Raw genomic sequence first — 72,089 nt, forward strand, 5'->3', positions numbered from 1 at the left:
TTACAATAATGAACCGCTTGGTCCCTGAGACCTCCAGTCAAAAAGATGGACATACGCAACAGAAGATAGTGGTGAAGGACGCTGGAATCAGGGGCGAAATCGATGTCATAATTCTTCTCAGAGGTGTTCCATAGAGTACAGATGAGGACTCTGAACTGGCCAGGTGATGTCATGAATGTTATTGCCCACATACCATTTCCTCGTAAATGATGCTTAATGGCAAGGTGCATGGCCACTCTTGTACCAAGAATCGTTGTCCGCCAACTGTTCCTTTACTGTATGCAATAGAGAGTGCTGTAAAATGTTTGCAAGTCCTTCCACATTTAGCACTTCCTCAGGTGCAACAAGGGGTCACACCTTAGCCATCCCGATACCGCCTCCCTCCTTCACTGTTGGCTTTAAAAACGATAGCAGCTAAAGCGCCCCAGATATTCGCGACACCCAAACCCTTCCATCAGCTAGCCACAAGGAGTAGCCCGAAATGACTCGTCTACAGACATCCACAGTCTCGTATCGTCGCTCTTTACCCAGTCTCTCACGATGCTTGGCACTGACTTCAGCAATGTGTGGCTTTGAGTTTCTTCTCGACCATTGTACTCCATTCTTTTTATCTTCCTACGCACAGTCATTGCGCAAGCTGGACCGCTGCAGAGGTCTTCTACATTGCGCGGTGGTCCCTGTCCGTCAGCATTTCACGTCTGCCTGGTATTGGCTTAGTTATGGCTGTTCATTAGCGCTTCTACTTCATAGTAGCACCACAAACAGTCGACCTGGGCAGCCTTAGGACGGTTCAGATGGATTTCTGATGGATTTGTTACTCAGGTGACATCTGGTGACTAACACATGTTCGAAGTCACTCAGCCCCCCTGACCTACCTGTTCTGCTGTTACTGCTACTCTACTGTACTGACAACACAGCAGTCTCCCAACCTCGCTTTGTACTGGAGTGTCCACCTCTCGCGATATCTAGCAGTCAATTCCGCATTACACAGAGGTGTCCGTTTAGTTTTCAACCATAAATCCCTGTTGTCATTTCAGAATATCGTAACTGGGAATCTATGAGGGCTATTCGGAAAGTAAGGAACTATAGGTCGCGAAATGAAAACCACATTGGAAATCAAAACTCTTTTATTTGCAACAGTTAGCTATAACTTCCAGCTACATATCTCCATAATCGCCGATCCGACTTCCAATACCCTCGTTATAGAAGGCAGCCGCCAGTGCTTTCCTCCAATTATCTATGGTGGCCTACAGCTCGTTGTCTGTGCCAAAATGTTGTCTTCATAGCCAGCGGTTCATGTGAGCAGAGATGAAATTCAGAGGGAGACAATTGCGGGCTGTATTGTGGATAATCAAACATTCCCAATTGAAAACGATGTAGGAGCATCTTCATTGACCCTGCAGAACACGACTGAGAATTATATTTAAGAAGAAAACGAACGACAGTTATGTAATGTTGGCCGCATCGCTTCAGGCGAAATCTCTCACCAGGTCCTCTTACTCGGTGGGAGTCACTTTGTTGCACGTATCTTTAGGTGCTCCCTGCGTGCTCAGAACTAAAAACAACGACGTGATGCGATCGACAGACATACTAGAGACACTTCCCAACCTGTACAAAACGTCATCGGATTTTCACTGTGGTTTCCGTTTCGCGACCGATCCTTCGTTACTTTGCTAATAACCCTCGTGTTAGAGATAGAGCATCGCGGTTTATTGTAAAAAAGATTAGCATCTCCTATTTTTTCTCACTGTACCAGAATTTCAATGTGTGCTCCACTCGTAGAACATCACGGCGATACTCGAGTTCTCACCATGTATGGACTCAGCACTGCAACATCTACAGTTCTCATTTCTTCATTGAATCATGCATAAAGAATAGAAAGGCACTACCTGGCGTACACATGATGCATGAGGTAACCTCACAGCATAGAAGAATAAGGATGTGACTGTCAGGAGAGCTTCCTGATCATGTGATGAGGCCGTCACGATCCATCCAATGCTCAGGAAATGTGTCATTTAGCACACACCGCCGCGTGCAGAATCCAATGCTTAGCGGAGCAATCTTGGTCAAAGATAGAAGCTCATCGACCTGAGGTAGAAGGAACTGCTAGAACGTGTCCAGCCAAACGTTTCCCGTTCTGGTCTCTACGAAGAAAATTGGGCCTATCGTGCACTAGGACACATCAAAACTTAGGCTTTCAGCTGTTATGGATGTGTTCGCTTGGGTTGTGTCAGCTGTCAGAGCCCCATATACTAACTTTGTGACGATGCAGATGTCCAGAAACGTGGAATGCTGCCTCATCTGAATTTAGGTGCTTTCCTGATAGCCATTGTCAACGGTGATGAAAGCTAACATGAAACACGCGAATGCACGCCGCAGTGGGCGATCATTTGGATGCAAAAGCTGCACCATTTGCACTTTGTACCCAAACAGGAATAATAGCTTGTGTAAATGTCCATGCACAGATGATCTTGGTCCCAGCAGTTCGATAGATTCACGACGAATTGGCGTCGGGGGCTGCGTTGTAATGCTGCTTCCACTTTGTCAAACGTCCTTGAGACAGAAGGAGACATCTGCTTCGGGTAAGGTCTTTGACACTACCTGTCTCTAAAACTTTTGAACTACCTCATAATGCTTGGTTGTGCCGGTGATGACCTCCCACAATGGCGTCGCTAATTCCTGGGAACTGCTGTCACAGATTTCGATTCTGCAGACCAGATCACAGATGGAGCCTTCTCTTGGTCTGTTGATACAGTGATGCACACCAAGTCTAATACGCCACGAAGGACTAAGGAAACAAAACTCTCTGAGAGCTGCTAAACGGTTTTCAACAAACCCATTATTCTCTGTATATGATAATTTTCAAGTTAGGACTGAAATGATAGTGGGACTTTATGGACATGAATCTAAAACGACAGGGAGTTATGTAGGGGAGTGGCAAGTAGCTGGGCTTTAATAAAAATTCTAATAATTAAAAAAATTATTCAAATATTTAGAAACGCAATGTGTCGAAACATCCTTAAACCTTTCTTTCCTTAGGCAATACTTGGACGATAGGGAATAACAATTTTGAACAGAATGGATTTATTTAAAAAAAACTCCAAAGAAAAACCATTATTAAACTCAGTATTAAAAGCCATAAGCCACTTTACATAAATTCTTAAGCCAATAAAACTCGTAAAGCTCAATAATGAGATATGAAAAGGTTTTTTAAATTACCGCTACCAGTCACAAACTTTGTTAAGTATTGTATTATTTATTTATTTTTCTAAATGCTTCGAGGGAATACCTCATCTTCAGGCTAAATGGCATTACAAAAACAATTTCACGGTAAGATTATACTGATGGTAAATAGTCTTTTCATAAATGCTGTGGTAATCCTGTGGAAGGAGAGGAAACTAAGTAAGAGGGGATGTCACTTTGTAAGCTGGACGGATGTTGTCATGAAAATGTTCTCCTGGCGTGGCAGTCTCGTTGTAATGGGCTCAACTGTTTCCATTTCCGTGGCTCTCGTGGCTTTCTTGATCACTGTTCACCAATTTTCACTAACGTAACTGTAACTTGGAAACACGAACAAATCTGTGGTGTAACGGACAAGATGGTGCTACGAATACAGCTGGTTTCGATTTCACTATCCATCTGTCGATCTATGTGGTGTAAGATGTTTATATGTCTTCTGCACGTCTTGTTACCGTTTTACAGATGTAGATTGACAAAATACATTACAAATTGAGCCCCTGTTACAATATTTTTGTACAAATCACGATATAAACTAATTACTTTACATATTTCTAAGCTATTGCTGGGGCTAGAGTCAAGCGAGTGCCATGTTATGTATCTTTTATTCTAAGAGTACTGTACTGAAATAAGAAAAGAAATGCGAATTTTTGAATTTCGTCATTTCATTCAGGATCTCGTTATTTCCCGTGTGGCCATGGGTGAATATTTCCATTTCTTCCAAGATGTCCATTTTCCAGCTCTTTTCTAAATAATGTACTTTGAGATCGTTGTCTATCGTAACGCTGTGTCCTGTTTCATTTATATGTTTCGCTATAGCTGATTCATTCGGTTTGCCAAGTCTGAAATTGTCAATGCGTTTGTTAAACTGGGTTTTAAAATTTCTTCCCGTTTGGCCAATGTAACATTTGTTGCAATGACGGCATGTAATTTTGTAAACTCCTGATGTGTCAAGTTTCTCTGTGGGATGTGAGATGTCATGTATCAGTTTCTCCTGTAAGTTGTTGTTGGTGGCAAAGGTGATCATGACGTATGTTTCTTTAAACAGGTTGGTTATTCTGTCTGATATGGCACCTTAATATGGTAATGTTATACACCTCGGTTTTTGGTTGGTGTGTGGGGAAGCCGTGTCACATTTCACATTGTTTGTTATTTTTAGTTGTGTGTTGCGATAGTGTGTCTATTTCGTGTTCGTGATATCCATTATTATGTGCAATGTATTTGATAGTGTTCATTTCTGTCTCATGGTCGGTACCATTAAGTGGGAATTTCTGTTCTCTGTTTAAGAAGGATCTGAATTCAGTTAGTTTATGTGAGTTGGGATGTGTGGAAGATTTATTAATGACTGTATCTGTGTTTGTTGGTTTACTGTATACGTTGATATTTAGGGTTTGGTTTCTGTTACTTATTGTCATGTCTAGAAAATTAACTTTGCTATCTTTCTCATGTTCTATGGTGAACTGGATCTTGTGTAAATTATTGAATCTGTTTAATAGAGTATCTATTTCTTCATCAGATCCATTGTGTACAATTAATGTGTCATCAACATATCTGCACCACTGTACTGTTTTCTGGGTTATTATGTCTTTGTTGTTTTTGTAATACCATTTAGTCTGAGGATGAGGTATTCCCTCGAAACATGTAGCAAAATAAACAATTAATACAATAGATTACAATGTTTGTTACTGGTAGTAATTTAAAAAACCTTTACATATTTCTTGAGACAGACTCTCTCGAAAAATAATGAAAATGACTTCAAATTCCAATGACATATGAGCTTTAACACAATAAACCTCTAATGTTTAAAAGATATTTTATACAGAAAACAAAATACAGGATTCAAAACTACAGTTTCCAGAACCAGCGGGCATGCAAGCTCTGCTGTATAGGCAGAAGGCACCACTGACAATGGGGTCACTACGAACCACCTTTGTTTTCTACAGCGTGAACGACGGCCTCTGTGAAACCGCTTATAGTTTCAAAGCTTTTACAGTACAATAAGTAAGTTATGTATAATACACCAGATTTACAGCACAGTAAATCAGTATGAAGCAATCTATATCTGCAGTAAAATTAACATTGTCGGTTGAAATAGTTGTGCACAATGTTTATGAAATAGTATGAAATCAAGTATACCAACAAATTCAGTCAAATGGTATGGCGTTTGATGTCAGTAGTACTGTATGTAACAAAACATCAACGATTCAGGTGGTTGATAGTGGAACTCAGCATAAAGGCATTCGGCTCTTTGCATTGTTAGTATGTGAGTACGTGCTCTTACTATAGATAGGAAACAGACACCATTAGTGATAATAAATGTTTGGCACATGATCGGTTGTGACAATGCCACTCCGAAAACTGTCATCATGCAATTGAAAAGGAAGAAAACGGTACATGCAAGGAAGTGGGACTCACTAATCGTCAAACTGCCAAGAAGATGAATTTTTCAAGTACAGTGATCAATGATTTCGTTAGATTGGGAGCATGATGTATACAGAACGGAAAATGTGAGCAATCGTAGCTGTAGAAAGGGTTACATTTGCGCAAAACAAGGTCACAATCTGTTGTTCGTCTCAAATTGTTGCTGATTTACAGTTCTCAGTAACTACCAGTCACGTTCGACAAATTTTGTCACATGACAACATATTAAATCCAAGAGGACTGCAGAAATCCAGACTGCATTAACAATCAACCACAAACAGATTAGATTGGAGTTTGCAGAAAAACATATGTCTTGGACCTCAGAATGGCATAAAGTGACCTTAAGTGATGACACGAAGTTTATTTTAGCGGGGTGGGATGGATTTAAACATTATTGGCATGATGTGAGAACAGCGCAGCAAGTAAGAATGAGGAGAAGGTGGTAGAAATGTTATGATTTGGGCAGCCTTCCAGACTAAAGGTAAATCATGCATTGCTTGGATAAACACTAGAATGAACTCTATGTACACTGAGGTGCTACGAACGGAATTGATTAGAATGCAGGACCTAGGTCACGAAGGTCTGATGTTCCAGAAAGATAATGCATCTCTGTATGGTTCTGCTGGAACCAAAATGTGGTTTGAAGATAAAGATATCGATTCCTTGCCCTGCCCTACACGTAGTCCGGATTTAAACTCCGTGGAAGTGCTTTGTGGAACACTTTCAAGGTGTGTGGATCGCAGTGGCAGGCAACTTGAGGCAGCATGTGAGCTAAAAGAGCGATACGAGTAGAGTTGGAGACAGTTTCATTGCAAAAACTAAAAACCCTAACAAAATTATGTGACCAGATAGAAAGGAGATTGAACAGTGAGTGCCTTTATATTTATTACCAAATAAACGCCTAATTTTTTATTCGTGTTGTGGAAGAAAGTTTGTAATTCCATCGTGACTGTTTATGTTTTATATGAATCTATTGCTTTCATAATAAATTCGATACATTTATGCTTCAAACATTTTATTATTACTTTTTGGGACGCTACCTTTATACTGTTTTCCACTACTGTATGTAATCACAAATACAGTTAACACACACACATACAATAAAATAACCGATCTTAACTTCAACAGACGAAACTACATAGAACTTGAAGATAATCTTTAAATTAGTATACAACAGATACAGCTGAATAAGGCAACAACTTTAGAATATTTTGCTTGAAACGACTTTCCAACGGCTCAGGAACTTAACAGACCAGAAAAAAGATGTACTGATTAACCGTTAGTATAACTTAGTGGTAACATTACTCTGGTGAGAACCGCGCAGCAACATTTGGTAAATGCCAACACTTCACTACGTGCAGGGTATCGGAACGTCTTACTTCATATTATACGTTATTCTAAAGACAGCTTAGAATACAATGAGCTTTCAGTGAAGTCTTAATAAACCAGTATTCAAGAAATTGAAAACCACAGTGATAGAGACTGATAGCCTCCACAGAACAAAGTGGATAACTTTTTGAAAGAACGTAGTAGTGGCATACGTTCACCACCTTAAGACACAGGCAGTCCGCGCGAAGTAAGCTGGCTGAATAACAAATTAGGAACCACAGTGTGACCGAGTGCAAGCTTAAATATACTGCCCAACTGCCATGCTATTCTCGGAACGGCTCCTCCAAAGGCATGTAACTGTAGAGACAAATCCGTCCACTATGCTCAGCCTAGTGAACCCTTTCGAAGGATTCACGTCTCTTGACGGGAGACTGAATCATGTTGTTTACTGCCTGCTATCAACTACACTCCACGAACCACTGACCTTCCTGCACTAGGTCAAACCCGCGACCACAGGTGAGCGTTCTTGCACAGAACACCTCGTGAGAACTGCTTGTCGACCAAAAGCCCTAACGTTTGCCACCTATCTGAGAACACTGTCGCCAGAGAGATGTAATCGCACATGCGCACCTGTCTACCTGCTTCCTGGTGACAGCGGTCAAAGATTCCACTTATAGACCAACAGCAAAGATCATTCACTCGCCACAAGCGATATCGATAAATCTCAGAAACGAAACCATTTTACTGTGTTAAAAACAAGCTCATTTCCCACTTCTAGTGCAAATCGTAGGACATCGAGGAAAAAGCTCGCCACATTAAAAATAATTTGATGTATATTTTGACAGTTGGTAAACATACCAACCGAAAAACATTCACAACACCCAAAGGCGTTTTGCTACAAAACGAAAGTTGGTAGGCGTGTTCCTGCATCTGAAAAACGATATCTACCCAAATTTCGCGCAATTGCAAGTTTCCTGTAAATACCCTCTCTAACTGTCGTAAGCGGTAGCTACCTTTGAGATAGGACATCGTGAATTGATGCTAGTCAAGAATGAGTTTAAGGAGACAAAGAAGCCATTTCCACGGGACGCACAGATCATTGGATAGTTGTCTGCCGTCGCAGATGTTGCGGCCGACATCATTCCACATGTGTTTCACCCCCAACACATGAACATGAGTTCACTACTATGTTCCTCACGCCACTGTAGCATGACCCTTGTTTTGTAGCACTGAGTTATCCTACTGCAAGATGCCGTCGTCGTCACTGAGACATCAAGTATGAAGAAATGTAGGTGGCGCCCAATAATGTGTATGTAGTTCATATGTATCGTGGTGCCTTTGAACACTAACACCAAAAAGTAGTTGAATGTTCGCCATAACATAATACTGTCCCAAAAGACCTGCATCCCTGATGCGACATGATTCGAGCAGCCACTTGCCTGGATGATGGTGTATGCGAAATGATTATCCACCTGGTGTACAACAATAAATGTGATCCATCTGACCTGACGACACGTTTTCATTGGTCCACGATCAAATCCCGTTGATAGCGTGCCACTGTTGTCGTAACTAACACCACATAGGGACGATCTGCTGCCGAGCCCTACCTTCAACAACGGGTCCTAAACACTGTGCCCTGGAACTCTTGGGCCTGGACTCTGCCGTCAGACCTTCAGATCTAATGCAGACCGACACGTACCCTTCTTTGCAGAGGGAACAATCTTTCGACCTTTTCATTCTGTGACGATGCGTGGACATCTAATATCTTGCCTACTCGTGCTTTCAACATCCTTCAACCATTTTCAAAAGATCCTCAGCTGCGCACAAAAATCCGAACAGCTTCGCTGTTTCAGGGATGCTCGTTGTCAAGCGTATGGATGATCAGTTTCTCTCTGTCAAAGAAGCTTATGTTAGTGGATTTCCCCATTTATTGCCTGTTTGTTCGCTACCATGATCCCCCATTCGTCCCTTGTCCACTTACACACAAGGTGCGACAATAAAGTAATGTGAAAAAAATGTTGCTTACCGTTTTAGTGAAATAGTGTTGTCTCCATCAAAGTAGTTCTCTTCTAATGGCACACACTTTTTCCAGCGCTTCTGCCATTGATGGTAACATTTCTGGAACTCATCTTCTGTAATATCCTCCAAGGCCTTCGTCACAGCTTTTTGGACATCTTGTGTTGTTTGAAAATGGTGTTTGACTCTTGGAAATTGAAAAAGTCGCACGGAGCTATATCTGAGGAATAAGGTGGCTGTGGTAGTACTGAAATTTGTTTTGAGGTTAAAAATTTCTGTGCTGACAGAGCAGTATGGGATGGCGTATTATCGTGATGCAGAATCCAGTTATTAGCAATGTTGGCATGGACAAGAACTCTTTTATGAAGTCTTTCTAAAATTTCGTTGTAGCAATAGTGGTTAAGTGTTTGTCCAGGAGGCACCCACTCTTTGTGAACAGTTCCCTTGGAATCAAAGAAGCAAACAAGTATGCATTTCAGTTTTGAATTTGACATGCGTGCATTTTTTTGGTCTGGCTGATCTCTTTGAGCACCATTGTGAACTTTGGCGTTTTGTTTCTGGATCGTGCTGAAAAAAACCAACTTTCATCATTCGTGATAACACTGCTCAACAATTCTGCATTGATTTCCGTTTGCTCAACAGTTCGGCTGCCACATGTTTCCGTGTTTCTCGCTGTTGTAGCATGAGATTTTTGGGGACCATTTTTGCACATGTGTTCCTCATACCAAGATCTTCAGTTATTATTAGACGAATCGTTTCTCGATTGATGTTCAGTTCTTCTGCAATCATTTTCAGGGATAATCTTCGATCAGATCGTACGAATTCACCCACCCTTGCCAAGTTGACATCCATCCGTGAGGTTGATGGTCGTCCACTGTGGTCTTTATCTTCAACATTCGTTCTGCCTTCACTAAAAATTTTATGCCAACGAAAAACTTGAGCTCTTGACATAACCTCCTCTCCAAAAGCCTTCTGAAGCTTACCATGAGTTGTTGTCGCGTTTTCACCCAATTTAACGCAAAAAGAAATGGTATATCACTGCGAAATATTATGAGCTTCCATTTCCCTGACGAGGAACTCAAGCACGTGTTAACTTATTACAGCACAACTCACAAAAGAGCAGATGAATCGATGTATTGCTTGGACTAGAAGCAGCTTATACACCTAGGTCAAAGATATTGTGTTTACGCAAGCCTGCAGGGTTGTCACACCTTGCAAAATGGCTCTGAGCACTGTGGGACTTAACTTCTGATGTCATCAGTCCCCTATAACTTAGAACTACTTAAACCTAACTAACCTAAGGACATCACACACATCCATGCCCAAGGCAGGATTCGAACCTGCGACCATAGCAGTGGCGTGGTTCCGGACTGAAGGCCTAGAACCGCTTGGCACCACCCTGAAATGCTGTTCATGAATGGCTGCACAGCAGGAGAAATCACCAGATGGCTCTACAAATTTGCAATCAGAGTGCGTGACGTAAGTGCTCCTGCCATTATACGAAATCGGAGCCCAGACAATAATTCCAAGTTGTAGGTCCACTACAGTTAGCACGCAGACAAGTTGGTTGCAGGCCCTACTTTTCACCAACACACGGCCATCACTGGCACCAAGGCAGAACCAGCTTTCATCAGAAAATATGTCCTCCCTCGGACATGGGTGTGTGCGTGTTTGTCCTTAGGATAATTTACGTTAAGTAGTGTGTAGGCTTAGGGACTGATGACCTCACCAGTTAAGTACCATAAGATTTCACACAGATTTGAACATTTATTTTTGAACACCAACTATGTTCAACAATAACCACTCACAGATAGCAAATGGCAGCACTAGCAGTTGGGAGGGGGGGGGGGGGGTGATATAAAGGGCCTCGGGAGAACGCGAAAAACAGCAGAGTCATTGAAGAGTGCAAACGGAGCGATTTATTTGGCGTCCGAAGGACATGGATAATTGGATTCGGAACAAGGGTGGAAGCATTTCCGAAAGAGCATCGTTCCCATGCCACTGTGGTTAAAGTATACTGTGCATATCAAAACTGGCGCAATGCAAAACCGGGGCCGAGTCAACCGTGGCGGACAAGGGGCCATAGATGATACGGGTGAGCGACAACTGTAGAGATGTGTAAGTGCGAATAGAAATGCGGCTGTTGAGCAACTGATCGCCCTTATGAACCAGGGGGTATCTACAGTGTCTCCTCAACGACTGTTCAGTGAACGTTGGTGCGTATGGGCATCCGAAGCCGGTGCCTGATTGAAGAACACGTGCTGACTGCTGTTTATTGGTGATGAAGGCTGGCATTTGTACGCCAATACTGCAAGTGGACGTCCACCGGGCAAATGACCGTTGGCGTGTTCTGTGTGAAAGTATTCAAGTACGTAGCGTTAGGGTTTGGGAAATGTTCCCGTTGCATTCATTCGGGGTCTCGTCATTCTGGAAGGTACAATGGATAAACACAAGTATGCATCTATCCTTGGGGACCATGTCCACTTCAACATGCGGTTTGGTTTTCCTTATCACGATGGCACCTACCAGCAGGACAGTGCAATATGTCACATAGCTCGCTGTATAGGGGCGTGGTTCCATGGGTTTACTGTACTCCACAGACCATCGACCTGTCAGGCTTTAAGCCCAATCGCGAATCAGTGAGACCACTTCAATCGGGCTGTTCGGGTCATGGCCGTCCGACTGAGAAGACGAGTGCAGCTGCCACGACACGGGAGTCGGCATAGCTCCAGATCCGTGTCGTTATTTTCCAACATCTCTTTCACTCTCTTCTTGCTCATTTCGCAGCAGTCCGCGCTGCAGACGTTAGTTATTGAGGCTTCTGGTAGGTGGTCACTTAACGGGTGCGATAGTGTACTTCGTGTATTTTACGTTAACATTGAAATGATATTTTACAACCCTGCGGAAAAGACGAACAATACTCTTACGATGCCCGCGCGAGTTAGTTTCGTGAGAGATGTGATGGACACTGTCGATTCGCCTATGGGACAGCTTGGTGCACTTTGCATTACGGCATTTACACCGTGAAATGACAGTTTACCAAATTGGAACTGAGGTTGACTTACTTCTGTTCGAGAGCTTGAGCTAGAGGGTCGATGTTTGGGGACTAGATTATTTTGTAAAGTCTAGGCCAGGGCTTCCCAACCTTTTCAGCTGGCGGACCCTTTCTTCAGTCGAAAATCCATGGCGGACCCCTAGTGAGTCAAGAGCAGATCCAGACACTCACTAGTGGATTTATTCTCTTTGTTCAACACACTATAGCCTGATTAAAATTACTTGGTAATTGAAATTGCACACGATGGAGCTGTCTTCCTCCAAGAGCAATCAATGTCACGTCCAAACTGTTCGCTGTTGACAAGCTGCCGCTTATGGTCTGTTCACTTCCACTACCACTTTGCTATTGTTGTGTAAGGAGCATGCATATTTTGTAACAGTCGTGTGTGTGTGTGTGTGTGTGTCTGAGAGAGAGAGAGAGAGAGAGAGAAGGGGGGGGGGGGGGGAGAAAGATTTCGTGAAATCAGAAACAAAATGTTCAAATGTATGTAGTCTTCCTTTGGTAGTCCCCCCCTCCTCATTCATTTCAACTGGAAACTTCCCTTGTTGTGAAGGCGATGGAGAAACTGTAGCCTTCTTCAATGCTCCTGTCTTCAGCCACCGATCCATGTTAGAAGTAATAAACTGGTCAAAAATCGACTTATGAAATAGGTAGTGCACTGACAAAGCAAGTTTAACATTTAATGATACCTGGGTTCGCATACGTACCAGCGAGTGCTGTGATTGGCCGACAAAGCTCGCTCCGCGCATGCGTAAAAGGTTTCCGCGCATCTGGCGCCGTGAGCCGGCCCACAAACGACCCCCGTATTGTTGCGAAACAGTCGATCAGAGAAGCCGCATTCTCCAGCACCAAACTGTGTATGCGTTCTCACTTACGAACCGCAAAGGCTGCTTGGGGATATGACCTCAAGTAAAAGTACACATGTTTTTGACACGAAAAAAACAGTTATGAATTTGATTTCCACATTTTTATTCAATAATTTTACTCATTATTTTACACGATTTGGTGAAAGGTGGCCGCGGACCCTCTAGAAAGAGCCGGCGGATCCTTTGGGATCCGCTGGCACACTTTGGGAAACCCTGGTCTAGACCATGTTGGCAGCCACCATTACATGATTTTCAGTTCATGGTAATCTCTGAAGGTGTAGGGCAGACGTTTACTGCTACCTCCAAAATAAATTTTTGTTAATTACTCGTGTAACTATGTCGTATTTTCGGTTTGATTTATCGAATCGTAGGATCGAAGATACCTCGGCGATTCGTAGATCGTGCGGATCGGTGTACAATGGGTGGGTAGTTAGATCCGGCAAACATGATCATATTCCTTTTAGGGAACGTTCTTCTTTTCTACGGTTTTTAACTCACGGCATCACGACGACCGTCAAGCGTTTTCCGTCGGGAATGCCGTATTACCACACGTGCGGATTACAAGCGATCTACGAAGGTAAAAGTTACTTTTACGAAGCTTTCAGCAAGAGACATTTCATGGCTTCTTTACCTGCATCTACATCACACTCCGTCAGCCGCCTAACGGTGTGTGACGGAACTTACATCTGGTACTATAACCGATCTCAGCTTCCCTGTTCCACTCGCTAATGATGCGTGGGAAGTACGATTGTCGGCAAGCCTATGTATTAGACGCAGTTTCTCGAATTTTCTCACGGTAGCTGTTTCGTGAGATGTCTGTGAGAGGAAACGTCGCCGAAGGAACGACACTACCCCACTATCGTTCAACGGGAAATCAAGCAAGCATTAAACAGAATTTAAAGAAATGAGCAACCTTACTTTTGTGCACGAAAGGGAACTATAAAGTACGCAGTCATTAAAAAGAATACCTTCACCCCTCTTCTGAAAGATTTTTTCAGTTCAAAGACAATCAATATTCAAGCTTTCATAATTTGTCAGATATATATTTATTTTGTTACATATATGTTGGCGGAAGGGCGTTGGGGAAATACCTCGTAAAGAATTGATTTCAACAGGCTGCAGAGTTAGAAAACGGCATATTCTTTAGTATCTCTGCGAATGCTTTTGAGAATGTTTTTTGAAGATAAAGTGCGTTTCCTGAAATCTCCTTGTGTTCCTCGGCTATCTTTTTAACTCTACTGGAACAATATCAGCCACATATCTGAGTCACCAAATCGGGTCACAGAGCATGACGGTTATCAGAGTGTTCTTCTCATTAATAAAACTGCTGTATCAGGGCTATTCACTCATCCACTGCTAATGATGCGCGCTAAAGTACCAGGTGGTAAAAAAGTCAGTATAAATTTAAAAACTTAATAAATCACGGAATAATGTAGATAGAGAGGTAAAAATTGACACACATGCTTGGAATGACTTGGGGATTTATTAGAACAAAAATAAAAATTCAAAAAATGTTAGACAGATGGTGCTGGACAACTGCTACCGTGACGGGTGAGAGGTATGCAGATATGTTACAGAATCGCATCATCCCCAGCCTGGCTGATAACACCTGCTGGAACATACAATGTTTATGCAGGATGGCACTCTACCCCATATTGCTAGACGCGTGAAAGATGTCTTGCGGGCGTCGTTTGGTGATGATCGTGCGCTCAGTCGCCACTTTCGTTGTGCTTGGCCTACCAGGTCCCCAGACCTCAGTCCATGCGATTATTGGCTTTGGGGTTACCTCAAGTAGCAAGTGTATCGTGATCGACCGACATCTCTAGGGATGCTGAAAGACAACATCCGACGCCAATGCCTCACCGTAACTCCGGACATGCTTTACAGTGCTGTTCACATTATTCCTCGACTACAGCTATTGCTGAGGAATGATGGTGGACATTTTGAGCATTTCCTGTGAAGAACATCATCTTTGCTTTGTCTTACTTTGTTATGATAATTATTGCTATTCTGATCAGATTAAGCGCCATCTGTCGGACATTTTTTTAAACTTTTGTATTTTCTTGGTTCTAATAAAACCACATGTCATTCCAAGCATGTGCGTCAATTTGTACCTCTCTATCTATATTATTCCGTGATTTAATTCAGTTTTCAAATTTATACTGACTTTTTGGTCACCTGGTATTTTCGTTTCAGTGTACATCGCAAAGTTCTGTATGTCTCAAAATAACAACTAACACCTAGACAAGCAACCCTGAGGTAAGGGGGCCTGTTGAAAAGTAATCCACCCAATTTTTCCTTAAAGCTTTTTAAGCAAAACAAACGTTATTAACATTTTACATCTTTACTCTTCGTCTCTACATATTTTCAAACCTATGCCCCTAGAAAACTATGAATTATAGTGTACAACACGACGGTGTTTAACGTATCTATGTCTGTGCGTGAGAAACAGTGTCTTGTAATCGAATCTCGAATTCACAGAGTTCATTCACACATTGAGCACTCTTTCTTCATCCCATCCGATATTCACGTTATTCAAATTAAAGAACACCTTCGAGAATTTCACTTAGAGAGTGATGAAGTGGTGCAAGCAGAGGCGATCTTGTGACTCCATCAACAAAGTCAAACATTCTACAGTAACAGTATCAACAAATTGGCCTCTCGTTGGGAGAAATAAGTTCGTCGCCAGTGTGACCATGCTGTGAAAAAAAAAAAAAAAAAAAAAAAAAACGTAGACACGAAGAATAAAGGTGTAGAATGTTAATAACGTTTGTTTTATTTAAAAAGATTTAGTCTGTGCATAAAATATTCGGAGGTATTACTTTTCAGCCCCCATCATAGATGTTAAAACTAATGTTACTGCCTTATCTTTAACCTTATTGCGCGATGGTACATGCTAAATATATCTGAAACATTTTCTGTAAAGTATAACTCCTGTCACATAAGCTGTAGTTCAAAATTGGATACATATTGAGAAAATAAGAGAAATTGCTGTGTACTTTGACTACATTTTTCCAGCCGCTGCACTAAATCCTTCTGTTTGATACTGATGGCAAATGCCACACTCACATGCAGTTTTTATAGGAGATTAATTTATCCAATATGAAGTAGCGTCGCAAGCTGATAGTATAAAAATCTCTTTAACAAACAAGTTAGCTTACGAAATTTAAGTAATTTATTACTCACATAAGTTTTGCAAAAACAGACTTAATGTCTGATAGGAAATCCGCAATCAGTGATTTTACAATGTTACTTATAATCCGTCTTGATTGCAAAATGTTTATTCATATGACCGGTTTGGGTTCATCTACAACCATCTTTAGCTCTATAACGATACTAATTTACTATTTCACGAATGCGAAATATACCAGAACGTACCTGATATTTCGGTTACAGGAGTACCCCGTCCAAATACAGCAACTTTCAAATGCTGCGTCACATAAAACTGGTTGGCCGAATGCACGTCATTTATATTAGTTATATCACTTTTACCGAAAAGGTGGCTCTGGTACATTTGTTACATTACATATGCACATACTGTGTAAGTAAGCTGTTTAGGTTTTTTTATTGGTAACGTCGCCGCCACGTAGCGCTCTGTACGAAAATCACTGGCTGTGCCGTGTGCAGTCTGTGGCTGGTTGGCATTGTTGTAATACTCGCCATTGTAGTGTTGGGCAGCGGCAGCTGGATGCTATCAGCGTGTAGCGTTGGGCAGTTGTAGGTGAGCCGCCAGCAGTGGTGGACGTGGGTAGAGAGATGGCAGAGTTTTTAAATTTGTAAGAATTGGTGTCACGAACTGATTTATATCTTATGACTATTAAGGTTATGACTATTAAGGTAAATACATTGTCTGTTCTGTATTAAAATCTTTCATTTGCTAACTATGCCTGTCAGTAGTTAGTGCCTTCCGTAGTTTGAATCTTTTATTTAGCTGGCAGTAGTGGTGCTCGCTATATTGCAGTTGCTTGAGTAACGAAGATTTTTGTGAGGTAAGTGATTTGTGAAACGTATAGGTTAATGTTAGTCACGGCCATTCTTTCGTAAGGATTTTTGAAAGTCAGATTGCGTCGCGCTAAAAACTATTGTGTGTCAGTTTAAGCACAGTCGTGTAAAATTTTTCAAAGGGGACGTTTCATACGTCGACCCTTAGCCTAGGATACCTCACTTGAATCTTCTGATTTTTTCCTTGTAGTTTGTGTAATTAGTGTAGCTTTTGTTTATTGCTGGCACGTAATCATAGAGAGAATTTCCTTTGTAGTTGCAGTCTTTCATGGTTGTACAGCAAAATAGTTGTGGCATGCATGTAGTTTTACACAAAGTATTTCGCAGCTGCGCTTGCAATTAACTAGATATTATTTTCAGTGATATGTTAATGTGTTCTCTTATTTTTGCTTTTCAAATTGTGCTTTTTTTGTGTTGTCGTGTGAAATATTGTGACAATAATGGCGTGTGAAAAACGTAATACTAGCCTCCAAAGTAAACTGAGAAATGACAGTGAAGACGAAAGCAGTGTGTTAGCGCCACCATGTAATGAATTAACTAATGTTCAAAGTAGTAATTTGGTAATTGTGCATAGGGAAATGGAGCGGGTTGCAAATAATGGTGTAGGCAGTGAAACAATTAGTGAACAGGAAAGCGTTATCGATCGATCGGTCGGCAACAGCTCGCCTCAGGATTCCGAAATGACAGGACACAATATTGCAAATACTGTAGATTCAGGTTTTGCGTCCTCACCGTTTTCTCAAATAAGTCAAGACACATTTTCTGTTTTTCAAACTGCGAATATTGCTGGTGCAAATGCATTGCCGAATAGGACTAAGGAACATGTTTCAGACACCAGTGCATTGTTATTACAATTAATGCAACAAATGGGACAAAAGCTTCAAAAGTTAGACACAATGGAACAAAATCTTCAAAAGTTAGACACAACGCTTGAACAAAATCAGAAGCAAATGGGACAGAATCTTCAAAAGTTAGACACAATGGAACAAAATCAGAAACAAACACAGCAACAGTTGGACACAATGGAACATAATCTTCGGAAGTTAGACACCACACTTGAACAAACACGTGATGATTTAACTACTGAGTTACATAACATTGAATCGAAATGTCAAAAAATCTGTAATGACGTAAAAACACAAATTTGTGAGCATTTTCAACCTATTTTTTCGCGGCATGAAAACTCATTACAGAATCACGAAGCAGCCATAAAAGAATTGCAAACTGTTGTTCGTCAATATCACGACACCTTGCAAGCTAAAATGGACTCAGTTGCATTCACCATTTCGGTTACGCAACTTGCAAGAACTCATGAAAACTTAAAGGACACAGTAGATTCGATTTCAACACAAATGGACACTCTGAAACTTGGTTCAGAAAAACACACTGAGGAAATGTGTGCACTATCGGAGAAAGTAGCCGAACTTTGAGATCAGTTCGCTAACTTATCTACAAAGGTAGATGATGATCTGAATGATACAGAAGAGTGCGAACAAATTAGGAAATTCTAACAAAATCAGAATCAAATTAATACACAACACCAAAGAGAAATCCGGGAAGTGCAAGATCAGCTGACACAGGTAATACAAGAATTACGTATTTCAGAGGACATTCGCGCTCCAACACGGGAAGAGGGACTTGTAAATACGGAACTGCCACAAAATAACAACACAGGGCACTTTGGAGATTATGAAATAAATTGGCAAAGTACACCGAATTTTGAGATGGAACCGCCGATACGACGTAACAATGACCGATATGCGACCCGCCGACACGATGATTTTGACTATAAGCTGTTCATTACTACACGTAAATTCAAAACATTTAAGAAATCTGGGAACGACATTCATCCACAAGCGTGGCTCCATCAATTCTCTCATTGTTTTCCTCCCAACTGGTCACTGGAGCACAGATTAGAATTTATGTGTGGCTACTTAGAGAATGAACCAGCTGTAAGAATGCGATCGGTCATTCACGATTGCCACAGTGAAGGAGAATTTTACCATGCCTTCCTCTCAGCATATTGGTCCCAAGCCACACAAGACCGAGTAAAACATGGCATCATGATGATGAAACATTTCGAACAATCTGAATTTTCCAGTCTTGTGAAATATTTTGAAGACATGTTGCACAAGAATCAGTACCTGTCAAACCCATACAGCCCGTCAGAACTCATCCGCATTTGCTTAATCAAATTGCCTGAACATTGACGGCATATTATTTTGGCAGGCCGTTGCAAAGACGACATTGAAGCTTTTCAGGGACTCTTACAAGAATTAGAAATTGACACTGACAATCGCGGAACGCGAAAACAGGAACACATCAATTACAGGTCACATCCGTCGCAATTCCGCGATGAAAGAAATAATAACTGGACACGACAAGGCTATTCGCACAATACAAATCGTGACCAAAACAGACACCACCCGTATGACAACCGTTGGCAGAGTAGTAATAATTACAGGGAAAGGTCACCTCTCCGCGGTAATGACTATCACATAGACAATCAGAGAAACAGACAATATGGGAACCAAAATAATTACTATCAAGAGAGACAGAATAACTTTAGACGCAACAGTCCAGCGCGCAGTTACGATTCAAAGAGAATTTCGCCACCACGTGACCGACATGAAATAAACTATGGAATCTACCGACATGAGGACAGACGATATGATCGTAATGACAGACCGGAAATCCATCAGAATTGGCGAGCTTCAAACAGGGTAGGGTCCTCTCGGCAAGGTGAATTTGTAGAAGTTAGGTCTCCTAATCCCAATAACGACGCGCGCCAACAAAGAAACAGACAATGACTTGCACCGCAGGCAGCCGCGTGCGCCGGCTGGCTCAGAGAAAAATAACATAGGCGGTAACCTTGAGAAAAACTCCAGTATTCTTTGCCGACGTTTACCGCATGATAATTGCGTTCAAGTTGAAACTCTGAGTACTATGAAGAGTAAAGGATTGCACCATATTTCACATGTAATACCGTTTATTGAGAGATAATCTGCTTTTTAACTTCGTCTTTGCCACAAAACATTCCACTTCACATTTCTAGTATGCTTTGTCACACTGAGAAACTGTTAACATGCAACAATGTTTGAAGTTTACTATCCAGTCTAGAACCTACGGAACATATTTAGACAGTATTTACGAGTGCATTGTTATTGTGAACAGACATCACTGTGTTATTGCGTGTGTACATTCTTGCTTGTTAGTTGCACGATTACGTAACGACTATAAGGCTCACATACTTAGAACATTTACCAGTATTGCTAATGAGATTTTAATGCAACATTTTGCTTTACTTGAAAAAACATTCTGGATTTAAAGTACTTTCTGTGAGATACCAGATGATACAGTGGTTAGTTTATGTGACAGCTACACGATTTTATCACGACGCTACTAATGAGTGACAATTTACAATGTAGCTTTTGCAGTTTATCTGTTTTATATCTGCACAGTTTTTCTGAATTTTTCTGGAAAGTAAAACATGTTTTAGTAGTAACTTTTGTGGTATAGCTACAATGAGACAGCCTTTATCGTAGCACAACAATACGTTACATTATAGTACTTTCTTGATCACGGTAAGGTACGTAATAACTACGATATCTATAAGGAAAGCATTTCACCTTCGTTTATGATGAGGTAAGTACATTGACTTCAGCAGAACTTTGCTTACAGAGGACGATAACTACGACAGTTCCACAGAATTATCTTACACCAAAACGCACATTTAGCACTACAGGGCACGCATTTGAGTGATTAATTTGGTACTTAAACCATTTATTTATCAATATTGTTGAATTAAAAAGAAAGTTTTTTGTGATACATTTCATTCCATTGCTGTAATCGGTAACACCTGAGGGTATAATTACATTAATCCTCAGGGGGGTACACGCCTACTTTGTGTACCATGTGTGTGGCAAGCACAAGGAGCCCTAGCTAATATGGTATTTGCTTATACAACTTTACACATCGGTACCGTATTTCTCTAACACATTAATTACACAGCTATCTGATCATTTAACTGGGAGAGACAAACATTCATTTTACTACATCAGTGACAGATGTTTATGTAATTACACAGTTGGATAACTTCACACTTACGAAATTGTATTTTGTCTGTACTTTGTGAACTGTTCATATTTTTTCAGAAATATTGTGATACTATAGGAGCTTTGAATGACATATTTGGTATGAGATCATGATTTTTAAAGTACGTTTGAGGCAGATGATACTTGACATGAGCGGAGAATTTTTTTTTTAGGTTTTGAAATTATTGGAGGAAGCTACGACGATTTTGAGATTTGACTGAGGTGTTATGATGTTATTATTACAATGACTATGTGTATTGTGCTGTTGTAGTATGTTTATGATCAATAAGCTGATGCTATATGAGTTATTTGATTATGCTATGTATCTGTTATGATGAAATATTGAAGAAGTGTCGACGAATCAGGTAAGGAAGAAAGAGTTGTGGTTAGGGACTCTGATTTGTGAAAAAGGATGTTGGAAACCGAGAATCTTACTTTAAGAGTTATGAAATGTGTGTATATGCGTGAATGTATCACTATGCTGGCGAAAATTTTTTGGACACTATTATATTAAAAGGATTTTGTTTCTACAGATTTGTAACGCAAATTCTCAACCTGTGAAAATATTTTTATATGAGACTGCCACTGTAGCGTAAACTGGTGTCGCAAATATTTCGATAAGACAGTTAAGTGACCACCTGCACGTAATGCATCGTGGGCACCCAGCTGCGCGACAACCACCTTACAAAAAGAAAGCCATTAGTGTGTGCCATTCAGAGACACACACAAAAAGAAGAGAGGCCATTATCCTCGCTATTGACGTTCCTTTGTAGAAAGCACCGCAAATACGACACGCTCATTACTTGAAACATTCTTTCATCTGCACACCTGATTATGACAAGTGTCTTTCTGTGAGAGTTGAGAGAACTTCTACTGACTTATGAAATGCCACATAGCTATTGAATGATGTTTTTATTCTTTACTTTGCATAATTGCTTATTTCATTTGATATCTGTTTTCCAGCTGTTACAGCATTGGTTTTATAAAATAAAATTAAATGCATTTGCTAATGTGAAAACTTTCTGTCAACAGATCTATTAAATAATCATTTTATGATCCACGTTCTTCGGAAAAGGAGCACTTGGAAAGGAAAGAACAATAAGAAGGGATTAATAACAGTTAATGCATACTTAATTTTCTTTTCAACTACTTGGTAATATCTTTTGTAAAATTAGTTTTTTTGTGGTGCACCACTTTAATTATATAGACATTAAGATGTGAATATACATTTCCCTTATCTGCGCTGTTGTCTTTAGTGTACTATTTTTTTTGCTTGTGGGTTTGTCATGTTTAGATATAAGTTATTACATTTATTGCTGCTTCCTTTGCTTACTTGCATTTTTTTGTCATTGCTGTTTGTGTTAATTGTTTTGTGCTGCTGCATTGCCTCGTCCCTTAATTTAGCATCTGAGCTCAGTAGATATAAGTTAGCTTAAGAGGGGGTAGGCTATATAAGAAACTAACTATGATGAATTGCAAGAAAAGCATTGAGAAGCTATAAGAAAATGGTTTGGCCAAAAAAGCAATGTACAGTGGAGAAAAACTATTTTTGAAAGAGGATGAGAACAGAATACAGAAAGCATGCTTGGATAGGCTTTTTTTTGGCTGGAGCAAATGCTGAAATAAGAGGGAGGTTCTATGGTATGAAACTTTGGGTTGGACTGCAGTACCGAATGTTACCCTGAAAACAAACCCTGTCCTTTCCTTTTGTTTTATCCCACTATGTGTTTGTGTACTCTTGTGTATTTATTTTCTTCCTGTCTCTGTGTACTGTTTCATAGAATTTTTTCTGTTCTAATACTAAGCTACATTCACTATGATGAAGAATACTGTTATCCTCAAATATAATTTGCATTAATGACATGTTATTCACTTTGTAAAGATGTTTACACATTATTTACTCTGTTTTGTTCTAATGCTCATGTATGAAGTTGATGTTTCAAAAGTTATTCTGATCTTTTATGTATGTACTTATGTCGTAATTTTTGTAACACTGATGTATTTGCTATTTCGATTCTTTTGTAAAGCCTGTACTAATACAAATGTTATCTGTATTGTTATGATCTTTAATGGTATATTTTTTACCTTTGTTATTGTATTCTTATGTTATAAAATTGTAATTGACACCAGTTCATCAAATTAAGTAACTTGTAAATTACATTTCACTGCACACGTTTCTGTTGGTCATAATATATGCACAATATGTGAGAAGTAGGGACTGATAGTGTTTGCAAGTGTGTTGATAATTCAGCAAGGGACTGGTTAACAGCGATGCTGGTTCTAAGGACATTTCAAAAACAATTTTTGTGAGTGCACAAGTGGTGGTTATGGACTTGATATATTATCCACAAATCTCTTCAATGGTGATTGTGAGCCTGCACAATCAAACAGATGGCTGCTGGCCATCTCTACAAGGACTACAGTGGGTCTACACCTTTGGTGATCCACCAATACGATTATTTCTACAAGTACTGCAGTGGGTCTGCACCTCTGGTGGCCCACCAGTACCGTAATCTCTACCAGGACTACAATGGGTCTACTCTGTGACGACCTACCTGCCAATATTCATTAAAACTTCGACTGACTCTGCTGTGGGTTTGCTCTGTTGTGGCCCATTAACTGTCTGCATGTCAAGAGTCAGCACTGTCTTTCCGTTGGAAGGACAACACTACTTCTTCAAGACTGCATGGAAATCCACTACTTCCGTGTGCATTTTCTTTTACTACTCAGACTTTGAGAAAAACACTGCAATTTTACTTTGTTGAATGATCAGGACTGTCTTTATGGACTGTGAGAAAATTTTAGCTTTTGACCAACATTGTAACGATAAGTGTGTGCATTTCATTTCTTTGTTATTGTAATTATGAAAAAAATTTTCAAATCTGTATTGGCCACTGCCCAAAACAATTTGTAAATTTTTTTGTGGGGAGCATGGGGGCTATGTAAGTAAGCTGTTTAGGTTTTTTTATTGGTAACGCCGCCGCCACGTAGCGCTCTGTACGAAAATCACTGGCTGTGCCATGTGCAGTCTGTGGCTGGTTGGCATTGTTGTAATACTCGCCATTGTAGTGTTGGTCAGCGGCAGCTGGATGCTATCAGTGCGTAGCGTTGGGCAGTTGTAGGTGAGCCGCCAGCAGTGGTGGACGTGGGTAGAGAGATGGCGGAGCTTTGAAATTTGTAAGAATTGGTGTCACGAACTGATTTATATATTATGACTATTAAGGTAAATACATTGTCTGTTCTGTATTAAAATCTTTCATTTGCTAACTATGCCTGTCAGTAGTTAGTGCCTTCAGTAGTTTGAATCTTTTATTTAGCTGGCAGTAGTGGTGCTCGCTATATTGCAGTTGCTTGAGTAACGAAGATTTTTGTGAGGTAAGTGATTTGTGAAACGTATAGGTTAATGTTAGTCACGGCCATTCTTTCGTAGGGATTTTTGAAAGTCAGATTGCGTTGTGCTAAAAACTATTGTGTGTCAGTTTAAGCACAGTCGTGTAAAATTTTTCAAAGGGGACATTTCAACTGTATTCAGTAGAATCAAAAGATTTGCATTCGTGAAATAGTAAATTAGTATCATTATCGTTATAGATCTGAAGGTGGTTCTAGATGAACCCAAACCGGTCATATCAATAAACATTTTGTAATCAAGCAGATTATATGTAACTCACATAAGTTCTAGTTGAACGTTTTATGTTTAGCCTCAATATGTAACCTATCAATATTTTCAACTTTCGAATATTTTCCAAACGAAATTTTAGAACATTTAATGGATTAACGATTGAGAGTGCAACTACTTTGAAACTTTGTGACATGATAAAACTAAAAACACTTATTTGTGTTTCGTAATGCTCGTCCCCATCAACATTAATGGTACATTGTGTGGGTGAACTGAGCTGACCTTGGATGGACGTTGAGGCGAGGGCAGTCAGTGAATGCCTTTTGCCCCGAAAGGAAATGTGTGGCGTCAAGCGTTCCACAGGCAGTTGCTGCGATTTCAGCCACGCGTGAGACTATAAGCTAATAGGAGTTGCTCTGTTCATCATGCTTGATAGGAATGTTATGGTCTGACTCCTGCTGCCAATAACGCCTCCATGCTGGCGTTTCTGACCGCCTTGTCAGGCCCCGCTGCCATTCTACCCAGAATTCCCCGCGCGGAAGAGGCCGGCTCCAGCCGTTCACGCAACGCCTGCGGTCTATTCTACACGGAATTGACTGAGTGGGCGCGTTCACCAAGGCACGTCGTGAGACCACAGCTTCGTGCAATATGCCGCTGGGCACAAGACACAGCCACGAGGCCTGCGCAACAGCTCTTACTGAAGCGATTCTGTATCCTAGAAAGGTTACGATACTCATTGTTTCACTGTTGCTCAAAACATTTGTATTAAAAATATGCATTCTTTTTGTGAGTCTACTAATTCTGGAAATAGATATTCCCACATTGATTTAGATACCTCAAAAACACGAATTTTGAAGAATGCCGCAGCTGATTGAGGTAACAAGATCACTATACACATGTGTATTGTTTGACATAGGGAACAAAACTAAATCGTTACGCGATACAACAGGTGAGTCGATGAAATGAGACATTATTTGAGATTTTCCTCCATTAAATAATCATTTATTTTGTGTTCTGCCTAACAGCAGTACTTGGTCCTGAAACAGAGTGGTGCGAAACTTTCAATTGTTTTTCCCGGTTTTGCCGACCATTTGCGGAAAACAAAGTGTAGTATACAATTCAGAATTATCACTTGTTCGATGATAACTGTTGCGGCATGTCCAGTTAAACCACAGAAAGAAATAACTATTTTGTTCTAAGGCCTTTGGGGACACACCACGATTTCTTAGTTTGGTTCATCGTGAGACAGGCAAACTCTTACCAAGTACTTATTTTCTGATATGCACGAACAAGGCTACGCTTCCTCTCAAAGATCCTTTCGCCTCTAAATGTTCTTCCATGATCGAATATACTGCTGTTGTCTACGATTTATGATGTCTCTATCTCATGATATATCCCATACAGATTTACTTCAATCGATTTACGGAAGCGTCGATTCTTTTAGAACTAAAATCGATTTTAGTCCACCTTCGCCAAATTCATCGCTAGAGGAACCAGTTGTGAACAGTATCTTTTAAAGTGGTTGATTACCAAATACTGAACAAAGACATTTTAGCCTTTGCTAAATTCTTTGGTATTTGCTAAATGCCTAGAAGATCTTCCAGTGAAAACCGTTAAGTAAAATTTCCGTAATAGCACATCGCGAAAAGAGCATCGTTTTCCTTGCAGAAATTCCCATTTGAGTTCACAAAGCATCTCGATCGTAGTTGCATGCTGTTCGAAGCTACTAGTATCAAGTCTATCAATACAACTCTGAATTGTTTCGATGTCTTCTTTTCATTTGACCTTGTTATGATCCCAGACACTCGAAAAAAGTAGTGGGGTGACAAGAGCATCATCCCAAAAGTACGGGTTATCTACCCTTAAGGGGCAGTGAAGTCATCCAAAATGGCAGCCGTGACGTCAGCTTATCACCCGATTGGCGTCATTCAAGATGGCGGCCGTAACGTCAGCTGATGACGCGTGTACCGTTATCCCAGATGGCGGCTTTTGACGGGAAGGTGCCACGCCTCCCTGGCGGGAATTTCAAAATTTGCAGCGAAGATAGGTCAGTTGGGCTACCTTAACCTAAGAAATAGGCAGGGAAAAAAAGGACACACAGGCTACCTCCACTAAGAAAGTCAGAAAGTCACCCAACTGCCACCTCTTCCTAGGAACTGGCAGGAAAGGACTCAGCGTGGGCTGGACATACGTCTTTATTTTCTGTCTTTGTTTAATAAATTGGGTTGTGGCGCGTCATACTCTTAGAAAATGGGGGGGGGGGGGGAATTTTGAATTTTAGAGAGAATTTTGCTTTAAGAGCTTATGCCTGCAGCTGAGGGGAATTAGTATAGTGTTGCCCTCCCCCCCCCCCCCCCCCCCAATAGAGGCTATTTCGTTTGAATTTATTATCTACCTATAGCATCATTGTCGTGTTACCACTGCAAGAGGCCGAGATATCAGATGTCAGTGTGGAACGAGCATGATGGCTGAACAGGGAGTGTTTTGACAGCTGTATTACATGCACTAATTCAGCTGAGGAATGGAAGCGAGCACTAACGCTTATACTTATGAAGAGGAAGAATACGGTCCTGCAAATAAATGCTTTGCATTAAAGATGCATTACACAATGCATGGAAAGATCTGTCTCTGCAGGAACTGTCTGTCATTCCTAAAATCTACGTAGAAGCTCTCACCACACAAGAGACAACTGCTTCTGATCCACCAGACCAGAGAACTGTGGTAGTTGGCGAATTCACCGTTAGAGGGCTCCGTTATAGGTCACATGAGGGTGCAGTTCAGTCTATCCGAGCACAGCATCGTGATGACATATGCTTACCTCAGCAGCATCTCTGCCGCGGGTGTGGAGGGGAAAACTGGTGGGAAATTCAATCAGCCTGTTCTGGGCTGCTGGAGAGAGGAATGAGTGTACTTTATTCATTTCTTGAACAATTTATTTACGACGGATTTCATCTAGTTTATTTATTATGCTGATACAAAAACTCATTCTGCCGGTGGTCTGGAGGGGGAAAATTGATGTGAAAAGGAATGAGCCTGTTCTGGGCTGCTGGAAAGAGGATGGAGTGTACTTTATTTATTTTTTCAGCAATTTATTGAGCGACGGATTTCACGTAGTTAATTTATTACGTTGATACAAAACACTAATCCTGAAGTGCCTGAGATCGCAATATACAGTTTCCAGACCTGGAAACTACTCATAAATAATTTAGTACATTGACGTACAAAGATGCAGGCAACTCGTAAATTACCGAAATAATCCAGTACACAGCATACAGACATGCAAACTAGTCGTAGATTACCGAAATAATGCATCCAAACACGCTCACAATGCTTAAACACCCGACAATAATGCAGTGCAACAAACAATCAGTGCACCTAAAAACCGCAACGTATCAGCGACTCGAACCATGATTCTACTGGATGGAAAGGCTAAGTGAACCCTGTAACACATGGAAACTGTCCAGATGCAGGAGAGGAAGGTTAGCTTAGTGAACTTTATTTATTTTCTTCGGGAAATAGACTTAAATATCGATGGTAATTATGTAATCTATCACAAAGATCGGTCCTAATTACACAACTATATGCATAGCGCTGCACAAGAACAGCCTAAAATCTCAATATAGCGCAAAAACTAACGATACCACACAACTACTGTTATTCTGCTGGAACAAAAGTTTCGCAATACCACTCAAAATTTATGCAAATATCGATCGTAATTACGTAATTAATCACAACGATCGGGTCTAATTACATAACTACATGAATAGCGTTTCACAAGGACGGCATAAATGTGCAGTAGGCTGCAAAAACTGACTATACCATACAACTGACGTTCGCAGTACCACTGGGACGCAGCAACCGAAACACTTAAACTCCACCCTACACCTACAAGCTATGGGAATAAAAGGCTGTGGTGTAAAGTGCAATCATTATTCCTTTTGTTGGGATATACATTCAACTGACCAGATGCTGGAGTAGGAAAGAGACGAGTTTAAGATAGCGTATTACCTGTAAGCATATAGCATCTATCGCTGTTTGTCGTCACTACACACAACTACTAAAAATCACCAGCTAACCGAAGACAATACACGCTACCACAGCTGTTGGAAAAAATGCGTCACAGTTATAACTACGCTTCGAAACTGTCGCGGAGAAAAACAGCTCTCGTGTTGAATTGGTCCTAATGCATGACATGTACAGGGGAAAATCGTCCTCCTAAAGACTGCATCTGAACCAGCATTCTCCTCCATGTACAATCACAAATTACGGGAAGGAGCTACTCCACCGACAGCCTCGAGCTAGCCGCCGCCTGCCCTGATACGATCGCGCTTGGCCAACACAAAAGCAGGTATAGTTAACTAGGAACTAAAAGGGTGGCTTTCCCCAAATTCGTCTTGGTCGTCTAAAGTATAAGGGTGCAGCCATCCCTAATGGCTAGGAGGCGCCGCTGTCGCAGACTAGACAGGTCCCCAACGCCTCTCGTTCTGGAGCGAAAAACTCTTTTGTTTAACGTCATGCAGCAGGGACCGGATGAGAACCACAGTATTGTGGATATCTTACTCACTGATCTTCGAGGGATAATTTAACATCACCTCGACTCATATAATAAAGCAAGTATTAAATAAACATTCGTCCCCATAATAAATGTCTTCTTTCCACGAAAATAGACAAAGTCCAGTCTCATTTCGTTTTATGAGCAAAATCAGCATAGTTTTTTTACACTCAACTGAGAAACCTATCTGTGAAGACATTTACGTGGAAACCCAAAAAGAAAATAGAGGAAACTTGCGAATACTGATGTCAGTGATGTAGCAGATTCCAAATCACCCCTGTACTTTACAAAGTCAAATAAGATGTTTGTTATATGTAGAGAACCAGAAAACGTGTCTTTCACCTGTTAGATGCACACACCACAAGCGATCTTCTCTCTAATAAATAAAGACGTGAAATGCGAAGAAGCAGTCAATGGAGCAATTTACTCGTCGATATTGAATCTTCTCAAGTTTCCCCTTGATCACGAAAGCTGTCCAACACATATTAAGTATTAGTTCGCTATTCGGCGGCCGGACGGTTTGGCCGAGCGATTCTAGGCGCTTGAGTCTCGAACCGAGCGACCGCTACAGTCGCAGGTTCGAATCCTGCCTCGGGCATGGACGTGTGTGATGTCCTTAGGTTACTTAGGTTTAAGTACTTCTAACTTATAGTGGACTGATGACCTCAGATGTTAAGTCCCATAGTGCTCAGAGCCATTTGAACCATTTGAAGCTATTCGGCCGTCTAGTGGACTACACAGTTAAGTCAACTACATTCCTGCATAGCAACAGCCCTTTCCATTCAGACGACCCCTGCCGTCAGCGGGACAGACCGTCACATGTGGTCTTGGCTCTACAGCTGCATGCAAGTATCCATGTTAAAAGCTCTACTAGCTTTATAAATTGATGAACGGCATTCTGTCTGATTCAGGTGGTTATTTGTTCAGACATGTACCGTGACACTGAATATACAAAGTGATACAAAAGTCAGTATAAATTTGAAAACTTAATAAACCACGGAATAATGTAGATAGAGAGGTAAAAATTGACACACATACTTGGAATGACATGTGGTTTTATTAGAACCCCACCCCCCAAAAAAAACAAAGTTCACAAAATGTCGGACAGATGGTGCTGGACTGGAAAACTGCTACCGTGACTGGTGAGAGGTACGCCGATATGTTACAGAATCGCATCATCCCCAGCCTGGCTGATAAACACCTGCTGGAACGTAGGATGTTTATGCAGAATGGCGCTTCACCCCATATTGCTACACGCGTGAAAGATCTCTTGCGCGCGTCGTTTGGTGATGATCGTGTGCTCAGCCGCCACTTTCGTCATGCTTGGCCTCCCAGGTCCCCAGACCTCAGTCCGTGCGATTCTTGGCTTTGGGGTTACCTGAAGTCGCAAGTGTATCGTGATCGACCAACATCTCTAGGGACCCTGAAAGACAACATCCGACGCTTCTGCCTCACCATAACTCCGGATATGCTTTACAGTGCTGTTCACAACATTATTCCTCGACTACAGCTATTGTTAAGGAATGATGGTGGACATATTGAGCATTTCCTGCAAAGAACATCATCTTTGCTTTGTCTTACTTTGTTATGCTAATTATTGCTTTTCTGATCAGATGAAGCGCCATCCGTCGGGTATTTTTTGTTTTGTATTTTTTTTTGTTCTAATAAAACTCCATGTCATTTCAAGCATGTGTGTCAATTTGTACCTCTCTATCTACATTATTCCGTGACTTATTCAGTTTTCAAATTTATACTGACTTTTTGATCACCTGGTAGATGGTGATGATTGGAGTATATAGTATCAGACGAGCAGTGCGATTACACATCGCCGATGGTGCAACCTCATAATAAAATTACCCTATTTAGAAAGTGATCCGGCTAAGGAACATGGTAGGAAACCAGTATTTGCCGCTAGATATTTCTCCAGTATTTGTAAAGCATTCTGTCTCGATGCCATTAAGTGATATATCGACTGGACTATAGAGGATGGTTCATTGAGAAGGATCACAAACAGCAGATGGTGTGCTGATTGAGTTCGTAACAAATGTGCACTAGCTTTTCAGATCTCCAGGGCCACATTATCTGCTAGAAATTCTGTCTGGGATTTGGAATCAAGCCCCCCACCCCCCTCCATTCAAGCACACACCTCCTATCGGGAAATTTAATGTCACCTTTCACGAACCTGTCTGCTACAGTAAAATTCCAACCTCGTTTTAGATAGTCCCTAAGCATCTTTGAACTGTTGCCATTTCTGCAGCTTTACACACGATATCGTTACTGTTTAAAGGGAACCGATTGGGAAATTGGAGAAAACTATATCTACCACAGTCAGCAACAAATGTAGAAACAGGCTAAGCTATATTACTTCAACAGGACTGTGTTTCGACCATTAAGGTCAAACCTATCGCTCATCGGAGGACTTCCATCTCTCATGTGTGAGGAAACGAAATATGATATATGCTATGCACTCCATCACCCCCCCCCCCCCCTCCCTGGCGCATCTTAGGTGTGAAATCGAGACTTCAGCTTAATAAATAAGATGATTTTAAGTTAGCGATAGGTGTTTGTGAGGCACTGCAATCCCTGTGTATACATATGTCTGACAGATGTGCTCTTTACAGAATTAGTGGCGGAAAGAATTGTAATTTCACATGTCGGACGCTGCTGCTACGCGTTTATCTGTTTCCTTGTAAGAGGTATTCTCTGTTACTAATGATCATTTTATATAGGACTGATGCGGGCATACTATAATTTCTGAACTGTGAAAGGATGTGAACAGTGGATGCTGTATATCTCTGGAAAGCTATATCATGCTCATTTAACACAGAACAGATGTTTTAAGAAAGTAGGTTTTTCGTTTCACGGTTCGATAACATAGTTTATTGTAGAGAAACCGGAAAGAAGGATGTATGTCATGCACTTGAAATATATTTCTTGCATTGGAATATTAACAGCGCTGCAATCCATATGACTGATAGGTCAGAAACTAAAGCGATCTAACATTATATCCCGTTCTCAGTGCAGAACGTTGTAGCCTTAAGGTGTGCGTGTGTTTACGTTCTCTCTTATCAAACCTTCCAGGTATTGAACCTAGACTCTGGAATAATACTTTAAAGTTGATAGCTTGGATTATTTACGTAAAAATGCTTCGAACTCCATCTGTCTGGTGCTCCATCACGCATACAAATCACCGGTTTCTTGTTCTTCTTAACCTTTTGCTATTCCATTACAACACTTTCAAATCTGTTACTGTGCATCGATAAGGAGTGCTAACCTACTCGACATGGGTGCATCTTGAGAAATCTTGTGCACTTGGATGGGCAAGGAGTCAGCAAGTTCCATTCATTCACGAGACATGGACTGCAGCTGTCTACTTCTGGTCGGCTGCAGTTTAAATCGGTAACGGTGCTGCAGGGTAGGTTGGTCATTGACAGTGTGAGTATCTAATTTTATCATAAGACTGCGAGAATGCTCTGTGATTGTTTAGCTATGATACTAATACTGAAATTGATGAACATACTGTCGTATGATTGGCCAGTGTTGAAATTACTGTGAAATTGATAAAATTGTTCACACTATCAACTGTGATACTTATTATTTCAGTACATCGACTATGTCTTCTCCATGCCATCTGTCTACTGGCACACTGTTGGTTACCAGACAATAATTGACTGACAACGCTTGTTTGAGTTGGAGAAAGAGTTTTGTGGAGGGGTAACACCGAAACTGTGATGGCATATGCGACTACAATATGAGGAATCAATGGTGTGTTATGATAGCAGCACTAACAACATGATTTTACACCATGCGGCGTCTAGTTTTCTGAGGGAGGCCATGGATCAGAATGTGTTAATGGCAGTTTAGAACCTGGCACAGACCTCAAAGTCGTGGCAGAGAAACAAGATGTATAGCAGTGTACAAAGCATGTTATAGCAGAAAAAAAACAATGTTTCAAACAATGAGGCAGGGTCACAGGGCGCGTCTCTTGTGAATTACAGCATAGTCTGTAGGATATGATTATCCTCTTAAAGCGCAGGTAATGAAACCTTAAACTGATCCGTGCAGTTGACCAATACCTGTATATTTAATAGTATCACCACATGTGCTTCATACCGGCATGCATGCGGTATTTGTTTCCGATATATGGAAGTCGAGAGATGTCGTAAAAATCTTATCGAGTTCTCTCTCAGCTGAAGTTAGTGGGACTTCTATAGTTCGTAATTTGTCTCTGTTGGATGGTACAGAATAACGAAGATAGCATGTTGGGGCTACAGGTGTGAATGAGGCCTGCAGGATACGGATCTGCAGTACTTGCATGTAGTCTGGGGTGCACTACGGTGCTGTAGCAAAAATCCTTGTCCTCCTCCCAGTTCCCGTTTCCACTGAAAGGTCAAAACACAGTCCTGCTGCAGTAATGCAGCTTAGCCTGTTTCTACATGAAATTAGTATTATACCTTCAGGTGTTGACCGGCGATGATATATATCAACAGGGACAGGTGAAGATGTGTGCCCCGACGAGAACCGTAACCCGGGATATCCTACTTACATGGCCGACGCTCTATCTATCTGAGCCACCGAGGGCATAGAGGGTAATGTAACTGCAGGCCGCGAGCCCACATTCTGACCCTATATGTCCACACACAACATTCGTAGTGTCCCTACTCGACACACTCATTACTCGTGGAAGACATTCTACATGGGATGTAGAAGGTGTTACATATACACTCCTGGAAATTGAAATAAGAACACCGTGAATTCATTGTCCCAGGAAGGGGAAACTTTATTGACACATTCCTGGGGTCAGACACATCACATGATCACACTGACAGAACCACAGGCACATAGACACAGGCAACAGAGCATGCACAATGTCGGCACTAGTACAGTGTATATCCACCTTTCGCAGCAATGCAGGCTGCTATTCTCCCATGGAGACGATCGTAGAGATGCTGGATGTAGTCCTGTGGAACGGCTTGCCATGCCATTTCCACCTGGCGCCTCAGTTGGACTAGCGTTGGTGCTGGACGTGCAGACCGCGTGAGGCGTGAGACGACGCTTCATCCAGTCCCAAACATGCTCAATGGGGGACACATCCGGAGATCTTGCTGGCCAGGGTAGTTGACTTACACCTTCAAGAGCACTTTGGGTGGCACGGAATACATGCGGACGTGCATTGTCCTGTTGGAACAGCAAGTTCCCTTGCCTGTCTAGGAATGGTAGAACGATGGGTTCGATGACGGTTTGAATGTACCGTGCACTATTCAGTGTCCCCTCGACGATCACCAGAGGTGTACGGCCAGTGTAGGAGATCGCTCCCCACACCATGATGCCGGGTGTTGGCCCTGTATGCCTCGGTCGTATGCAGTCCTGATTGTGGCGCTCACCTGCACAGCGCCAAACACGCATACGACCATCATTGGCACCAAGGCAGAAGCGACTCCCATCGCTGAAGACGACACGTCTCCATTCGTCCCTCCATTCACGCCTGTCGCGACACCACTGGAGGCAGGCTGCACGATGTTGGGTCGTGAGCTGAAGACGGCCTAACGGTGTGCGGGACCGTAGCCCAGCTTTATGGAAACGGTTGTGAATGGTCTTCGCCGATACCCCAGGAGCAACAGTGTCCCTAATTTGCTGGGAAGTGGCGGTGCGGTCCCCTACGGCACTGCGTAGGATCCTACGGTCTTGGCGTGCATCCGTGCGTCGCTGCGGTCCGGTCCCAGGTCGACGGGCACGTGTACCTTCCGCCGACCACTGGCGACAACATCGATGTTCTGTGGAGACCTCACGCCTCACGTGTTGAGCAATTCGGCGGTACGTCCACCCGGCCTCCCGCATGCCCACTATACGCCCTCGCTCAAAGTCCGTCAACTGCACATACGGTTCACGTCCACGCTGTCGCGGCATGCTACCAGTGTTAAAGACTGCGATGGAGCTCCGTATGCCACGGCGGCTGACACTGACGGCGGCGGTGCACAAATGCTGCGCAGCTAGCGCCATTCGACGGCCAACACCGCGGTTCCTGGTGTGTTCGCTGTGCCGTGCGTGTGATCATTACTTGTACAGCCCTCTCGCAGTGTCCGGAGCAAGTATGGTGGGTCTGACACACCGGTGTCAATGTGTTCTTTTTTCCATTTCCAGGAGTGTAGTTTTCTCCGACTCCTAATCAGTTCCTTCTTAAACTGGAACGATTACATGCATAAAGCTGCAGAAATGGCTACAGTTGCAAGATTCATAGGAACTACCTAAAATGAGGTTGTAATGTTCTTGTAGCAAACAGGTTCGAGAAAGGTGACTCGTTTCGAGATATGAGACTGCCAGAAAGACGATTCATTAGTGGCTGTTATCATTAACTTCTCGATAGGATCCAACACAGGTGCGTGCTTGAATTGGGGGACTTCATTCCAAATCCCTGACAGAATTTCTATCAGATAGCGTAGCACTGGAGATCTGTAAAGCTAGTGAACTTTTGTTACGACCTCAATCAACACACCATCTACTGTTTGTGCTCATTCTAAATCAACCATCGCCTATAGCCCAGTCGATATATCACAGAACCTCTGACATGGCATCGAAACAGAATGCGTTACAAATACTGGAGAAATATCTAGCAGCGCTGGTGTGAGGGAGCTGCAAATACCGGCTTGATACCACGTTCCTTACCCAGATCACGTTCTAAATTGGGTAATTTTATTATGATGTTGCACCATCTGCGGCGTGTAGTTGCACTGCTCTTCTGATACTATATACTCCAGCGATCATCATCTATATTCAGTGTCACGGTATTTGTCTGGACAAATAACCACCTCATTGAGAGATAATGTCGTACCTCAATATATAAAGCCAGTAGAGCTTTTAACGTGGATACTTGTATGCAGCTATAGTTCAAAGACCGCTTGTGATGTTAATATGATTGTGTTTTTAACAAGTGACAGTTTGTAAGAAAATTATGCCTCTCTTTCTAAGACACAGTGGTACCCTTCGCATGAAAAACTTATGAGACATGCCCACCAATTGTTGATTTTCGGTCAGTATTTTATCGGATCGTCAGAACTCAGTTATTGACGTAGTATTATACTTAGTAGTAGGTAATGTGTGATAGTTTCGCCATGAACGTCAGATCTGTAAAATATGTGTTTGTGTTCCGAAATACGCAAAGGAGATTGCTATGCCTAGTCTTAAGAAAGGTCTGGATATGACGTGGAATAGTGTGAGAGCAAAGGGAAGAGTATGTCAAGTCATAAGAATGGTACAGATGTTTCTATTTCCAGAGCCATCAGTAGGGTGTATTTTCGATGCGTCACTCATTCTCGAATGCCATTCAACTGAAACCGCAAACATAACATTTAATTGTAAATATAGCGATCAAATATATATGTGACCGATTTCGTAGCATGATTCAGTCTATGCATGGCCTGTAGTGGTAATGATTCACGTTTCCCACTAACAGCAGGTGCCATCCAAATGCAGAGGGCTGTTGCAATGCAGGAATGTAGTTGACATAACTGCGTAGTCCTCTAGATGGCCGAATGGCGAACTAATACTTAGTATGTGTTGGTCAGTTTTCGTAATCAAGTGGCAATTTGAGAAGATTCAATATCGACGTATAAATTCTTCTGTTCACTGCTTCTTCGCATTTCATGTCCTTATTTAGTTAAGATAGATTGTGGTGTATGCATCTAACAGGTGGAAGACACATTTGCTGGCTCTCTAGGTATGAGAAACACCTTATTTGACTTTGTAAATTATAGGGGTGATTTGCAGTCTGATACAACACTGACATCGATATTCACAAGGGGAGATATCGGTTTCCTGTTTCCGTTTTCGAGTGTCCGCGTAAATGTCTTTGCAGACGTGCTACGTTTCTCAGTCGAATGTAAAAGAACTACACCGATTTTTATGTGAATGTAGGCTTTCCCAGTGCATACTGCTGATGAAATCTCTCGGCCTTCCATCCGGGTAGCTGCGACGAAATTCCGTAACGATTCGATGAGTGGCAATCTCATCATCTTCGCCAGAAGATGATGAGAGTGATACTCATAGAAACGTCGCGGCTTTTCTACGCAGCTACTCGGATGGAAGCCTGAGAAGATTTCATTAGCTGTACCGATTTTGCTCATAAAACTAAGTGAAACTGGAAGTTTTCTACTTTTGTGCAAAGACGTAATCTATTATGCTCGCAAATGTTTTTTTAGTGACTTTATTATTGTAGTATAGTTGATGTTAAGTAATCCCTAGCAGAACGACGGATGAGTTCTTTACGATACTGTGGCTCTCGTCCGGTCCATGCAGGGGAGTCCTGCATGATGTTTAACAAAAGTGTTTTCCACTCCAGAACGAGAAGCGTTGGGGACCTGTCTAGTCTGTGACAGTGGCGCACCCTAACCAGTAGGGACGGCTACACCACTATACTTCAGATGATCAAGATGCATTTGGGAAAAGCGGCCCTTTTAGCTCCTATTTAACTACACCTGCTTTAGTGTTGGCGAAGTGCGATCGTATCAGGGCAGGCGGCGGCCAGCGCGAGGCTGACGGCGGAGTTGCTCCATCCTGTAGTTTGTACATCGAGGAGAACGCAAGTTCAACTATGGTCTTTTAGGAGGACGATTTTCCCCAGTACATGTGACGAATTATGACCCTTTCAAAGGGAGTGCCTTTCCTTTTCGCAACAATTTCGAAGTGTAGTTATAACTGTGACGCATTTTTCCCGTCAGTTATGATAGAGTGTATTGGTTTCGGTTAGCTGGGCTGTAGGGTGAATTTGTCCCCCCAGCTTGTAGGTGTAGGGTGGAATTTTAGTGTTTCTGTCACTGGAGTCCATTTGTGCAACGAAATATTTCCCAGCAGAATAACACCAGTTGTACCGTATAGTCAGTGTTTGCAGCCTATTGCGCTTTTCTGCCGTCCTTACGCAACGCTATTCATGTAGTTGTGTAACTACACCCGATCTTCATGATTAATTACGTAATGAGAATCGATATTTGCGTAAGTTTCGAGCGGTCTTGCGAAATTTTTTTCCCAGCAGAGTAACACCAGTTGCATGATATAGTTCGTTTTTGCGTCATATTGCGATTTTAGGCCGCCCTTTTGCAGTGCTATGCATGTAGTAATTGGGACCGATCTTTGTGATTGATTACGTAATTAGCATTAATATTTGATTCGGTTTCCCGAAGAAAATAAATAAATTACACTGAGCTAACCTTCCTCTCCTGCATCTGGACAGTTTCCATGTGTTACAGGGGGCCCTTAGACTTTCCATCCAGTAGAATCAGGGTTCGAGTCGCTGCGGCTTTTAGGTACACTGATTGTTTGTGCACTGCATTATTTTCGCGTGTTTAGGCGTTGTGAGCATGTTTGCATGCATTATGACGGTAATCTACACTCCTGGAAATGGAAAAAAGAACACATTGACACCGGTGTGTCAGACCCACCATACTTGCTCCGGACACTGCGAGAGGGCTGTACAAGCAATGATCACACGCACGGCACAGCGGACACACCAGGAACCGCAGTGTTGGCCGTCGAATGGCGCTAGCTGCGCAGCATTTGTGCACCGCCGCCGTCAGTGTCAGCCAGTTTGCCGTGGCGTACGGAGCTCCATCGCAGTCTTTAATCCTGGTAGCATGCCGCGACAGCGTGGACGTGAACCGTATGGGCAGTTGACGGACTTTGAGCGAGGGCGTATAGTGGGCATGCGGGAGGCCGGGTGGACGTACCGCCGAATTGCTCAACACGTGGGGCGTGAGGTCTCCACAGTACATCGATGTTGTCGCCAGTGGTCGGCGGAAGGTGCACGTGCCCGTCGACCTGGGACCGGACCGCAGCGACGCACGGATGCACGCCAAGACCGTAGGATCCTACGCAGTGCCGTAGGGGACCGCACCGCCACTTCCCAGCAAATTAGGGACACTGTTGCTCCTGGGGTATCGGCGAGGACCATTCGCAACCGTCTCCATGAAGCTGGGCTACGGTCCCGCACACCGTTAGGCCGTCTTCCGCTCACGCCCCAACATCGTGCAGCCCGCCTCCAGTGGTGTCGCGACAGGCGTGAATGGAGGGACGAATGGAGACGTGTCGTCTTCAGCGATGAGAGTCGCTTCTGCCTTGGTGCCAATGATGGTCGTATGCGTGTTTGGCGCCGTGCAGGTGAGCGCCACAATCAGGACTGCATACGACCGAGGCACATAGGGCCAACACCCGGCATCATGGTGTGGGGAGCGATCTCCTACACTGGCCGTACACCTCTGGTGATCGTCGAGGGGACCCTGAATAGTGCATGGTACATCCAAACCGTCATCGAACCCATCGTTCTACCATTTCTAGACCGGCAAGGGAACTTGATGTTCCAACAGGACAATGCACGTCCGCATGTATCCCGTGCCACGCAACGTGCTCTAGAAGGTGTAAGTCAACTACCCTGGCCAGCAAGATCTCCGGATCTGTCCCCCATTGAGAATGTTTGGGACTGGATGAAGCGTCGTCTCACGCGGTCTGCACGTCCAGCACGAACGCTGGTCCAACTGAGGCGCCAGGTGGAAATGGCATGGCAAGCCGTTCCACAGGACTACATCCAGCATCTCTACGATCGTCTCCATGGGAGAATAGCAGCCTGCATTGCTGCGAAAGGTGGATATACACTGTACTAGTGCCGACATTGTGCATGCTCTGTTGCCTGTGTCTATGTGCCTGTGGTTCTGTCAGTGTGATCATGTGATGTATCTGAACCCAGGAATGTGTCAATAAAGTTTCCCCTTCCTGGGACAATGAATTCACGGTGTTCTTATTTCAATTTCCAGGAGTGTATTACTAGTATGCCTGTCTGTGTGCTATGTACTGGATTATTTCGGTAAGCTACGAGTTGTCTGGATCTCTGTACATCAGTGTGCTGAATTATTTATGAGTAGTTTCCAGGTCTGTAAACTGTATACTGTGAGCTCAGCCACGCTAGGTTAAGTGTTTTGTATTAACGTAATAAATAAACTACGTAAAATCCGTCGCAATATAAACTGTTGCCGAAATAAATAAAGTTCACTCCTTCCTCTCTCCAGCAGCCCAGCACAAACTGATTCCATTTCCTTACAGTTTTCCCCTCAAAACTGCCGGGGGGGGGGGGTGAGGGGGGGGGGTGATGAGGCTGGGTCACATTATCTCATCATGACGCTCTGCTACTATGGACTGAACTGCAGGATCACGTGACCTAACGCGGCATCCTCCTCGGCGAATTCGCCTACTACCTCAGTTCTTTGGTCTGGTGGATCGGAAGCAGTTGTCTCTTGTGTGGTGGGAGCTTATACGTAGGTTTCAGAAATGACAGACATTTCCACCAAAGGCAGATGTTTCCATGGATTGTGTAATGCATCTTTAATGCAAAGCATTGATTTGCAGGACCGTATTCTTCCTCTTCATATGTTCAAGCATTACTGCTCACTTCCATTCATCAGCTGAATGAGTGCATGTGATACAGTTGTTAAACACCCCCTGTCTAGCATCATGGTCGTTCCACACTGATAGCTCAGGCACTTGTGGAGGTGACATGACACTAATGCTGCAGGTAAGGTGGCAGGGGTAAAATACAGGGACTGAAAGAATATTTAAAATTTGTGCAGAAAACATATGGCAGTTATAAGAGTCGATGGACATGAAAGGGAAGCTGTGGTTGAGAAGACAGTGAGACAGGGTTGTAGCCTGTCTCTGATGTTATTCAATCTGTATATTGAGCAAGCAGTGAAGGAAACAGAAGTAAAATTCGGACTAAAGTAGTAAGGGAGTTTTGCTATTTGGGGAGCAAAATAACTGATGATGGTCGAAGTAGAGAGGTTATAAAATTTAGACTGGTAATGGCGAGGAAAGCGTTCGTGAAGAAAAGAAATTTGTTTACATCGAGTATAGATTTAAGCGTCAGGATGTCATTTCTGAAAGTATTTGCATGGAGTGTAGCCATGTACGGAAGTGAAACATGGACGATAAATAGTTGGGACAAGAAGAGAATAGAAGCTTTCGAAATGTGGTGTTACAGAAGAATGTTGAAGATAAGGTGGGTAGATCACGTAACTAATGAGGATGTATTGAATAGGATTGACGAGAAGAGAAATTTGTGGCACATCTTGACTAGAAGAAGGGATCGGTTCGTAGGACATGTTCTGAGGCATCAAGGAATCACCAATTTAGTATTGGAGGGCAGTGTGGAGGGTAAAAATCGTAGAAGGAGATCAAGAGATGAATGTACAAAGCAGATTCAAAAGGATGTAGGTTGGAGGAGGTACTGGGAGATGAAGAAGCTTGCACAGGATAGAGTAGCATGGATAGCTGCATCAAACCAGTCTCGGGACTGAAGACCACAACAACAAAATACAAATTGAAACAAATTTATACAAATCAAAACAAATGTATTCATATCATACTCGAATTCAATGGAAAAATGAGCATCCCCTGGAGGGGGCAATATCATACTAACTCCCGTCAGCTGCAGAAGTTAGGTCTTAGAGCAAAATTGCATCCAAAATTATAATTTCCCGCCAATTTTTCAAGAGGATGATGCGCCAGGTCTCCATTGTGAAAATACTTGAGGGTGGTACTGCCTGTAATTGATTTAAAAAAGACTGAAAGTAAAGACTTATGTCCAGCACAGGCTGAGTCCTTTTCCTGCCAGTTCCTAGGAAGAGGTGGCGGTCGGGTGACTTAGGTTATGGGAGGTAGCGCAAGTTCCCTTTTTTCCCGCGATTTTCTTGGGTTAGTAGAGGGAGCCCAACTGACCTATCATTGCTCCAAAATTGGAAATTCCTGCCAGGGTGGAATGGCACTTTTCTGCCAAAAGCCGCTATCTTGGATAATGGTACTCGCGTCATCAGCTAAAGACACGGCTGCCATCTTGGATGACGTCAATCGCGTCATCAGCTGACGTCACGGCAGCCGTTTTGGCTGCCCCTTGAGCGTAGGCAACGCGCACGTTTGAATTGACGGTTTGTCACTCCACTACTTAACAATACTCAAGAACCGGTGGCGCTAGCGTTGTACATGCTGTCTCCTCTGTGGACGAGCCACAGTTTCTGAATAAAACGAAGTCGATCGTTCGCCTTCCCTACTAACATCCTGACATGCTAATTCCATTTCACACAGCTTTGCAACGTTAGGGCTACATATTTAATCGATGAGATGGTGCCAAGCAGCACCCTACCTATTCTGACTTCGAACGTTGTAGGTTTGTTTTTCCTACTTTTCCGGATAACTTATATCGTTCTACATTTAGAGCAAACTGCCATTCAGCACACCGAATGCAAATTCTGCCTGTCAACTTGTACTTTGCTAAAGTCACTCAACGGCGACTCCTTCTCTTGCACCACAGCGTCATCAGTAAATAGGCGTCAGTTGTTGCTCACACTATACGTCAGTTTAGGTTTGAAAAAGTAATGAAATCAAATCCCGATACCGCCCTCTAGTGCTTGTTTGAAAAAAAAAGTGAGAGAGAACTTAAAACGTGTCTCTCACTAAACAGAGTTCAACAGAAGAAAGTGAAGTCTCACTAGGCGAGACCCAATGAAACGTCGTAGCATTGGTACATCCAAAAGATTTTCTAATGGTGCTAGCCAATGGCGACAGGCCTTGTTGCTATAAGACAGCCACTTCACGTAATAAGTTGGAGCAGCATTACGCCACAACGCCCACATATGCACCGATCAATTTGTTACTAGAAACAGGAACATTTCAGCATGAGGCGAACTTGACATCTGCACCTACCACACCAGAAAAAAAACCTGCTTGGGCATGTACAAACACTTGCCATCCTGCCAGGCTCGCAATCGAATCAGCGGGTCATAGAGGTAGCGCCTGAAGTAGAAAGATTTTCTGCTACGAGATTGCACACTCAACCATCATCCTGGCAAGACCGGCTTCGACAGTGTTCAGATGCAACAATGATGGGCCCACGGGTGTAACTGAGGTTCTCCAAACCAATGACCCACCGAGCAGATGTTAGTGACAGAGGCCGCTAGTCGGACGAGGTCTCCTTGACACTAAGCACAGCTGATCCCAGCAAAAGTCGGCTGCATCACGTCTGTGCATCGTGCACTGAAGTCTGTGGTTACGACGCCCAGCAGCCACCACCCTTCTGACATGGGGGTGTACCGGTACGCTTTTGGCAAGTGCACCCAAGACTAAAGTCATATTAAAGCGATAAGCCCGTATACAGGTGGCGGTAGTATCACTTAGACAAGGTAGAATAGTGCAGTGCAATGGTGGAGCTGTGCTTTGAGCTCAGGTGGTCTATGCGAAAAGGTTTCTGAAGTGATTATGGCCACACGATGGGATTAACAGACCTTGAACGTGGAATAGTAGGTGGAGCTACAAACCTGGAACATTCCATTTGCGAAATCGTTACGGTATTCAGTATTCCGAGAACACATTGTCAAAACTGTGCTAGGAATACAAACTTCCGGGCATTACCTCTCGCCACTGTCAATGCAGGGGACGACGGCTTTCACTTAATAACCCAGAACAGCGGTATTTGTATAGAGTTGTTAAGGGCTAACAAACTAGCAACAATGCGAGAAATAATCGCAGAAATCAATGTTGTACATACAAGAAACGTGTCTGTTAGGGCAGTGCCGCGAAATTTATCATTAATGGGGTATGGCGGCAGACGACGGACGCGAGTGCCTTGGCTAATAACACCACATTGCCTGCAGCGCCTTTCCTGGGCTCGTGACCATATCGGTTCGATCCTTGTTGACTGTAAAACCAGGTCAGATGAGTCCAGATTTCAATAGGTAAGTGCTGATGGTTCATGGTGTGGGTTCCTGTTGTCATGTATTAGTTCACGAACCACGGGCAACATATGAGTGGCCAAGTAAGTGGTCCTGACAGTCGGGATATCAGTGACTTTGGAATAAGACTGGGCATCTCGCACGTATTCTGTGTCCTGGTCAGCTTTGTGCTCAGATGGCAAAGACTACCAAATCCACTGGTTAGTCCCTCAACCGTTAGGGGTAAAACTCGATGGGACCCAGGACAAGTAAGGCAAGCAACCTGCTTCCCTGGCACTTTAAATATGATGCTGGCAACAATCAGAGCAAAATGCCTCGGACCTTTGGAGGTGACATTGGCCCACCTGTAATTGACAAATCCGGGACTCCTCAGATACGATTCGGCAAACGACTGGTAACGAGATGGGGAGCTATTAATATCAATGGGGAGCTATTAATATCAATGGGGGCTACTCTGGGAAGAAGGTAGAGCTGGCAGAGGCTGCAAGTAAGATGGGGTTGGATGTTTTAGCTGTTAGTGACATTCGGGTAAGGGGTGAGAAAGAAGAGGAATTGGGAGAATACAAGGTCTACCTGTAAGGAGTCAAAGTAGGAGTAAAACAATTGGGTGTAGGGCTTTACATCGGGAAAGAAATGGAACCCAGCGTAGTTGCAATAAGGTATGTAAACGAACGACTGATGTGGATAGATTTGACAGTGTCTAGCGAGAAAATTGGGATTGTGTCAGTATATTCACATTGTGAAGGGAATGGATAGTTTTTATGACACACTCAGTGATGTAGTTGTTAGAGTAGACGACAAGAACAGTATTCTGCTCATGGGTGATTTTAATGCCAGGACTGAAAATCGAACAGAAGGGTATGAAAAGGTTATGCATAAATTTGGAGAGGATATGAAGGCCAACAGGAAAGGGAAACAACTCTTGGATTTCTGTGCCAGTTTGGGCTTAGTAATCACAAACTCCTTTTTTTAAACACAATCACATTCCCCAGTATACTTGGGAAGGCAGGGGAAACAGATATGTCATTGACTATATAATAACAGATGAGGAACTCAAGAAAGCTGTGAGAAACAAACGTCTATTCAGGGGATTCTTTGATGACACTGATCACTATTCAATCTGCAATGAAATTGGTATTGTGAAGGCGAATGTGCAGGAGGTCTATATGTAGGAGAATAACAGTGGAGAAACTTCAGGATAAGGAAATCAGGCACAAGTGCATAACAGTGATCTCAGAAAGATACCAGTTAGTTGAATGTAGTCATTAGAAAAGGAATGGAGAAGGTACAGGGACACAGTACTAGAAGTGGCTAAAGAATGTCTTGGAACAGTAGTGTGTAAAGGTAGGATGAAGAAAACAGCTTGGTGGAATGACACAGTGAAGGCAGCTTGTGAAAGGAAAAAGGAGGCATATCAAAAATGGCCACATACTAGAACTCAGGTCTACAGAGAAAGTTATGTTGAAGAATGAAACAAAGCCAAACAGATAATTGCACCATCCAAGAAGAAATCTTGGGGAGACTTTGGAAACAGGTTGGAGACTTTGGTTCAAGCTGCTGGGAAACCATTCTGGAGTGTAATTAGCAGTCTTCGAAAGCGAGGTAAGAAGGAAATAACAAGTATTTTGTACAGGTCAGGAAAACTGCTGGTGAATCCTGTTGATTCCTTGGACAGATGGGGGGAATATTTTGAAGATTTGCTCAATGTAGGTGTAAATACTATCAGTAATGTTTCAGATTTCGATGTAAAATGGGATAGGAATGATGATGGAAATAGGATCATATTTGAGTAAGTGGGGCAAATAGTCAATAGACTGCAGTGCAATAAAGCGGCTGGGGTGGATGAAATTAAGTTGGAACTCATCAAATACAGTGGAATGTCAAGTCTTAAATGGCTACACAGGGTAATTGAAATGGCGTGGGAATCGAGACAGGTTCCATCTGACTGGACGAAAGCAGTAATCACACCAATCTTTAAACATAGAAACAGAAAAGATTGTAACAACTACAGAGGTATTCCTTCAATCAGCATTGTGGGTAAAATCTTCTCTGGTATTGTTGAAAGGAAAGTGCGAGTATTAGTTGAGGACCAATTGGATGAAATTCAGTGTGGGTTTAGGCCTCTTAGCGGTTGTCAGGACCAGATATTTAGCTTACGGCAAATAATGGAGAAGTGTTATGAGTGGAACAGGGAATTGTATCTATGCTTTATACATCTAGAAAAGGCATATGACCGGGTTCCTAGGAGGAAATTTTGTATGTTACACGAGATTATGGAATAGGAGGCAAACATCTGCAAGCAATTAAAGGTCTTTACATGGCTAGTCAGGCAGCGGTTAGAGTAGACGGTAAATTGAGTTCATGGTTCAGAGTAGTTTCAGGGGTAAGACAAGGCTGCAACCTGTGTCCACTGTTATTCATATTATTTATTGATCGTATATTGAAAACAATAAACTGGCTGGTCGAGACTAAGATATGCGAATGACTTAGTTGTGATGCCAGATTCGATTGAAAGTTTGAAATGTAATATTTTGGGGCTAGATCAGAAATGTAAGGACTATGGTATGAAGATTAGCTTCTCATAAACGAAAGTAATGTCGGAAAGAAATATAAACGGATTGAGTGCCAAATAGAAGGAACAAAGTTAGAACAGGTGGACGGTTTAAAGTACTTAAGATGCATATTCCTCGCAGGATGGCAACATAGTGAAATAACTGGATGCGAGGTGTAGCAAAGCTAATGCAGTGAGCGCTCAGCTACGATATACTTTCTTTTGCAAGAAGGAAGTCAGTACCAAGACTAAGTTATCTGTGCACCTTTCGATCTTTCGACCAACTTTGTTGTATGGGAGAAAATGCTGGGTGGATTCAGTTTACCTTATCAATAAGATTGAGGTTACGGATATGAAAATAGCTTGGATGATTGCAGGTACTACTAGATGGGAACAATGGCAGGAGGGTGTGCACAAGCAGGAAAGCAAAGAAAAACTGGGAATTAACTTTATAGATGTAGCAGTCAGGGCTAACAGGCTTAGATGGTGGGGTCATGTTACACGCATGGGAGAAGCAAGGTTACCCAAGAGACTCATGGGTTCAGCAGTAGAGGGTAGGAGGAGTAGGGTTAGACCAAAGAGAAGGTACCTGGATTCAGTTAAGAATGATTTTGAAGTAATTGGCTTAACATCAGAAGAGGCGCCAATGTTAGCACTGAATAGGGGATCATGGAAGAATTTTATAAGGGGGCTATGTTCCAGACTGAACTCTGAAAGGCATAATCAGTCTAAAATGATGATGACGATGATGAGTGCTAATGATAGGGTTAGAGTGTGGCGCAGACTTCACGAAGCCAAGGACTCAAGGTGACAAAAAATGTCTCTGAACACTATGGGACTTAACATCGGAGGTTATCAGTCCCTCAGAACTTAGAACTACGCAAATCAAACCTAACTAACCTAAAGACATCACACACACCCATGTCCAAGGCAGGATTCGAACCTGCGATCGTATCAGTCGCACGGTTCCGGTCTGAAGGGCCTAGAAGAGCTCGACCACTGCGGCCGGTTTCTCAAGTCGTCAACAAGGGTCTGTGCAAGGTGGTGGTGGCCCCATAATTGTATACGTTGTATTTACAAGGACTGGACTGGGTCCTCTGTTCGAACTAGACCGAGCATTGACTGTAAATTACGTTCGGCTGTTTGAGACCATTTTCAGTCTCATAGACTTCATGTTCCCAAACAAAGATGGAATTTTTATGGATGACAATGCACCACGTCACCGGGCCACAATTGTTGGCGACTGGTTTGAAGAATACTCTGGACAGTTCGAACGAATGATTTGGCCACCCACATCACCTGACATGAGTCACATCGAACATTTATGGGACACAATCGAGAGTTCAGTTCGTATACTGAGTCCTGCACCGGCAACGCCTCCGCAATTATGAACAGCTAGAGAGGCAGCAAGGCTCAGTATTTCTGATGGGCAAACATTTTTTTTGGAAAAATTTTTTGTTTGTTTATAGTCGCAATCACATTCTTATGACACAGTCATAACTGGTTTCGGCCATACATTGACCATCTTCAGATTCTACAACAAAAGAAAATTTATATTAAAATCTAAAACTAAGTGCAATGTTTTCTTTTTGTTCTGAAATGTTATTTCACTGATTTAACGTTCTGTTCTGTAATTTTAAATTTTATATACATTTGACCTAAATTTTAATACAAAATTTGTCAAATTTTAGGCTTTTAAAAAATAAAGACCATCTTATAGAGGACGCTCGCATCTAGCACAAATATTGGGAACAAAATCTAACCAATTTTTATATCTATATAAGACCGGTGTTTCACATTTTGTGTTCAGTGTATGCCGCCTTTAGGTCTGACCTTATGTATTTCGCATGAATTCAGTTAGATTTCTATTAAGCCAGGTTAAATATTGCACTTATTTTTAGATTTTAATATAAATTTTCATTTGTTATAGAATCTGAAGATGGTCATTGTATGGCCGAAACCGGTCATGACTGTCATAAGAATATAATTGCGTCTATAAATAAACAACAAATTTTTACAAAATAATCAATAACTCACTCCATTGAAAACAAACTTTTTTCCAAAATTTCTGCTGGGGACTTCCAGGTACATTCTGAGTCCATGTCACGCCGATTTGTGTCAACGAGCTTCTCTTGACTAAGCCTGGTATCCCAAACGTTGCTATTTATTAGTCAGAAGTACTATTTGTTTCTTTCTTGACGATAAATGTCCCGGACAGCATCTCCCCTGATAATTAACACCCTGTCGATTTTCTCGTTATTTTTTTCTGGTCCACTGCATAAAGTTTTCTTGCAGACTGCTTGTCCAGTTCATGTGCTGCCTTGTCTTAAAAGTAATTAACGTCAGTTGCTAACAACAAAGTTACCTCATAATGTTTTTATGTTTACTTGCTGGGGAGTTACATTAATTCGCACACACACACACACACACACACACACACACACACACACACACAGAGAGAGAGAGAGAGAGAGAGAGAGAGAGAGAGAAAGAGAGAGAGAGAGAGATAAGGGTATAGAGGAAACTTAGTACTGCTCTTCTGAAATAAATATGAAATACTGGTAGCGAAAACGTAAGTGAATATTTCGTGTAAAAACTGATGCCTGTAACTGCCGAAACTATGTATCATTTCTTCTTCAGGTTTGAGAATGCACAATTCCATTAATACCACCTTTCAGCCTGTACTCTTTTAAGTATATATTGTCGGAGGAGAAATCGTTAATAGTTTATCTTCAGATTTAATTCCGGTGGTTGCGCTTTATCTTATGTGACGAAATAATGTTTTTGTATAGGCTCTGCTCTTCGACAGGTTTATCATACGGCTTGGAAATTTATCAGATGGATTTTTGCTTATAAGCCGTGTACCAGAGAATTATTATATTAACGCCTCTTAGTTGAATCTTATGAACATTCTGCACATAAATTTAGTACTCTTTTTGTAGTACGAGGGCTATCCACAAAGTACATAACGTTTTGGAATTAAAAATAAATAAAGTATTGGAAAATTATTTTATTATATACAGATGAAAGCCACACTTCAATACTACTTTTCTACATAGTTGCCATTTAAACTAAGGCACTTATCGTAGCGGTGGACGAGCTTGGAAATTCCTTCGTCGTAAAATTCGGCCGCCTGCGCCTTCAACCATGTGGTTACCTCTTCTTGAAGCTGTGCGTCGTCATCAAAACGCTGCATAGCCAACCACTTCTTCATTGCTGGGAATAAGTGGGAGTCGCTCGGTGCCAGGTCGGGACTGTACGGTGGATGAGGAAACAACTCCCACTTACAAGATTCGAGAACTTCAGGAGAGGCATTTGCCGTGTGGGCTCGGGCGTTGTCGTGAATCAGCAAGATCTTTGAGCCCAACCTTCCCTGCGTTTATTTTGTATTGCTCTTCTGAGGTTGTGCAGAGTTTGGCAATACCTTTGAGAGTTTATTGTACTGCCTCTTTCCCGGAAATCCACGAAAATCGTATTTCTAACTGGTTATTGATTAACCAAATGGCTGAAGGCGCAGGCGGGCGAATTTTACGACATAGGAATTTCCAAGCTCGTCCATCGCTACGATAAGTGCCTTAATTAAAATGTCAACAATGTAGAAAAGCAGTATTTGAGTGTGGCTTTCATCTGTATATAATAAAAAAAAAATCCAATACTTTCTTTATTTTTAATTCCAAAACGTTATGTACTTTGTGGATAGCCCTCGTATTACACGAAGTTCTGTTAGTTTTCCTCGAGGTAGACATTTTTTATAATCGACGTACTTTTAGTTTTCATTTTTCTGATGAACCACCGAGTGAGGTGACGCGTTGGTTAGCACACTACACTCGCATTCGGGAGGAAGACGGTTCAAACCAGCATCCGGCCTTCCTGATTTACGTTTTTCCACGATTTCCACAAATCCCTTCAGGTAAATGCCGGAATGGCTTATTTGAAAGGGCACAGCCGACAATCTTCGCCATTGTTCCCTAATCCAATGGGACCGATGACCTCACTGTTTGGTCCTTTTGTGACACCGAAAACGCAGGATGCATGACACCTGCTACCGATATATATTTTTTTTATTGTATGTAAATATTTGTAATTTAAATGCTTTCTTTTAAGAAGTAGGAACATTGCTTCACTGTATGTGTACATTTGGGTAGAAGTCTGTTGACGTTTCATTGTATTTATCTGTGTTTTACTGTGAAACATATAAGCTCTGAGAAAAGCCAAAGTAATTGTTATTTGCATCGACTAGCAACGATAATAGCAGTGCCTGTGCGTTGTAAAATCTTTGGTTAGGGGGTTGTCGCGGAGGGCGTGCGGGCGGAGAGAGCGGGAGACGAGTTCCAGCGCTTGTAGTGTGCCGAAGTGTGGTGTTAACTATCTCGCAGCGGAGAGTCCCGTTTCGGCGGCATCACGTACGCGCAACCTTCAGTTGCCACATCAGTGTTTAATAATACATGGTTTCTTTTCGCATCATCTTGTACAGGATTTTGGATGTAAATCGCCGTAGTGGGCTGGCGACCGTAATTATTTCCTTTTCGTTCATTAGCGTAACGTTTGGATTCATGATCAGTGGTACCCCTTTTCTGTCCAGTTTTGTTCGTGAGTGAATGCCCAAAATAACTTTCATTTTACCAAATTTTAGCCCTGTTCGGTTTAATTACCTTTTTATTTCGAGTAGACTTTTCTATCAGGAACATCGGTTGAGCACTTTCCCCCTACTTATCGGTATTACTTCTTTGGGAAAGATAGCCTTATCCAATCAGAAAAATTCCTTTAGGTATACACACGATCCACGGTCATATTTTATATCGCAAGCAGGATAGGCTGATTAGTAAGGGGAAGGTTACACCTTCCCCCAAATTAACGAACCACCGTTTCCAGATACACCGGAAGACGGGACTGTTCACCTGAAACCTGGTTGTGCTTTCCTTTTATTGGAGAATAAGAATTTATTACGACTTTAGCGGACGTTATCAATCATGAATAATGTATACGAAATATTTTCGGATCTCCTGTCAAGAAAAACATTTGTTAGTTAAGTGTTTACAGTAAGTTAGTGGTAGTTAATTTAAAGAACGCTTTCACCATTTCTTCCGCATAAAGTCATAATCGTGTGAGGTATCGTAAATTAGAAGCAATGTAATCTCCAAATTCAGAGTCAATCTTTCGTATTATATTTAACTGAAAGTATTTGTATATATCTGTTGTGTTTATAATTTCCTGTGTTAGATGTCTAAAAAAAGGCGATGGACTTGCATACTTCGATTTTTCGATTTCTAGTTTCTGTTAGCGATCAGTGAGGTATGTGTTTATACATTACTGTAAGAAAACGAGTGCTAAGCACTAGCAAACAATCTGAGGTACCACTCTTTTCTTATGGACAGTAATAGTAAAATAAAGTTCAGGAAGTTTGACAGTGGGTACATATCGTAAGTAGGCATTTTAGGTTTTCTTATTGGTAACGCCGCTTAGCGCTCGGTATGAAAAATCACTGGCTGTGCTGTGCGCAGTCTGTGTTTAGTTTGCATTGTTGTCTGCCATTGTAGTGTCGGGCAACGGCAGCTGGATGCTAACAGCGCGTAGCGTTGCGCAGTTGGAGGTGAGCCGCCAGCAGTGGTGGACGTGGGGAGAGAGATGGCGGAGTTTTGAAATTTGTAAGAATTGGTGTCATGAACTGCTATATATATATTATGACTAGTGAGGTAAATACATTGTTTGTTCTCTATTAAAATCTTTCATTTGCTAACTATGCCTATCAGTAGTTAGTGCCTTCAGTAGTTTGAATCTTTTATATAGCTGGCAGTAGTGGCGCTCGCTGTATTGCAGTAGCTTGAGTAACGAAGATTTTTGTGAGGTAAGTGATTTGTGAAACGTATAGGTTAATGTTAGTCAGGGCCATTCTTTCGTAGGGATATTTGGAAGTCAGATTGCGTTGCACTAAAAAATATTGTGTTTCAGTTTAAGCACAGTCGTGTATAATTGTTCAAATAGGACGTTTCACATAGACCAGTCTTATATAATTGTTCTAAGGGGACGTTTCACTCTTACGAAAGTTCACTAATTTGCTTTCATTTGCATTTTTATATTCAAATAGGTCCCTTAGGTGTTTTCATCGAAGATTCTGATTGTTTCAAGGCAATGCGTGCCAAAAGGTCAATTAGAAAAACCCCTTCGCGTAATCGATCCGTACGTCTCTAATTACAGATGTCCGGCGTCGTAGGCTGGGCAGCCTGGTGAAACAGGACAGACGGCGAACTGTGGAGGAATTAACACCACACATTAATTCTGGGGAGAGTACAAGTGTCTCCGAATACACAGTGTGTGGTACACTCCTGACGATAGATCTCCACAGTCGATGACCCATGCATGAGCCAATGTTAACACCACGACATCGGCAACGACAACTGAAAAGGCCATGTGGCCATCGGCATTGGACGCTGGCGCAGTGACAGAGCGTTGAGTGGTCTGATACCTTCTTTATCATGCCGATAGGAAGGTGCGACTCCGTCGCCTTCCAAGGCAGCAGCTCCTTGATACTTGTACCGCTGGACAGAGACAAGCTGCAGCGGCTCCTGGAGAACATTCATGCGGACATCCGTGGTTCTACTGGAACCCATTTAAGGCACCATGAAGGCCAAGGAGTCCAGTACAATGATTGCAGACCACGTACACTCCTTCACGAAGATCATGTTTCCCGATGGCAGTGGTATTTTTCAACAAGATAATGCGCAATGCCACAATGCCAGAAGTGTGATGGAGTAGTCCGAGGAACACAGTCGTGAGTTGCAATTGATGTGGTGTCCACCCAACTCGCCAGATCTGAACCTGATCGAACACATCTGAACGTGACTGAACGTGGCGTCAGAGCTCTTCGCTCGCCTTCGCCGATTTCACGGGAATTAAGTGGCTTGTATGTGCACATGTGGCACCAGTTCCCTCCAATGACCTCTAAAGGCGTCATTGCTTCAATGGCACATTGCGACGCCACTGTTATTCGTGTCAAAGATGGACATACCGGCTATTAGATAGGTGGTCATAATGTTCTGGCTGGTCATTGTAATTGCCAATAAGTGTGATACTAGGCGTGGCACAAGAGACATTAACTCTCCATTGACGCTGATGTTCCACTTACCTAATGCATCATGGGTCTTTTCTTTGGCCCACAAGACAGGTTCTCTGTATTAACCTATCGTTCGCTTAGTAAGGGCTTTCATCAGGTAGGAGGACACCGAAGGAGAGGCTCTGTATGTAGAGGATTTGTTGCAATACCCGACAGAAATTTAGACGATTCCGGGGAGTATTCCTACCCAATTGAATTAGAAGGTGACGAGCACTGGTTTTTAGTTAGTTACGTAGTTACATGTTTGTCATATCATTTGACTGATTCTTTCATAGAAATGGTGTGGAACGGCTCATTTGACAGGACATGTACAGATGTTTAGTGTAAACAATAATGAATACATTTTTTTCAGTCCTAGAAAAATAATTAAGGAATGCCAGTCTCCTGCACAAGCTATCGTACTAGCATCTGTGGATGCAATGCAATACAGGCGACAGCAGTAATTTTGGAGCTTCGTCTGTGCGAGTTCCACAGCGACTGCATTGCCTTTGGTTTTTATCTATCTATTTTCTACTTTTTTGGGCAGCAAAGATCATAATGGCAATTACAAAAGTTCCATATTAACATGACTGCAGTTCGATGTACAAACATAAAGTGTTATTGTAAGATAAAAACACTAAGAGACGAACATTAAATAGTCAGCAGTAGCTACAACACTACCAACAACAGTTTTCACAATATATACGACCCAGGGTTCTGACCTGTGTTGGTAGCACTGCACAAGGACGCACGTACGGAGACAGAGCTGTCGTGAAAGATAAGTAATTTAGGTTGTAATTAATTGTAGTTGAACACTTTTAACTAATTAAATACTTTCTTTAGTGTACTCGTCAAGCTCACCATTAAAAGTTTTTCTTTTTCTTTTAAAAGATTTTCCTTTTCGCAAAACGTTCGTCTGTTTACAAACTGCTGCTTAGGCCTAATTTTTCAAGTGTGCATAGTTAGCCTTATACCGCAATTGTAAGTGCATTTGCTGTAGTGTAACTGATTAAATAAGTTCATTAGGGTGCTTTAAAGCTCACCATTAATAGTTTTTCTTTTATTTTCGAATTGTTCCAGTAATCGCGAGAAGTTCGTTTTGTTTGCATTTCGCGGCTTTGCCTAACATTCCGAGTGTGCATACTTAGCGTTATACCGAAATGTTAAGTGCATTTGCTATGTTGTTGTTGTTGTTTTCTTCAGTCCAGAGACTGGTTTGATGCAGCTCTCCATGCTAATCTATCCTGTGCAAGCTCCTTCATCTCTTAGTACCTACTGCAACCTACATTCTTCTGAATCTGCTTAGCGTATTCCTCTCTTGGTCTCCCTCTACGATTTTTACCTTCCACGCTGCCCGCCAATGCTAAATTTGTGATTCCTTGATGCCTCAGGACATGACCTACCAACCGATCCCTTCTTCTAGTCAAGTTGTGCCACAAATTCCTCTTCTCCCCAATCCTATTCAATACCTCCTCATTAGTTACGTGACCTACCCACCTAATCTTCTGTAGCACCACATTTCGAAAGCTTGTATTCTCTTCTTGTCCATACTATTTATTTCCCATGTTTCACTTCCATACATGGCTACACTCCAAACAAATACTTTCAGATACGACTTCCTGACATTTAAATCTATACTCGATGTTAACAAATTTCTCTTCTCCAGAAACGCTTTTCTTGCCATTGCCAGTCTACATTTTATATCCTCTCTACTTCGACCATCATCAGTTATTTTACTTCCTAAATAGCAAAACTCCTTTACTACTAAAAGTGTCTCATTTCCTAATCTAATTCCCTCAGCATCACCCGATTTAATTTGACTACATTCCATTATCCTCGTTCTGCTTTTGTTGATGTTCATCTTATATCATCCTTTCAAGACACTATGCATTCCGTTCAACTGCTCTTCTAAGTCCTTTGCTGTCTCTCACAGAATTACAATGTCATCGGCAAACCTCAAAGTTTTTATTTCTTCTCCCTGGATTTTAATACCTACTCCAAATTTTTCTTTTCTTTCCTTTACTGCTTGCTCAATATACAGATTGAATAACATCGGGGACAGGCTACAACCCTGTCTCAATCCCTTCCCAACCACTGGTTCCCGTATCTGCCCCTTGACTCTTATACCCACCATCTGGTTTCTGTACAAATTATAAATAACCTTTCGCTCCCTGTATTTTACCCCTGCTACCTTTAGAATTTATAAGAGAGTATTCCAGTCAACATTGTCAAAAGCTTTCTCTAAGTCTACAAATTCTAGAAACGTAGGTTTGCCTTTCCTTAATCTTTCTTCTAAGATAAGTCGTAAGGTCAGTATTGCCTCACGTGTTCCAACATTTCTACGGAATCCAAACTGATCTTCCCAGAGGTCGGCTTCTACTAGTTTTTCCATTCGTCTGTAAATAATTCGCATCAGTATTTTGCAGCTGTGACTTATTAAACTGATAGTTCGGTAATTTTCACATCTGTCAACACCTGCTCCCTTTGGGATTGGAATTATTACATTCTTCTTGAAGTCTGAGGGTATTTCCCCTGTCTCTTACATCTTGCTCACCAGATGGTAGAGTTTTGTCAGGACTGGCTCTCCCAAGGCTGTCAGTAGTTCTAATGGAATGTTGTCTACTCCTGGGACCTTGTTTCGACTCAGGTCTTTCAGTGCTCTATCAAACTCTTCACTCAGTATCATATATCCTATTTCATCTTCATCTACATCCTCTTCCATTTCCATAATGTTGTCCTCAAGTACATCGCCCTTGTATAGACCCTCTATAAACTCCATCACCTTTCTGCTTTCCACTCTTTGCTTAGAACTGGGTTTCCATCTGAGCACTTGATATTCATACAAGTGGCTGTCTTTTCTCCAAAGGTCTGTTTAATTTTCCTGTAGGCTGTATCTACCTTACTCCTAGTGAGATAAGCCTCTACATCCTTACATTTGTCCTCTAGCCATCCATGCTTAGCCATTTTGCACTTCCTGTCGTTCTCATTTTTGAGACGTTTGTATTCCTTTTTGCCTGCTTCATTTACTGCATTTTTATTTTTTCTCCCTTCATCAATTAAATTCAATATTTCTTCTGTTACCCAAGGATTTCTACTAGCCCTCATCTTTTTACCTACTTGATCCTCTTCTGCCGTCACTACTTCATCCCTCAGAGCTACCCATTCCTTTTTTAGTGTATTTCTTTCTACGATTCCTGTCAATTGTTCCCTAATGCTCTCCCTGAAATTCTGTATAACCTCTGGTTTAGTGAGCTTATCTAGGTCCCATGTCTTTAAATTCCAACCTTTTTGCAATTTCTTCAGTTTTAATCTGCAGTTCATAACCAATAGATTGTGGTCAGAGTCCACATCTGCCCCTGGAAATGTCCTACAATTTAAAATCTGTTTCCTAAATCTCTGTCTTACCATTATATAATCTGATACCTTTTAGTATCTCCAGGATGCTTCCATGTACACAACCTTCTTTCATGATTCTTAATCCAAGTGTTAGCTATGATTAAGTTATGCTCTGCCCAAAATTCTACCAGACGGTTTCCTCTTTCATTTCTTACCCCCAATCCATATTCACCTTCTATGTTTCCTTCTCTCCCTATTCCTAAGCTTGAATTCCAATCACCCATGACTACTAAATTTTCGTCTTCCTTCACTACCTGAATAATTTCTTTTAGCTCATCATACATTTCACCAATTTTTTCGTCATCTGCAGAGCAAGTTGGCATATAAAGTTGTACTACTGTAGTAGGCGTGGTCTTCATGTCTATCTTGGCCACTATAATACGTTCACTAAGCTGTTTGTTGTAGCTTACCCGCACCCCTATTTTTTTTATTCATTATTAAACCTACTCCCGCATTACCCCTATTTGATTTTGTATTCAGAACCCTGTATTCCCCTGACCAGAAGTCTTGTTCCTCCTGCCACCGAACGTCACTAATTCCCACTATATCTAACTTTAACCTATCCATTTCCCTTTTTAAATTTTCTAATCTACCTGCCCGATTAAGGGATCTGACATTCCACGCTCCGATCCGTTGAATGCCAGTTTTCTTTCTCCTGATAACGACGTCCTCTTCAGTAGACCCCGCCCTGAGATCCGAATGGGGGACTATTTTACCTCCGGAATGTTTTACCCAAGAGGACGCCATCATCATTTAACCATACAGTAAAGCTGCATGCCCTCGGGAAAAATTACGGCTCTAGTTTCTCCCTTGCTTTCAGCTGTTCGCAGTACCACAACAGTAAGGCCGTTTTGATTAGTGTTACAAGGCCAGATCAGTCAATCATCCAGACGGTTGACCCTGCAACTACATTTGCTATAGATTAACTGATTAAATGCGTTCATTAGCGTGCTCTTCAATCTTGCCCTTAAAGATTTTTCTTTTATTTGCGTATTCTTCCAGTAACGGCAAGAAGCTCGTCTTGGTTACATTCGGCTGTTTAGGCCTAATTTTTGCAAGTGCATATTTAGCGTTATACCACAAATTTAAGTGCATTTGCTAATAGTTTACTTATATATTAGTGTCCTTTTACGTCTGTATTTAATATATTATCGTTATCATTTAGTAAACCTCTTAACTATTTTACAAACTACCATAGATACTAAATGTGTGGGCTCAGTAGGAAAGTTAGTTCAGGGGATTTGTACAGCGGTTGTGACAGGTGGATTCATTGGGGAAATTGTAGTGGCGTAGGAATTGGGGAAGCAAACGAGACTCTTCCATTCTTTTGCAGGGTTTGCTCAAGAGATAGGATTATAGCTGAACGGAAGGAGAAAATTAGAATCCTTCAGGCTGATTTAAACAGAGCGAAGGAGGAACTGAAGATGTTAAGGGGCGATGAGGGTAAACAGCGGTGGGAGGTGGTAGCTGGGAACAGGGGCCACAGAAACAGAACAGTGTCTGACAGTTTCCCAATTGGCATAACCAATAGATTTGCCTTGCTACCACAGTTAAGTAAGGAAGAGGATCCACTAGAAGTAGATGTAGTTAAGATGCAGCAGAATCTCACAAGGAAACCAACTGTTTCAAAAAAAGTAGAAAGTAAGATGAAAGTTCTGTTGCTAGGTAGCAGCCATGGAAGAGGTGTGGGCCAGGTTTTGGAGGAAAAATTAGGTCAGAGGTACTAGGTCACAATCCTTTTCAAGCCAAGTCCAGTATGCAAGCTTTGTAATTTTTATGTCGCCTATGTGTGCTGACACTCGAAATGAAAATACAGATTTGTTAAGGCCATTCTGGAGTTCTGCGGTGTGCTCCTCCCAACTGAATTTATTATTCAGTTGGAATCCCAGGAATTTAAGACTGTCAACCTCTTCTATCTGCTCTTCTTCATGCTTCGTGCATATGCTGGGTAGAAACATCTTACAGGTTCTGAACTGCATATAGTGAGTCTTTTAAAGGTTTAATGTCAGTGAGTTGGCTTTAAACTATTTATTAATATCCATTAAAATATCATTAGCAGATCTTTCTAGAACTACACTCGGCATACTATATTGAAATACTTGTGTCATATGCAAACAAAACGAACTCTGCTTCTAGCAGTGTAACTGATGATAGATCATTAATGTACACAAGAAAAAGCCTTGTGGGACACCCCATGTAATTTCTTCCCATTCCGATGATGACTGATGACTTAATTCATTAGTCCCTTGCACTGACACTCTTTGTTTCCTGTTAGCGAGATATGACTTGAACCATTTTGGAGCACTGTCCCATAGAATTCTAACTCATTTTAAAGGATGCTGTGGTTCACACAATCAAATGCCTTTGACAAATCACTTAAAATACCAGCTGCTTGCAACTTGTTGTTTAATGAATTAAGAAGATTTTCACTGTAGGTGTAAATAGCTTCCTCGATATCAGAACCCTTCAGAAATCCCAACTGTGTTCTTGATAATATGTTATTTGTGGTTAGATGGTTGAGAAGCTGCCTGTACATAACTTTTTGTAAAATTTTTAAGAATGCTGGCAAAAGTGAAATCGGTCTGTAGGTGGGTTTCTCTTTATCCATTTTCTTGAATAGAGATTTAACATCTGCATATGTTAGCCAGTCAGGAAATGTCCCAGTTATAATTGACTGATTACAAAAGTAACTTAGAACTGTGCTAAATTCACAAGAACATGCCTTAATTAACTTTGTTGATACTTAATTGTATCCACTAGAATGCTTTGTTTTTAAAGTTTTTATTCCGAAGTTATTTCTTTTGTTGATGTGTGTGACATATTCATGTACCTGAAACTATTTGTAAAGGCTAGTTTCAGATATTAAAGGGCATTACTTACTGATTCTGACAATCCCATTCTATCAGTAACGGATATAAAGTATTTGTTAAATAGATTTGCTGCACCATGCCCATTGGTTACTAATGAGTCATCTACCCTTAGTGTTATTTGCTTCTGCTCCTTTCTGGTTCTACCAGTCTCCTCTTTCACTATATCCATATTGTTTTTATTTTGTTCCCTGACATTGCTATCTTCATCTCGTAGCGCATTTGTTTAGATGCCTGAATTACTTTTTTTAATATTTTACATCATTTCTTGTATTTAGCTAAATCATGAGCATTGGAGCTATTCTTGGTCGATGGATACATTTTCCTTTTTGTCTTATAGAAAATCTTTATGCCTTGTGTAATCTTTCATTTTATTATAGACTTCTGTTTAATTTGAGTAACTTTTAGAGGAAAACAGTTTTCAAACATGGTAGTGACATTGTTCATGAATGTGTTATATTTTTTATTCATGTGATGAGCACTATAAACATCTTTCCAGCTCATATCTTTGAGCAGTTTTCTAAAACACTCAATTTTTGGTTGACTGACTACTCTCCTGCACTCAGGTTTAGCAGACTTGATAATCCGCTTAGAATTTACATCTAAAACAAGAAGCTGCATGTCGTGATCTGATAGCCCATTTATAACAGGTTTTATGATATGACTTTGTTCCTTTGATTTGTCTACAAAAATGTTATCAACGGCTGTCCTTGAGGATTTAGTGATCCTAGTTGGTAAGTTTACAGTGTGAGTTAGATTGGAAGACAACATTACTAAATGTAGTAAATGTTTACTGGAAGAATGCATTAGAAAATATGTATTAAAGTCAGGAGCAATCAAAATTTCTTTGTTTCTTCCTGTTAAATAACTCAAAAGAGTTTCTAGATGATTTATGAATAGATTATAACTTTCTGCAGGTGCTCGGTAAATAGTTACTATTATATAGGATCTCTTATGGAACACTACTTCTGTTGCACATGCTTCTAGATGTTGCTCTAAACAGAATTTATTTATGTCAATGTTTTTGAATTTATGGCAGTTTTTAATAAATGTGGCAACTCCTCCTCCCTCCATATGTACTGTGCAGAAGTAGGAAGCTAGCTTAAATCCTGAAATGTCTAACATATCTATAACAGCGGTCACTTGTGTTCAGCGAGGCAGATTATGTCAATTTGGTTGGATGAATTCATTTCATCGATACAAATGAGTAGTTCATCAACATTATTTCTGAGTCCCAGAATGTTTTGGTGTAATAAAGATAACTGATGCTGCATACTAATGGGATTATGACTGCTTTGGCGAAAATGAAGAGGCAGTTTCTGATTACTTTCTGTTAAACATTGTTTAAATGGAGGCTGTATGCTAAAACCTGACTCCTGTTTATCTGTTTTCTCTAACTGAGTGTGTCTCCCAATCTCTCTTAAAAATCGTTTTCTTTCCCCCTTCCCTATCCCAAAATGGTATCCCTCTGACACCTGTGACCACTGGTATTTTACCACTTGTGACAGTGTCCCCCCTTAAGTTTTCTGCAATCAACCTATACAGTTTTCCCATCTCTTTCCTATTGAAGTGATGGCCATGTCATGCCATGTATGAGATTAATACCTCTGATAACAAACGCAAAACAGTTTGGAATATTATTACAAGGCAGACAGGGCAACCAAGAGTACAGGATGACGGTATTACCATCAAAGCTAATGGAAACTTGACAAAAAACATGCCAGAAGTCAAAAACATTTTGAATAATCATTTTTTAAAACGTTGTAGATAAAATAGGATCTCTATGTTCATCAGAAGAAGCAAGGCAGTTGATGGAAGAGGCCTTACCCACACAATTTGATAAAATTGAAATTCCACCACCTCTCCTTCTGAAATTAGGAAGATAAAAAACTCTCTCAAGAATAAAAGCTCACATGGAATTGATGGCATTTCCACCAGGATAATAAAAGCTTGTTCCCGAGAGATAAGTGGGATTCCTTGCCACATATGTAATAGCTCTCTGAAGCAGAGTATTTTCCCAGATAGTCTGAAGTATGCCATTCTTAAACCACTGTATAAAAAAGGAGATACGTCAGATGTCACCAACTACCGCCCAATCTCTCTTCTGACTGCCTTATCCAGAATTCTTGAAAAAGTGATGTACTGTACAGTAGCTCACACCTTTGTAAAATACAGTTTTAAGAAAATGTCAGTTTGGCTTCCAGAAAGGGTTTTCAACGAAAAAATGCTAACTTTAAGTTCACTAATGACATATTAAATGCTCTGAGTAACCGGAAGTCACCCATTGGGGTTTTTCTTGTTCTCTCAAAGGCTTTTGATTGTGTAAATCATGGAATAATTCTAGATAAGCTCATGTACTGTGGCATGAATGGGACAGCGCTCAAATGGTTTAAATCACATCTAACTGGATGAGTGCAGAAATTTGAAATAAGCAGTTCATATAATATGGAAAAACTGGTGATTTCTCAAACTGGGGAACAATCAAGAATGGTGTGCCACAAGGTTCGGCCTCGGTCCTTTGCTGTGCTTAGTATGTATTAATGATTTGCAAAGCTGGTACTTTTTGCTGATGATACTTATGGCTATCACACCCAACAGACAATAATTAACTGGAGAAACTGTAAACGATGTTTTTCAGAAAATCATTAAGTAATTCTCTGCAAATGGGCTCTCATTAAACTTTGACAAAACATAGTACATACAGTTCCACACAGTAAATGGAATTACACCATTAATAAATATAGACTTCGATCAGAAATCGGTAGCTATGGTAGAATATTCAAAATTTCTAGGTGTATGCATTGATGAGGGGTTGAACTAGAAAAAACACACTGAACATCTTCTGAAACGTTTGAGTTCAGCGACTTGTGCTATTAAGGTCATTGCAAATTTTTGCGATATATATCTCAGTAAATTAGCTTACCACGCCTATTTTTATTCTATGCTTTCGTATGGCATCATATTCTGCGGTAATCATCATTGAGTAAAGGAGTGTCCATTGCAGAAAAGCGTGTAATCAGAATAATTGCTGAAGTTCGTCTAAGATCATCCTGCAGACACTTATTTAAAGAGCTAGGGATCTTCACTGTATCCTCACAATATATATACATTCACTTATGAAATTTGTTGTTAACGATCTGAACAAATTCAAAAATAATAGCAGTGTACATGGCTACAACACTAGGAGAAAGGATAATCTCCACTACTCAAGGTTAAATCTAACTTTGGCTCAAAAGGGGATAAATTATGCTGCCACAAAAGTCTTTGGTTCCTTACCTAACAGCATCAAAAGTCTGACAGACAGCCATGCAGCATTTAAAAGGAAATTAAATGAATTTGTGAATGTCAACTCCTTCTACCCATTAGATGACTTTTTGGATATAGTAAGTGGGTAATTTCGCCACCCCCTACTTAGAAGATGCCTCATATCTACTAAAGAGCGGTGTGTGATCTTTACCAGGTAGGATTAACTGAGTACATCGAGAAAGTTGAAAGAAAGACAGTACGTTTTGCTTGTCGAGAAATAGTGGAGAGAGTGTCACGGACATGATACAGGGTTTGAGGTGGACATCATTATAACAAAGCCGTTCCTCGTTCCCGCGGGATGTCACGAAATTACAATCACCAGCTTTCTCCTTCAAATGCGAAAATATTTTGTTGACGCCCACCTACATAGCAAGTTAGCACTCGCACGGAAAGATTTACGTGTCAGTTTTTTCCGCGGGCTGTTCTAAAATGGAATAACAGAGAATTATTGAGAGGGTGATTCGATGAACCCCTCTGCCAGTCACTTAAGTGTGATTTTCAGAGTTGGCATGTAGATGCAGAGGTACATGCATCGCTTTTCATATCTTCGCAACTAAGAAAGAGAGAAAGTAATCATACTGATTGGTATACCTTGGTGCCTAAAACAATATTTGCTTTATGCCTTTTTATTTTGGTTTTGGAGAAAAAGTTATTTGGGATGGTCAAGATAAGTGGGGTGTCATTTATCATTTAGCACCCCTGACACATTGTACTGGATTTGTACATGAATCCTTTTCCGTATACACATAGGCATTCTACACGACGCTGCATGAAATGCGTTCTGCCGCATTGTTACGGACGCCATTATAAATCCTTCAGCGAGCGACACAGTGACAAGGGGAAACAGATTTGAGCGTGCACAATTCATTAGTGGAGCAACCTCAGCTCTTAGCGCAATGGCAGCGAGCTTTGCTGGACCAGCAACTGTTCAGCCGGTGCACGGGAAGAAAATCTGAATTTAAATTGAAGCATTATTGCACGCTGTAATGTCCGACATGCATTATGCAGGAGGGACGTAATTACATTAGCGTATTCACTACCGGACTAAATGCGAATGATTTGCTGATACCGCGACAGGCTTGCGTCTCTTTCCGAGACCCTGGCCTAGTTCCAAGTCGAAAGAATCTGCGATTTCCCTTCTATCACGTTCTTCGTCAATAGTACTGCGTGTCGATAGCTCAGTTCGCCTACTCTCGATATCAAATAAGAGTTATATACAACGGTAACAAATAGCAGCTGCTAATGATGAACGTAATACCCATATAGAAAACCGTACAATAAAATTTCATTTTAAAGCAAAGTTGAAAACCGAAATTAGCAACTAAACTGACAACACTACATACACAGAACACACAGGCACGCGTTATGCCAGGTGAATGTGAACAAATACCATTGGTATGATATTTCGTTGTACGGGCTGTTTCACAATGTTTTGACGATTTAAGATTTGAACAACACACAAACTAAAGGCGAAACAAAGTAGAACATTTTACACAAGGCGAAAACAATTATTCACTTTTACTCGTAAAATAGTGCTGTTGGCAAATGAAGAGCATTCATAGCTACACTATCCTCGAGCCACTTAACCCAGTTTTTAAACACATCTTTCGTAACTGCTGGATGAATTATGGAAACTTGCAAGATCTTGTTGGGTATGTGACACGTTCAGCGTTGGGGCCGTTTTTGTAACGAACAACAATGGCCTGCCAATAAAATGGGGGACTATTTTACCTCCGGAATATTTTACCCATGAGGACGCCACCATCATTAAACCATACAGTAAAGCTGCATGCCCTTGGGAAAAATTACAGCTGTAGTTTTCCTTGCTTTCAGCCGTTCGCAGTACCACCACAGCAAGGCCATTTTGGTTAGTGTTATAAGGCCGGATCAGTCAGTCGTCCATAATTTTCGCCCTGCAACTGCTGAAAAGGCTGCTGCCCCTCTTCAGGAAGCACACGTTTGTTTAGCCTCTCAACAAATACCATTCCATAGTGTTTGCAGTTACGTTACGGCTATCGCTGAGGTATGCAAGCCTTTCCAACCAACGGCAAGGTCCATAGTTCATTCAGTGTACTTATATTCTTTCTCTGTCTCTCATCTTCAGCTTCCGACGTCGGCATGTATACTTCAGCCATCTTTGTCGGTGTTGGTTTGCTGTCTATTCTGATGAGAAACGCCCTGGCACTGAACTGTTTACAGTGAGACACTCTCTGCCCTAACTTCCCATTCATAACGGATTCCTTTAACGTTATACAATTTTCTGTTGGTGTTGATATTGCCCTATACTCATCTGGCCAAAAATTGTTGTCCTCCTTCCATGTCACTTGACTGACTCTCAGCATGTCTAGATATGATCTTTGGATTTCCCTTTTCAGATTTTGTACCTTTCGTACTACCTTCAAGCTTCTCATATTCCATCTCCCGACTAGTAGAATGTTATCCTTTGGTTGATTATTCAATGTGTTTCTTATGGTGATCTCCCCTACAACCGTATTCCAACCCCTAGGACTTTCTAGTTTAGATTCTTAAAATTACATTTTCTTGTTATTACTATTTTGTCTTTTTTTGTTCAAATGTTTAAGCATAGCGAAAACAAGTTCCCTCGTCTGCATTGAGTTTCTTCTATCTTCTTGTAGACAGAGTAGACGGCTTATCTGGCATCAAAGTCCCATAAGGAATCTTAGCAAGGAGTCCTGTACTCTCTGCTATACTCCACGTCTTCCAACACAAGATATTAGCATCTGGAAAAGCTGCAAGGCCAGCATAGTCTACCTGGATGCCCCATACAACTGCGAAAGTAAGCCATGTACTGCCTCCAAAGACAGTTTCGACATCACACGTTTGTACAAAATGTGTGTTTAATAGTATCCAAATGAAGATGAGAAATGGAAAAAAGCGGTATCAGATTCACCATCATTAGCTAAAATAGCTTGATGCACAAAGTTACGTGTTGAAATTAGTCTGACAGACTAAGACGAACTATAACAAAAATAAGTTTGTTTTGAGCTGCAGGCTGAACAAATGATTAGCTCACGAAGTTCTACGACCTGCCTGCATTAATTTAGTACAGTACCGAAAATCTGTATCATGTTCAAAACTGGTATGTAGATATTTTAATTGAACTTAGATAAATTTGTAATAATTGAAATTGGATCTATAAGTGTTTCTCTGTGGGTTACTATTGTTACTTGGGAAGTTGTAGTGCACTTTTACGATACTACATATAGTATAATGGGTGAAAAACATTATTGAAGTGGTATGCACATATTATAGGTATACATTCCGACCATTCATTTCGCGTTGTGTAAAACAAATCACCCTCTCTGCTGCGACAAAACACTAATGCTACGCTCCATGTGTTGCACCAAAGCGAACGCTTGTTACTGCTGCGTTTCAAGTCAACCACATACAAATCCTTAATAAAATTAGCTGTTCTTCAAGCTCAGTTCATTACCTGGAGAGGGATGAAGCTAATTAAGGCGTTCGGCTTTGAGAGGATTTTCTCAGAAAATTAGCTCTAATGAGAGAATTTATCACATGTAATTTATGGGAGCTTACAGTATTTTATTAAAAAATATCAAGCTTACTTTAATTACCGGAACAAAATTTTAGTCTAATGAATAACTTGGATTTCGATGTCACTGAACATTTCTTAAATCCACCGCAACCGATTAAGCACCTTATTTAACGTCTTTTAAGAAATCTGACTTATCAGTTCTACTGAAACAGTCTACGAGACTCATAGCAATTACTGATGAAAACGTAGATAATCCATAAGGAATTAGCACATATGGACCAACTCTAAAATAATATCTTGACAATAATCTAATCAATTGCTGTCCATCAAAAGACCAAGATTTATCAAACAACTCCTACTGTAGACTGGCATTTTCATTTTTTGTTGTGCATTATTTTAAGAAGTAATGTTACCAAAATAAGATTATTGGGGCGGCTCGGTTCGAAATAGATTTCCCACATCAAATTTAAAGAACGTTCACTCATTCCAATTTCTGTCTTTGATTTTCAGATGAACATTCTTTGGTAAATTTCTTAGTTTTGTATAAATTGCTACTAGGCGGAATCTGTAGTATATGTTGCTAGGACTTGTGGACCTAAGGAGAAAGTCAGCTGCAATGATCCGTCTACAAATTGTTTTTGCGTACATTTGTTGTTACACATCTTCCAAATGTTACTCCATATGTATGTATGGTTGACAATGGAAACAATAGATCGATGGCTTGGGCAGGTGGCAAAACTCCCTCCACGTATAGAAGATAATATAGGTACATGAACAGCCAGTGTACTAACTATCATGAAGTGAAATGCTACACCGACATGTAATGAACAGATCCTGGGATCTTCTTCGATTGCATTAAGACTGTGATTTTCCTGCATAAGCCTGTGGGTGATTTTAGGTCGAAACGGAACTATAAAAAGCACGTAATGTTGAAGTTACTCAGGTGTAATTTGTTTAAAAAATCCATTCTATGCAACTGTGGTGCCTCGCGTTCATTACAACCCGCTCCACCAAAAGTCATATCGATCCTTTTCACACAGCAATTACCGATCACTGCTAACACTCATCATTTAACTCACTACTATTCGTGTTTCAATTTTCAGTCCTAATTTGTTTTCACTCCTAAAGCAGCGGTGTTGAAGTTCTCCATTTCTGTAGCCTCTTTGTATCGGTACAACTATTGAATTATCAAACTATCTGCCTTGTACAGTTAAAGGCCAAAGCATTAAGACCGCTGCCAGCTGCTAGATTAAGTGCAACATGATGGTGTTGTGGGAATGTGAAACTGTGAGAAAAGTACATAAGTGTAAGGAGGACGAATGGGGAATAATTTTAGCGACGATCGGATATTGGGAAACCCTCTCACATAAGCGACTTCGATCAGAGGCCGGTTGTTACGGATCGGCACTTAGGAATGAGCATCTCGGCGAAGCCGGTGGCATGCTACTGTCGTGAGCGTCTATGGTAATTAGCTGAAGGATGGTGAAACTACGAGTAGGTGACAAGCTGCTTGACCTCCACGCTTCGTCTCAGATCGTGGAAGCAGGAGACCTGCCCGCTCTGTAAAGTACTATACGTGGCGATCTGTGGCAGAGTACCGTGTTCGGGCAGACAAAAGTGTTTCAGAGCACATCGACAATTGCAGTAGCAATGAGCACGGCATCACCGGGATACGTGTCGAGTGGTCGGATGAATGACGTTTCTTGTTACATCAGCTCGAGGGTCATCCACTTGAGCTCACGTTCATGTCTTGGCCACAACATTCCTCTGATCTGAAACAGAGAGAAGACATAAGGTGCCAACTCCGTGCTCGCAAACCACCGGACCATTATTTATGGGAATGGCTTCACCTGCGCATATGGATTTGGTACCACATACTTTGGGAAACCTACGAAGAACTTATCGAGTGCCAGCCACGGATCTAGCGGTTCAGGCGCTCAGTCCGAAACCGCGCGACTGCTACGGTCGCAGGTTCGAATCCTGCCTCGGGCATGGATGTGTGTGATGTCCTTAGGTTAGTTAGGTTTAAGTAGTTCTAAGTTCTAGGGGACTGATGACCACAGATGTTAAGTCCCATAGTGCTCAGAGCCATTTGAACCATTTTTTGAACCAGCCACGGAGAATGTTTCTGTATTGCGTTATTAAACAGTTTCCATAATGTTCCAGCTCATCAACGTATTTTCATATCTGGTCCTTTCCCTTCCATCAAACCTCGAATCACAGCTTTCAGCAACAGCTCATGCCACATTTGTCCAGACATTCTGTCACTTCTATTCATTACGTCCATCATATAGCATTTTGTCTGATTGACACGTTGTAGCCTGTTTTCATTCCCAGCTCGATCAATCCATCAGACTGCCGTAATGAGATTTTTCAATGTCTCCTAAACGTCGAAGGTCTTCCCTAGTGACCACGCGTCGTCCCAACATAGAACTAGGAACACAACTGCTCACAAACAATTTTCCTATCTCGAACTGTACATAGGGGTATAGGTCAAGATACCGGGTGAGAAAAAGTGAGTATAAATTTTAAAACTGAATAAATCACGGGATAATTTAGATAGAGAGGTACAAATTGGCAGACATGCTTGGAATGACATAGAACCGAAAAGTACAAAAGTTCAAAAAACGTAAGACAGATGGTGCTTCATCTGGTCAGAATAGCAATAATTAACATAACAAAGTAAAATGTTCTTTACAGGAAATGCTCAATATGTGCACCATCATTCCTCAACAACAGCAGTAGTAGAGAAATAATGTTGTGAACAGCACTGTAAAGCATCTCCGGAGTTATGGTGACGTATTGGTGTCGGATGTCGTCTTTCAGCATCCCTAGAGATGTCGGTCGATCACGATACACTTGCGAGTTCAGGTAACCCCAAAGCCAATAATCGCACGCACTGAGGTCTGGGGACCTGGGAGGCCAAGCATGACGAAACTGTCGGCTGAGCACACGATCATTACTAAACGACGCGCGCAAAATATCTTTCACGCATCTAGCAATATGGGGTGGAGCGCCATCCTAATAAAATCCCATGTCATCCCAAGCATGCGGGTCAATTTTTACTTCTCTATCTACATTATTCCGTGGTTTATTAAGTTTTCAAATTTATACTGAATTTTTGATCACCCGGTACTTCTAGTGAAAATTGAACACAGTCTATCCAGCAACTCTTCATCAGTATTTAGTTCATTAGCAGACTAATAATTGTAACTATTAAGAATAGTATTTTTTCTTAGGTTGGTCAATACGTGTGGCACAAACAAGTGAATTGAAGGTAATTTACCTTGGGCAGCAGGTCACAAACCCAAGTATGAATTCCGGAAGGCAAAAGGACAGTCCATACTGACAGGCATTTCGCGGTGCAGTCATGTGCAGAAAACATCAAGTAGTACATTAAGTGACGTGTTTGCGGAACATCTGTGACACGATTAGAAACAACAACCTACACGCTGAAGTTCGTGCATATTAAGGCAGCAAACATCACAATATATGTACCTATACGCCTAACACCCTGTATATTTTAAGATGTTAGCGGCGATTTTGTTTTACAAAAATCGCTCTCGATTGTTTAGTCCTTGCTACTATGTTTATATCGCATCCACACGTATATACCATCCTTTCGTTTGGTTAGGAGCTGTAGTTTCATCGAATGGAAGTGAAATGTAGTATATATTCATGTTTTCGTGGCGTAATGTGCATCCACATGATTTCCACTTCTAACATTTCGGCTATATATATCGTTAGGCCATCTTCAAAGAGAGCCCAAAGACTGACGCTATAGCTTTTTTTTTCTTTTGCAGTGAACACATAGTGCGTACTGGGGCGATTGTTGTAGAAATGATTCAAAAGCCAAGACTAGCGATGATATAACCAAATACTTAATGATTTTAGCATCAGCTCCACTGCACTTCCTGTAAAAGAATCTTAATACTAACTAAATTTAGTGAAAGGGGTTCAAGGCTTTCCTATTTTTAGTTAGCTGGTAAAATAACGCCGAAAAAGCAGTTAAGTCTACCACTGGAAATTTTATTCTACTTACAAAACATTGTTTATAAATTGCAGTATTGATAAAAGGAAATGTTTCAATACAGGATGGTAAATACTAACTGCGTTCAACAAAAATGTGTACGAATATTCCCTGAGTGGGTTTCTAAGTTCTACAATGGACCGAAGAATGACCTATGCCATATCACATCTATAATCTAGATTTAAATTAAGTTTCACAAGAGAGAATACTATCAAAATGGTCTACAGTGACCCTCAATTATCTGTAATTACTTAACTAACTTGTCGTAAATTACAGTGGCTGATGTGGCTTCTCAATAATTTTATGGCAGAGAAATCATCGCGTTTCAGATTTTTACGATCGACACTAATATGACACAAAAAAGGAGGTGTAACAGATGAGACTTCTGCTGTTGTGAGTGAAGCTTTATGCGCTGTTATGCGGCATCGCGTGCGTTCATTACCTTGTCGTTGGTTACGCAGATTCAGGGGGGCAGCGGCCGACGCAGCAGCCATCCAGCTCGCCGTCTCGGAACTAACTCACTTCGCCTAACTTCTCCTTACTACCATTTTCCGAAGTTGGTTTAAAAAAAAACTATCTGGCTGTGTTTTCATCTGACCAATCAGGGTCTGAATGTTAACTTAAAGCTCCGCCTACAAAAATTCTGTCTATCCAATGAGTAACGTTATACTTTTCGTGGTTGGGCAATGTTTTTAAAGTTTGCAACGTAACAGAGACGGGAAAAAGTCTCACCCTAAAACTTGCAGCTGGTGTGGTCCTTTTAGCGTTATCGTAAGATCTATACTGTTCTTCTGGACGGCTATATCTTTTAACATGGCCTGGGGGGGGGGGGGGGGGTCCTAACGTAACAGAGACGCGAAAAAGTCTCACGCTAAAACTTACAGCTTGCGTTGTCCTAGTGGTTAACTGGCGACGTGGGTGTCCAGTCCGTTCCTTATCGTAGGGCCTTCTAGCTTAACACGGTTCTGCTCTCGGCTTCTGTTCTCGTTTCTCCCCTCGGAACTGCGTCTGTCTCACAGTGGGAACGTATGACATGCATTTAGGCATTCTTGTGTTAGTCTGTGATATTCCGTTTGCTCACTCGTTACTCGTATTACTTTGGTTAATTTAATGTCACGATTTATTCGGAGCTATGTGACATACTACTGGATTTGTTTATCATGTCAGGGTTTTCATGGAAGGTGTTGGATTTGCCTGACACCTTACAGACATACATACTTTTTGCAGTTTTCTCTACAATAAACTATGGAAACAAACTGTAAAATGTTGGCTCTGTGTGACACATGGACAATGTAGGTTTCCAGAGACGTATAGCATCCACTGTCCACATCCGATCACGGTTCAGAAATTATACTATGCCCAAATCAGTTGTATATAAAATGATC

The sequence above is a fragment of the Schistocerca gregaria genome, chromosome 6 (assembly GCF_023897955.1).
Source record: "Schistocerca gregaria isolate iqSchGreg1 chromosome 6, iqSchGreg1.2, whole genome shotgun sequence".
Classification (NCBI taxonomy): Eukaryota; Metazoa; Arthropoda; class Insecta; order Orthoptera; family Acrididae; genus Schistocerca; species Schistocerca gregaria.